Genomic DNA, 71,293 nt, shown 5'->3' with positions numbered 1-71,293 from the left:
CTCACAGGTTTGTGAAATGAGATTTTTGGAAGGAAATTCGTGTCTTGAATTTGAGTTTAAAGTGCCTGGGAACATCCAAGTGGAGGGAAAAGAATATATTAAGTGTATCGTGTATCAAAAGCCTGGGCTGGAGATCTAGGTTGGGCTGTCATCAGCATTTAAATAGTAGTTATAGCCACAGGTGTGGATGAGGCCACCAAGGGATCCTGTAAAGCAAGGAAAGCAGGACAAGAGCCCTGAGGAACATGAACATTTAAGGAGCAGATAGAGACACATAATGGAGACTGAGAAGTAGAACCTTAGGAGAGAAGAAAGCACAGAAGCAGGGGAGGTTTACAGGAGAGCAGTCAACAATGCAGGCCTCTGACTACAGCCACGCAGACTGTGCACTGTGCAGCACCACAGAGTATTCATGTGGGCTAAGTTAATGCCCACCCCCAAAAATAACGCTGTGCACAACCTGCACAACGAGGTGAGGGAGAGCTGCCTCGGGATCAAATGCCACAGTTAGCTCAAGTAAGAGCAGAAATAAATGTGTTATATGTGGAGTCATTGGTGACCTCAGCAAGGCGGTTTCAGTGGGGTGGTGAGTGCAGGAAACAGTACAGTCGGGGCAGATGTGAATGGAAGGGCCTTGAGTGGAGGCAGCGAGCACGGCCCACTGCTTGAAGAAGCTTGGCTGAGAGGGAGAGGGGGCTGGGGATGGGGAGGGTTCAGGCCTGCCACCACTCCCACCCGCCTCGTTCACTACGCTCCAGCCTCATTCTTCACGTTGAAATGCACAGAGCTCTTCTGGCCCCAGATCAGGGCCCTCACATTTGCCCCCAGGACCTGGAGTGCTCCCCCACCAGGACTCCCCATAGCAGCTCCTCCCAGTGATGCAGACCACCGCATGAAAAAGGCCTTTCCTGACCATCCTAATGTTGCTCTCACAAGCTCTCCTCTTTACTCTCTAGGGTATCATGCCATTTTGATTTCTTCATGGCACCTATAACTGAAATTTTTTTTACTTATTTGTGTATTATGTCCCTTCCCCAACTAATATGTACACCATGACAGTAGGGACCTTGTCTGCCTTGTGAATTGTACCCCTGGTTCCTGGAACAGTACTTGGAATATGGTGGAGCTCAATAAATATTGGCTGAATTTGATTTGGGTTCAAAAGATGCACCTAGCACTAACCACGCAAGAAAAGCATCGTCTCGGACACTGTCATGCTACCAAAAGCAGGTGAAACAGATAAACCTGGGGACTTGGCCTAAACCAGGTGTTAGCTCAAGTCTTAAGGCATTTACTCAGCCAGACTTTTTTCTTCTTATGTCTACACAGTGTGGAAGCACTGCCTCAGCCTGCCCAGCCCACCCCCAGGCCTGTGGCTTTGCTCCACACCCTTTCAGAGTCCAGGACACCAGCTGCCCCGTTATCACCCAGGTGACCACAGATGCCACCGCTGCCTCCCGCCCTCCTCCCCCATGCTGTTTACTTTAATTTTCTTTTCTATAGAAGTATCACACATACACTAAGAAAACTTGGAAATTACAGAGAAGTATGACAAAGCAAGGGAAAAATCACTCAATCTTCACTTTCAGCATGTTGAGTTATTTCCTTATTCTCTTTTCAATACATTTCTTTCTTGATAATCTATAAATAATGTGCTAACTTTTTATTCTCATTAGCATTTATTGTCATTGGAAATTGTTCCATAAATATAATTAAACAGCTATATATTTCACTGTCTGGATAATTTACTGAATCAGTTCTCTTTTAGAAATTTTTTTCCCTTTCTAATGTGGCCATGAACATTTATCTTCAAATATAAATATTTGTTTATATTTTTTAATTTTTCCTCAAGATAGATACACATCTTGATAAGGCTCTTGATACAGTTCCTGACAAAACCAGGCAGAGCAAGACGAAAACCTTTAGAAGCCCTAAGCATTGAAAAATTATCAGAATCCTCCCATGTTATTCATAATACAAAACCACCTGACAATTATATGGCACTGCATATTTTCCTTCGTAGTAGTAACACAAGTGTAAAACTTCATGGTTATTAAACATCTGTCTCTCCTGCAAAACCAGAAGCTCCATGAACACAGGGACATTATCCATCTCATCCAGAGTATGTAGCAATAGTAGGTGCTCAGTAATTACTAGACACATGGACGGGAAACCAATACATCAATGAGAAGTTGAGAGATAGAGAAGAAAAAAAATGCTGAACACCTATCCTCCAAACACCAACCCACCTCCCACCACCCCAACTTCACAACAGGCAGCAGAATTCATACCCACATCAGTTCAATTTATTCTTCACACAAATATTTTACAGTTTCATTTTTAAATCATTTACACATATTCATACAAAGAAAAATAAATTTCAGGATGGAATCTTGGGACCATGTAGTTTAAAAAAAAAAAAAACACTCTGATCATTAGCTACTAAAGACAAGGCAAGAGGCTTAGCTGTCATCTCTGGGGGTTAGTGTATCTCCCCACACAGGGGACAGTGAAGAATCCAAGCTGCTCCCTCACCTTCCTGCAATCTTCACCTTGTGGAGGTAATACAGGGAAAGGGGTTTCTCAACACTGTCCCCTAGAAACATTTTGAGAAGTACAGCAAAGGCTTATGGTAACACTGAACCCCCTCTTTGCTAGGAATTTGGCAAGATTGCAACTTCTGAATCAATTTTCTAGAATAGTTAGCTCAATTCCTAGCCTCAGGCCTTTCTAAGAGGGGGGGGACTACTGAACTTGCCACACCCCTCATCCCACTTGCTTTGTGCTCCCACCAAAGGCCCGAATTCAGAGCCCTTGATCTGATCCATCTAGTCCCGCCAGGCTCACTTCACAAATGAGCCTTCCTCCTACCCGACCCCCAACACTCTCTCAAGCAACTGACCCTGGCAGCCCCTGAGGACCCCTATGATAATGATACCAGCACTAGTGAATCAGCATCGTATGCACAGGGAATCTGAGCCCACAGCCAGGAGGGGTCCAAGAATGACAGCATTGTGAGCACCTTACTAAAATTCAGTTCTGCTGAGCCAAACCAACGTTTCAAACAGGCCAACTCCTAACACATACCACCCCAGGGACAGTCGTCATGAGAGCTGCACAGTAGAAAAACCTCCTTTTAAACATAGCTACCCGAGGAAGCTGGACTATTACCAATTCCTAGTAAAAGTGGGGGAAAGGACAGACATTACATATGTGGTAGACCCTATCAGAAACGGCAGCTGATAACAACAGTTACCCTACGTTGTTAGGTCCTACCCAAGAAGCAGCACCAAGAAAGGGCATGATGAGCAGAGATCTGTAACTGGATGTACAAGCCCTTGAATTACCAGGGACTCAGACAGCACAGCTCATTTTCCTACAATTATGTAGGATCTAGAACACAGACCACCCACCCCTACAATGAGGGAGCTCCCGAAAGGCTGTACCGCTTATGGTCATCAGCCCACCCCCTTGGTAGGTCCACCTGGGGAGAGGGAGTCACATCCTGAGTGGGGACCCCTCGGGCAGACACTCACAAGTGCATCGCATCCCACTGTCACTGGGGCAGGCCAAACATAGCTAGGAGGGTGGACAGATCCCGGGCGTCAGCTGCCCCATAGGCATCACTCTGGCCTAACATAGACAACGCCAAGCGCAGGGTGCTCCAGATGTTCTCCGACATGGCACCCCCTTCGCCCTGAGGGCCCCGGCTTTTCCTCTGCATGTTCAGGGCCTCCAGAAAGTGCTCCACAGCCTCCCTGTAGGGAAGAGGAGGGATGAGGGCTGGTGAGAACGCAGTGGAAGGAGGCAGGCTGGCCAGCATGGGCGGAGGGAAGCTGGGGCTTCTTAGTCAGGGGACGGGTCAGGGAATGAGCAGCTGGGGCTAGGGGCACACAGGAAAAGTTGATTCAGTCATTACTCAACAGACACTCTCACCGGTGAGCCCCAAGGTTGATGCAGCTGATGCCCAAGTTATAGCGGGACCGGATGTAGCCAGGCTGTAGCTCCAGGGCCCTGCGGTACGCAGCTACGGCTTCCTCACTCTGGTTTCCATTGGCCAGGGTGGCCCCTAGCTTGTTCCACAGCAGATAGTCCTGGAATAGGGATAGAGAAGGGTTGAGAACATGAGCGAGGCTCATACCAAATTCTGCCCACTCCTCCCCCTGCTTCACTGTTCAGCTAGGATGTGTCAGTACCCCGCTCCGTTCTCAACAGTTCACTGCGCGGCTACAATGTAACCCCTCTCACCCTATGCAGACTCCCCTTTGTCCAGATGACCCTGTACTCCCCCGCTTCTTTTCCCAATCCTCCTAAGGCAGTCGGTGCATGGGACGCTAGAATAAAACAGCCCATGATTCTAAAAGTCCAAACAAACGATTCTTCAGTAAGGTACAGAGTCATGTCCCACTTCCACTCCTCGCCTGAGGCTCACATTGGGATGAACACTGAGGGCAGCTGTGAAACAGTCCACGGCCTTATCATACTCCCCACTCAGGTTGAAAAGGACTCCCAAGCCACACTGCACATCAGGGTCAATGGATGTAGGGTCCAGGCGCACAGCGGCCAGGAAGAGCTCTTTCACTTCAAGAAACAGGGAACTGGAAAAGAATAACATTTAAAAAGTAGGTATACGGATATGTCTATATCCCTACCCACCAAATAATTCCTTAACTAGTCAATCATATCCCCAAGATTTATCAATCTATCAGCCATCCCTCCTAAATTCCAATTTAGAAATCTGGTTTTATGTTTCATTCCCAGCAGGGCACTGTAGAATGCAGACCTCCTTCAAGTTGATCCTGAGTTTCCCATCCACTTTTAGACCTGTGTGTCTCAATCTACCCATACTTCCAAAATCAAGGTCACCCTCTTACTGGGACTCAGGTTACTAATCCGCATCCCAGGAACCCCTCACACTCACTCAGACAACAGAGATCCCAGGATACGCTTGCTGGGACCTAGTCCTGCCCCACCAGCCCCTTCTTCACCAGGTGCCACCAGATGGGCATAGGCTGGTGTGTAGCGCAGCCAGTCTCGCAGGGTTTCACAGGCCTGTCGTTGCAGGGACTCATTCGTGAAGCTTACAGCCAGAGCCATCAGTGCTGTCCGATTATCTGGCTTTAGCTCCAGACACCTGTTTGGACAGGGATGGGCAAACTTGGTATTTGCAATGACACTGGCACTCATCAGTACCCTGGAATCCAAGCCAAGCTCTGAAATGCAGAGTCATGACGGCCTCACCTGCCTAACCTCCTCAGATTGAGATACAGAGGAATCCTCTGACACATGAGTTAATAATAAAGTTACAGATCTGAGAAGGGGAAAGTTTTAGCAGCCAAGGAACCAACCAGGGTCCAACAAATATAATCCAAAGCTTACGAAGGATTAGAACCAGTTATCTCCAACTCATTCCAAACCTCAGAGTTTCATCATTAGAAAACACTCTTGTTTGGTGACCAGAAAAAAAGACAAGGATCTGGATCTGGGCTCCTATCATTCTAAAGGTTATTTGTGGAGCCCTGGAACCATCTCACCCCCACCTTTCAGCGTACTCACCTCCGCAGTGCACTGATGGCTAACAGTTCTTGTTCATTCTCTGCCTGGGTGGTACCCAGATACTGCCAAGCCTGGAGGGAAGTTGACAGATTCCATCACCCCAGTATTCACCTTTCCACCCTCTCTCCTCTGGCTCCCAGTCATCACCTCTCTCTCAACCCCCGATCCTAGGCCATCACCCAGGCCCAAAGCCATCTGCACTATTCTCTTTGGGGCCTCCCTCAAAACTGGAAGAAGCAGTCTCTAATCTGAAATCAGAATAATGAGTCACTCACTTCCATGTGCTTAGGATCCTGCTGCACAGCCGCCTCAAAAAGCAGCACAGCATTGGGCAGGTCCCCTTCCTGAAGTCGCCGTAGCCCTTCTTCGAAAGGCTGAGGGTGATCACGCAAGGGGTTCTCTTCCTCAAACTGGTACCCCTACAAGGAAGGGAAGCACGTGAGAAATCATCTAAGAGGGATTTCAGTCAGAGCAGCAGGCAAGGTAGGATGACATTCTAGAGAGAGATAGAGAAGCTGAAGGCCTCCAAACAGGTATCAGAATTAAATGCTGGCAAAAATCTCCACATTATAAAGCCTATCTATGACTACAGTGAAATCATTCGGTATCAGGCTCATGCTGCCATCTCCTGCTCACAATAACCGGAAAGCTAGGCAAGTCGACAAACTCACCCATGCAGGGAATAAGCTTATTTTAGGAAGTCTTCATAGGCCTGCATTTCCACATCCTTGACTTCTCACCACTGGACAGAACACATTTCATAACAGGACCTCCTTACAGTAATGAGGTAAACATTCCATAGCTAATCAAAGTGCATTTCTTGTTATACTTCAATAAGTTGATGATGTATAAAGGAAATGCAATTTGGAGTCGGAGGCCCTGCGATTCAAATGCAACTCTCACCTAGCTCATAGGGTCGTTGCGTGCATTGACTGGTAACATATGTTCAAGCACTTTGAAAATTTTAATTTATTCTTCTATTTCATTCTTAATAATTATGAATATTAATCTTTATCTGATAGTAAGTGAAAGCTGGATCCCAAAATCCAGGTGGCCAGAGAATACTTCTGAAAGACACTGTTCTAGCTGAGGATTTCTCATTTGAGAAGAGTTATGATGCAATCTGCAAAACCTCGTCAACTGGCATTGTATATTAAGCAGAGAAATAATAAGGTAAGACAGAATTCACTAGTAAGCCGTATGACTTACCAGTGACTAGAAAATAAAATGACTAGGAAATAAAATGTTGCTTTTGAGGAGTAAATACTTATCACAAAACAATATACCAGAATGAAAACAAGACGCAAAATACCAGGCAGGTCCTTTCTAAATATGTAGTTAAGGACAAATTAGAATGAAACTGTGTATCATAAAGACATGAGGCACTTTATCATTATTTTGTGAAACTAATGAAGAATCAGGAATATTTAAATCCTATCAGCAAAGTTCTAAACCATGATAAATCATCAGAAGCAAATTATGTGTCACAAATGAAAATTAAATAATTACAATGGGGGTTTAAAAAGTGATACACTGTAGGAGATAGATTTGAGATAAATGTATAAAAAGTATATTCATGTTGAAATAGGTATGTTCTTAAAAAAAGAAAAGAAAATAGGTATGTTCTTGTTACATCTCTATACAGTATAAAAACCCAAAAGGCAATTTTCTCAAAACATTCCCAACCTGACTTCCAAAGCAGAGCTACTTCATCTGTGCTCTTAATGTAGCATGTGCAAAACTCCTTCATAGGTGACATGTCACTGTATTTGTTGTGGTTTGACAAGGGCAGTCTTATAAACCATTACATCCCAAGAATAAAGCACACACTCAACTAGAGGAAAGCAGGGGCAAGGGAAATAATTCAGACTTCTTTTCATGGAAAGGGGCTCAAGAAAATAACTACTTGAAAGTGAGTACCCTTAAATTGGGGATTAAGGGAAAGATAATAAAGAAGGAAATTCTGAAACCTGAAAAACTAGGCATTCTTACCTTATCATAGGAAGCAGACGTGAGGTCATCGTAGTCAGAAAGCCAGGGGTGAGCCTCAGCATCCCGCTTTGCCATCTCTTCCAACTCTGCCTGCAACTTGTCCCAGAAATCGACATCAGACTGTAAGGAAGGGAAGGCAGATAGAAAAAGGAGATCCATCACGACCACCCCACCCCACCCCCAGCTCCACTGGGACGGATTACCTAAGGCAGTAGTTTTTGAATTTCAATGTGTTTGAGAATCATCTGAAGAGCTTTTTTAAAATGTGGATTCCCAGAGCCTACCCCCATATTCTGGTTCAGTAGTCTGGGGCAAAGCTCAGCAATCTGCATTTTTTAAAGGTACCCACCCAACCCCAAGGAATTCTGACAGATGGTCCAGGACCGCACACACACTCTCTGTAAGGGAATGTTTTCTCTTGGGGTGTCCGCTCCTGCACTATCTGCTCTCACCTCTATAGCTGACTTGGCTCGTTCAAATTCCATATCAAGGGCAGATGTGTTTACTGGTCTTGTGAACTGGTCAACCCAGGCATCTGATGTACCCTGTGACAAAGAAGAATGGTCAGTACTATCACCACCAACTTTCTACCCACTAAACACGACCAACCTGGACACTTCTGAGAAGAACATTCTCAGAATTTCTTTCCCACCCACTGAGGACCTGGATGCTATCAAGACAAGCTGGCAATAAAATCTCTTCCCCATCTGGGACTACCAAACACTGAACCCAAGGTCTAGGGCACCAACTGGCTCTGAAGTGGGACTGAGAAGTGACAATGTCCTACCTGCTGCTGTATAAACTCTGCTGCCCACTGTTCTGCCTGAGCTCGGCCCGACCCTGCACCGGACTCCAAGGACACCTGCCCCTCGCCAATCTGCCGCACGAATTTCAGGAACTGGGGCACAGAGACACACATAGGCCACTTGGGAGAGGACTTCCAGGTGTGCACTCTCAACCATGCCCAAGAGGACCCTGTACTTGCCCCTCCCCCGACCATCTCTACCTACAGAGAGGATATGATAAAGACCCTGAAAGAAGGGAGAGAGCAGAAAGAAAGGGATTTCTGGCTCTAGAGATTTAAGAAGACACCAGAAAAGAGAAAGGTTAGTAGGTGAGGAAATTAGGAAATTTTGGAAGAAAGAGATAGGATCCTAAGTTTCTCTTCTCCAACAGAAGGAACAGACCTAGGATCTCTTCTCCTTCTTTAAACTAAAGTGGGGTAAGAGAAGCAAGACTCTTGCCTTCCAAGACCAGCTCTGCTGGGCAAAGCAGCAGGAGATGTGGCTCACCTCAGAGCTGGCCAATTTGGGGTCATCCACCTTGGCCACAAAGTCACTCGCCGTATGCTGCAGATCCTCCTCAGGATGATATTCATCATTCCTGGAACAGGTAAGAACAAACTAATTTTACACATTACTCTGCCACCACCTTCGCCATGCTGTTCCCCACTCTCAGCCCATGGCAATTACAGTTCCTACGGGAGAAAAGAGAGGGTGATATACTCCACTCTCTTGTTGAGGACCTACAAGTTCTAATTTACATTAATAAGGACATTTGGACAGGAGTGGGGAAGTATTAACTATCCTTTTACCTCTCTCCTTCCCAAACACATCTCTGCAGAGAGAAGGAATAGACAGCAGCAGGCTCAAAATTAAAAAGGGAACAGGGTATATAAAGGAAATTTCTAAATTCTGGTAGAATAGATACAAACCTTGACTATATTTGAAACATTAATTCATACGGGATAAAACAAGTGGAAACCTTAAAAAATAAAGTAGAAAAAGAGGGGACTGCAAGTTGGTTTAAGAATGTGGATGGAGGAGGTTGGGGGAGGCTGGGAAAACTTCCAATACTCCTTTCACAGGGATCTAGAAAGAAGTAGCCAGACGCACCAGCGATCAGTGGTGGCTGTTCCCTCAGGCTCTCCGAGCCACAGCTTCTCCTCCGACTGTTCCAGATATTCCTCAGCCCAGCGGGCAGGGGACACAGACAAGGGGTCTGCAAGGAGCAGAGAGTTAGAGAAATCATACAGGGTTTGGTGTGGGATCAGGGGAAGGGAAAGTAATACACATATACTCAACTGATCCTCTTAACCAATCCAAAGCAGACAAAACTCTGTTGACTCCTTCAGAGACCCCTAGTCAAAAGAAAACACTACTAAATTTCCAACATTTCTTCCATATGCAACCCACTCTCAAGAAGCCTGAGGTGGAACTTTACCAAGAGTTGAGAACAGGTGACAAATAAGGAAGCTCAGGAAAGGATTAAGAACCAAACTCCTGCTTGAAGTATGAAAGACTCCGACAACAAACAGCGAGCACTAGGGCATCCACCTTTCTCAAAAGTACTGCAGGGAACTAGTAAGGCTAAGGGAGAACAGAAGAGCTCCTGCTCCTTAACCAAATCTCTGGTCTGTTCACCTGCTACCCAGAGTTCACACTGTCCCAACAAAAGGAGCCCACTTCACCTTAATATGTCTACCAGGAGAGCCTAAGAGGCAGAATGCTGGGCTAGAATTAAAGATACATGGGTCCACTCTTCCCACTGGATGTTTGTTTTTTTAATTGTGCTCTAACACACAAACATGAAAGTACATAACATATACCAAACTTAAGTGTATTTAAGCTCAATTAATTCCTAGATATGAAGACACTCATATAACCACCACCCAGATCAAGATACAGAACGTTTAAAGTTCCCTCACAGGCTGCCTCATGCCTCCACCCACCAGAGGTAAATACTGACTTTTGTCATTTTTGATTATTTAAGAGCAGGTATGTTTTTAAGTTGAATTCTAGAAACTGTCTTAGAAGCTCTAGTGGCAAAGGGCACTGCTGCAACAACAGAACAAACATATCAAGGCAAAAAATTGAATGAGGGTGTTGAACTGTTTCTCAACCTGCAGGACTTTACCCTCCACTATCCTGGGGCCAGGAAAAAAAAAAAAGCAATGAGGCAGATTAGAGTCCCTAGAGAATGAGCAAACGCAGAGAAGGCACGAGCCGGCAGTGCTCTTTCCTTCTGCTCTGCACGCATGTCTTCACAAACCAAATACCAAAATGGTCACCCAGTTTTTGTCCCTACTTTGAAGATCTGACTGTTGTTGCTTTTAACAGTGAAAATGCAGATTTATTCCCTCAGTACAATGTATAACAAAACTTTCTACTTCATATTAACTAAGACTTTGCCTGAATAATTTCAACAAAGTGATCTCAAAATCTGAGAATGTAATGTCAAAATCTGACAAAACAAAGGATCAAGATTCTCTGAATATACCTAATTATAAATAATAAGCAATGTATAACTAATATAATAAAAAATATTGTTGACACTATATTTTGGTCATGGACTCTATCTCTTAATTTCAGGAGCACTCAACAATGACATCCAGATTCTGCTCCCTAGTTCTCACAGGCAACATTTCTCTTTGCTTTGCCTCAACGACACTGTTGGCTCAAGTATGGAAACAGAAAAGGAGATGCTTAATACTTAAATAGACTTCAGAATACTTCCCAGTTCCTGAGTCTCATTCTGTTGAAAAATAACTAGTACCTCCTCTTTACTCTCCAGTCACTCCTTATTCTTGACTAGAGTGTTTTGCAAAAGCCTATTCTGGCCACAAATACTCCTCAACTTACAGAGAACAAGGGCTCCTCAAATTCACAGGAACATTTCCACGAAATACTCCTCTCAAGGACAAGAGGTAACAGAAAAAATACAAAGCACCTGGACTTTACAACAGACATGAGGCAGATTAGGAAAAAAAAAAAAAAATGCTAAGAAAAGTCATCCTCCATAGCCATAATTTGGCATTTCGCTATATTAGCCACAAGACTCAGATTTTTCTGGCATTAGGAACCTGCTCCAACAAAGGAGTCCAATAACTAAAAGAACCAAAAGAATAACACTTGACCTTCACAATCTTTTTTGAGAAATTCCTACAGGAAATCACATCCATTTGGTTACATTTGCAATTGAAGCAACTAAGGCCAAAGGAGGAGAAGGGACTGTCCTAGGTCACATAGATTAGAGAATTAGAACCAATGGTCTAGATACCAAATATCCAATTCAGAGTGTTCACCTCATAAAATTTCTCATTGTGTATTCATTCCATCTGGACACATCTACCCCAAGCTCAAAAATCAAAACTCAGAACTTCCCACCCTTACCCGTGAAAGTTTCTGTTTGCTGAGTAGCACTGTGGAAAAGAATGTAGGTTCTAGAGTCAGCCTATCTGTATTCAAATCCCAGCTCCATCACTTTGTCACTCTGCATCTTCAGACAAGTTACTTAACCCTCTGAGTTTCCATTTCCTTATCTATAAAGCACAGTTAATAACAGCTACCTCAAAGGGCTGCGGTGGAGACAACAAATGTTAGCTATTATCACTACTGTTTGCTCATGGCAAACCCATACCAAAAGCAGAAAACATCCTGATGAGACCGTTATTCCTCTGATTCACAGCCTTTTCCTCCGCCATCCAGGGTGGATCTGTTGCCAATCACCTTCTGCTACTGCTGTCCACTGCTTTTCCTATGCAGGTTTATCTCTCATGATTATTATGTGAACTTTATATACCATGTCAACTGAGGCTGTCCAAATTCAAGAACGCTGAAAGATGTGTTTTATCTCCAGATCTGAGCAAGCACAAAAAGGAGAATTACTTGGCCCACAAGATTTAGGATGGGGCCAAATAATTTAGGATGCCATCAAGAAATACAGTAGACTAAAAAATGAGATCCATGTGGTGATGGAATAGTTCTGTATCTTGACTGTGGTGGTGCTTATACAAATCTACACATTTGATAAACTGGGTAAAACTACACACACACACACGGGCATGTAAAACTGGTGAACTCTAATAAGTTCTGTGGATTATACCAATCTATTCCCTGATTTTGATATTGTACATAACTAACAGTTATGCAAAATGGTGCCACAGGAAAAACTGGTTGAAGGGTACATAGAACCTTCTTGTACATCTTTTTTTGTACCTTCCAGTGAAACTATAATTATTTCCAAATAGAAAATAAAAATTAAAAAAAATTTGAGCTTCAAGGTTCCTTTTAAACTCGATTCTAGAATCTTAACAATGGGGATTTTAAAATAATAAGAATTTAAAGAGTATAACCTTCTCTCATCTCAAATTCTACTTATCTATAAAGAGTTAACCTATATAATTGATATAACATCACCCACAAATACTATAATAAAAAATGAAAGATAAAAAATGACTTACTAAAAAATCAACTCCCTTTAGCTTTTTCTCCAAAATCTTCATTCATTCATTCAATACCAAAGGGCTACTACATGCAAAGCCATACACTACTGCAACAGGACATTTTTATGAAGACAGACTTCAAACAGCTCAACTTCCCTTCCCAGGTTCCCATGTCCCTGCCTCTGCAAAACGGGTATAGTTCCAAAAGAATGTATAAAATAAAAGAAGAGCTCTCCAAAGAGAATTTAACAGGAGAGACAGATCCAACATGTTTCTCTGAAGTTGTTTTTCATTTACAGGTTAAGGAAAGTTTCACTGGCTGCAAGCAATTCAGGTCATCACGACAAATATCTCATCCATCTCAATGCTCATAGTAGCACTAATATTTTTCCTGAGTTACCAAAAATGACTGATGTCCATACATTGTAAGAGATGTCTCTCTGTGAGAAGTGTCAGCAAGTCTAAGGTGTGTGTGAAAAACCGAATTTCTGTCTGGTGGAGGGTCTTTGCTACAGCTCATATGTAACCAGAGGCAATTAACTTGAGGCAATTCCTCAGAGGAGAGTCTCAATTTTAGTGCAATGGTTTTAAGTATGAACCCTAGAGCCAGACAGACATGAGTTTGAACATCACCTCTCTTTGAATGATTTTGGAAAAGGATTTAACATTTCCAAATCTCAGGTTTCCTCGTATATAAAATGGGGGGAAATACCCACTTTAGAAGTGCTACTGTGAAGATCTAACGAGTTTAAGAATATAAAGTGCTTAGCACTATTAATGAACCCAAAAGCACCTACTGTTCCACCTTAACTCCAACTTCTGATTGGGAAAGAGAGTGAAGATAAAAGAGGCCAATAGGGCCGTCCAGTCAGCTCACCTGGTTAGTGCATGGTGCTGATAACACCAAGGTCAAAGGTTGGGATCCCCTTACTGGTCAGCCACCACATAAAAATTTAAAAAGAGACCAATAGCTTTTATTAAAGGTGAGCAGATTCTGGGGTTTTTCTCTTGTGTGTGGAGGAAGCCCTATCTTTAGGACAATAAAACTGGTGAGGGGAGAAACCAATTAGGTCCCATTAATCATCTCAGAAAAACTCAGCAACTTATAAGCCCTTCCTGAGAGTCTAGAATTGCTGTAATTTTCTCCAACTGTACCTCTTGTTATTCCCGCTTTCTTAAAGAGGAAAAAGGCTAACTTTTGAGGCCAATCAGGAAGAAGAAAGCTGAAGAGACTGCACTTCTGCCATGTCCCTAATCAGACGGGCTTAAAACAGGAAGAATCAATCCACAGGGACGCAGCAAGCAACAGGTGCTCTCAAAGTGGGAAAATTAGACTGAGACCTTGAAGTCTGTAGCCAAGCAAGAAGTACAGCACAACAGTTAAGCCCACAAGGTCTGGAATCATTCAAACCTAGAGTCCAACACCACCACTCACAAAACTGTGTCAATCTTGGGCAAGTTAACTTCTAAGCCTCAATTTTCTTATCTATAAACTAGGACTAAAAAGAGTAACTACCTCTAGAGTTCTTGTGAAGATTAAATACATAATACATTCAAAACACTTAACACAAAACCTAGAACATGACTATTATTGTTTATTTTTATTAATATCATCATAGGATAGTCTTTGCTCACCAAGACCATATACTTCAGGCCCTTGAATTCCACAATCACACTCTCCAAGGCCCCAATTCTGTTCAAAATAACTTAATGCCAGAATCACCAGGTGCTGTGGCAAATATTTCTCTCTTCCTGGGCAACTCTGCCATACATCTCATCTGTACATCCTCTCCACCAAACTACAGTAATGAAGTTCCAGATAACAAAGACGTAGACCTAACTCCTCCTTTTCTCTCTCTCTATCCAAATCTCATCCAGTTGACCTACAAGGAAACCGGTCCAGTGTCCTGATGAGTCAAAGGCCAGAAAAGTCATAAGCAGCTGAAATCACCCTATTTGCTAAGATGAATTAGGGGAACAATATAGAACTCTGTGCCAGAGGAACCATCATAGATTTTCCCATGACAAGCCTCACCTGTAACTTCAGAGATGAATTCTTGGGACCAGTCGGTCTCATTATAATCCTGAGTTACATCCACAGCATCTCCAGCTGCAAGAAACTCCTGGGCCCAATTCTCAGACAAGGCCAAGTCTGCCACACCAGGGGCTTAAAAGAGAGAGAGAGAGAGAACTAAGAAGAAAACACTCTGTTCCTTTTGTCTCCTGTATCTCAGTTCCCCAATGCCACACCATCCAAATATGGCCCTCCCTCTTGGCCCTGCCTGCACAGAAAATAATGACCTCCCCTCCCACCAGACTCTAGACTCACCTCTCTGGGGAGCCTGGCGGAAGTTTGACTGTTCAATCTCCTGCATCTCCGCCAGGAGGTCATCCATCTTGAAGGTCTGAGGGGCACGGGATACAAGTGGTGCATTCTGGTCCTGCAGGAATTCGGCCACCAACTGTCAGAAGAGAGATGGTGAAATGAACCCATGCAGTCAAGAGGCCCCAGTAAGAGACAGGGCCCGCTGGATGGGGATACTGATGTCAGATCCCAGGAAAGGAAACCACAGAAACTGGAGACACATAAAGAAAGAGAAATTTTCTTCCCACAGATTTGAAAACACAAAGTATACATTAAAAAACAAGCAGGCAAATCTCATTTGATCAGGAAAGTCCAAAGATTGAAATATGGCTGAACCTAGTGTAAAGGTAAAAACACAATAGGCAAGAGAAAACAGGATGGAAAAGACACTGGTATATTTACCTCATCTTCAGATGCTACTCCCAAAGGCTTGGAGACCTAAGATAGAAAAGACAGAGAGGCAATATGGTACAGCAGTGAAGACCACAGACACACAAGTCAAACACGGTAGAGTCAAATCCCAGCTCTACCATTTTTAAGACCTGGGGCAAGTCACGAACCTTCTGAGCCTCAGTTTCTTCATCTATAAACTGGTTGCCTTCATCTACATAAAGATGCACAGTGCTTAGTACAGTGTTTAGTAAACATTTATTAAGCAGTAATACTATTAGTTGCAACACAATAGAGAAAGCAGTTATCCCAAGATGTACAAATGGACCCTCCATCTCAGCCCACTACTTGGGCTTTCCACCTCAAGAACACTCTCCAAAGCTGGCCGGTTATCCCACTTGGTTAGGGCCTGGTGCTGACAACACCAAGGTCAAGGGGTTTGGATCCCCACACCGGCCAGTCCCCCAAAAGAACACTCACCGCCTCAGAGGCTGTGGTTCCCGGGGGCCAGGGGCCAGGCCTCAATCCCTCTTGCCGAAGGGCCTTGTCCTGGGTGAAGTGCCCGGCCAACTTCATGAGCGGGTTGGCACCCCCGCATTCGGCCTCCACCAGCTCCCGCATTGCCATGGTGACCGCCAGCTCTCTGATGAACAGAGAATTGAAACTGAGGCCCCGAAGCCAGACCCCTCCACAACTCACAACTCAGCCCGTACCTGGGGGAGGGCGGCAGACGTCTGTCCCGCTCGGGCCAGGTTGCAGACCACTGGCCACCCTCCACCTCGTGCCTTTTGCTGCGACCGCACCTCTGCCAAGAGTCCGAAGGGAGCCGGTACTCTCCTGCCTCAAAGACCACCGCTTTTAGCCGGGGCCTCTCCAGCGGCCTCCACAACTACGGTCTCAAGGGCGGGAGCAGCCAGCAGCCTCCCCCGACAAAAGGATCTGGACCCCAGGGGAATATGCGGGACGCTTCAACAACCGGGCTGGAGGGGGACACTAGCCGGGCAAGAAAGAGTGGAATCGCCGCCTGACCGTAAAGCCAGTCCCCCGCACCCGCGTCTCCAGGTGAGCACCGCGAGGGGCCATTCCCTCCCCCGACAGCACCTGAGCCCCTCCCTCCGCTCGGCCGGTCTCGGCCCATCCCTCCCGCGCTCCCGACCACCCCATCTCCCTCGCCCCAGTTGCCGCTCCAGCCCCGCCCCCGGGACCCGGGAGGCCACCCCAAGGGCGGAAGCAGACCTGGAACGTGTCCTCGCGCCCCCTCGGAGCCCTGCGCTTACTGCAGCGCGCCCCGCCGAACCACCGGCCCGGGCACCAGGTGCGGACTGGCGGGGGAGGGGAGAGGAGGGGGCGGGGCTCAGTCTTAAAGGGGCCGTGACAGCCGCTCTGCTGCCGAGGCTCTGCGGAAGTTGTTTGAAGGGGTAGGGCCTTAAGACTGCGACGCAGCGTGATGGGAGGAGCCGTGGGTCTTAAAGGGGAAAAGCTCCTTAAAGGAGAAGGCTTGGCTCTGGGAGCGTTGAAAAGGGTCACAGACGTTAGGATTTGTTTGATGGAAAGCTCAAAGAAGGATGGAGCTAGGAGGGGCTAACTGCGCTTTGGGGGAAAGCCAAGCGCAGGGGATTCTATGCTCAGCTCATCCTGGCTCTTCTCTGGGGGTACATTGTGACGGGGGGGGGATTCCTTGCCTCTCTGGGCCTCAGTTTCCCCCTCTAAAATGTGGCTGGCTGATCTTCCCAAGCCCAGGTAGGAGAAAGGCCCTAACACGGGAGTTCTGGGGGCCAAATCCGTGGCCCTTTCTAGGCTCCTAGGCCTACCTCCCTTCCATATTGCCCCTAACGGGACAGCGTCACAGTTTCCATAGACATAATCCTGCCCCCCCAGTCCCTCTGCCACCTCTGCGTGATGAGGAAAGTAGTTCTGGATGACGACAAATTCCGGAGACTAAAATAGGGTCCACCGCATCCCGAGACCTGAAGCTGGTAACATATACGGAAGGTGCATACTGATTCAGTCACTCCTCTCCTCTCCTTCCTGCCCCACCACTAGTCAAGGTCATCATGGTGGCCTTATTCCCACAGCTCCAAGCTGGGAACACACAGACATGATGCAAGAAATGCTTTTTAATCACGGAATATGAACCTAAGTCTCAGGCCCTACCATCTGCCAGAGAATTGGATCTGGTATCAATCTTCAAGGTCACTGGAAAACAAACCCTGATATCTCACCTGGCTCCAATACCCAGTGAATCCTGGTGTCAAGAAGAAGGGCAGGAAGGGTTCAGGGTTGCTGGTAGGTGAGCAAGTATGGAGTAGTTCCAGAAAGGCAGAAGTACCATCCCAGCCCAGGGCACAGGAGAGGAGGCAGGTGGACAGCAGGTGGTGCCCTGGGCCAGGCGTGTTTCCTGGCTGTCTTGTAGATTTCAAAGGTGCTAGGCCCAAGGTACCACAGGGGCATGGCTATGTAAATTAATCCCTGGGAAGATAAAGAAGCTGCTGTAACACTTCAGGTGAATAGAATGGCAGGGCAGACCAGAAGATTGACTAACATTTCTCCTTTTCTTTACTTTTTACCATCTTTCAGAGACCCTGATCCCACTACCCGCTTTCTTCTGGAGAACATAAATCCTAGCCCTTGGGTGTCCACTCTTCTCAGGCTGCCATCATGAGGAAAATAACTAGTACCTAATAAACTAAACCACACCAAGGAGGAATGTGCATACTTTAAAAAAGAGGATCCCCAGAAAGAGCAATGTTTAACTGAAAGCATAAGATATGGTGGAATTTCAGAACATCAAGGCAAGCAGAGAGGATTTCCCACTATCACTCAAACCACACCATACACATAAACTTCTGCTCTCCTAGGAGTTTAGCACCTGATTAGCAATATCTCAGTACGTGCCCAGCTCTTTGGAGAACGGTAGTGACAACTGATGTTTATTGAATGCCTACTAAAGTCCAGGCATTGCACTAAACATTTTATGTGCATTAGGGCTTTTAATCTTCATAATGCTCGTATGAAATAGGTGTCACTAGCCCAACTTTACTGATAAGACTTAACCAAAATCAGGCAGTTAGGAAGTCAAAATTTAATCCAAATGTAACTCTAGGTACTTCTCTTTATACAACCCTGCCTCCCAGTCTTGGAGAAGCCTTGCTTTTAAATCCTGGAGAGCCTTGATCTCTTAGACCATAAATTCTTCACAGTCCCAGATGCTGGGAAAGAACTAATAGAGTTACTTGGTGTTTAATATTTAGTTTATTGAAGTTCCAGATTTGAAATCCTATATTTTGTTAATCCGGGTTCAACTTTAAATTCTTATTCTATACATGAAAGTAGTATAATAATTTGTACTTATTCCTTAATTAATGTTTGGTTAATTCAAGCTTAACAGGTTAAATTCCTCCAATTTTTAGACACATATTGCATTGACTTTGTGCTAGGCATTGTTTTAAGCACTTGTCAAATGTAGACTTATTTGATCCTCGTAATAACTATTAATAATAACTATTATAATCCCCATTTTACAGATGAGGAAAGTGAAGCACAGAGAGGTTAAGTGACTTGCCCCAGGTTATACTAATAAATAACAAAGCTGGAATTTGAACCTAAACCAGGGCCATCAAGCTTTGTAAAGGACTAAACAGTACACTTCTTTTGCCTTTTCAGTTCATATGGTCTCTGCCGCCACTATTCAACTCTGCTGTTGTAGCATGAAAGCAGCCATAGCAAATGAGCATGGCTGTGTTCCAATAAAACTTTGTACAGGCACTGAAACTTGAATTTTATGTAATTTTCACTTGTCATGAAATATTAGTCCTCTTTTGATTTTCTTTCAACCATTTAAAAATGTCAAAGCTATTCTTAGCTAGCACACTGTGTAAAAACAGGCAGCAGGCCATCATTTGCTAACCTGAGTCCATGCTCTTAATATTTTAAACTATCTGGCATTTAACATACATATTTTAAAGCATTTTAAATACCTGACAGGGCAATCAACCCTACCAGGCAAAATCTTACTTAACTTTTATTCAACCCTGAAAATGTAATAAATCAGTCTTATAAACATTTATCAAATTCTTGGATAGGTTAAGTTTGCTGGGTTAAATTTGGAACCACAGTACAGGTACTTAAAGGTCAGAGAGGTGAGACCAAGACACAAGGCATAGGGGCTACATATCCCTGTGACAGTGCTGTCTGAGCCACAGATGAACACACTTTTTAAGAGATGAGCTCTATGTATTGTAACTGGATTCCTAATGACATTTCCTTCAACTGATAATGCTATCCAACTCTTTTGAGTTACAATTTTACCTAGTGTTTATCATGTCACTTAGATGCAACTAATCTCTTTCACAACCTTACATGAGTACATGACTCTATTTTGTAAGTTTTCTACATTCCTTTTTGTTGGGGGAGGGATGGAAAATGGGGTACCCCCCACCTGGTTTGATTCTTTAGTTTTTTAATGACATAAGATACAGAGTAATAGAAATTTTCATGCTCTAGAAATGCGAATTAAGGTACAATCTTCACACCAGTACATTTGGAGGGGTTTGCTGGTCATGGTTACCAATTCTCCCTTCCAGCCTCAGTACGTGTCATGGCCTGAGACAATATGGCAAAGGAAGAAAGCTGTATGAGGAATCTTCAGAAAGTTTGTGGACAGATTTGTAATATCTTTTAATTCTAATTTTTCATGAACTTTTTTGTCTTTTCTTCATTTTTATAGCAGTTTCAGTTTTACAGAGAAATTGAGCAGGAAGCACAGACAGTTCCCATACCCTCCTCACACATGCATACACAATTTCCCCTATTTGACATGGTACATTAGTGAGGTACATTAGTTGCAATTATGAATCAATCTTGATATATTGTTATTAACTTAATTTTACAGTAGGGTTCCCTCTTTGTATTGTACAGTTAATGGGTTTTGCCAAGTACATAATGTATGTGTTTGTGGAATATACTATAGAGCATATGTACTTCACAGGGCCTGGTTTTCCAAAGCCTTGCAGTTTCAAATATTGACCTTGTGGAAGACTAGAAATTTTCCTCAGGCTATAAAGTCTCCGGTGTAAGATAAAGATTTGTGGCACAGCAAAGTTGCTGGCCCAAGGACAGACTAGTTATGATTGAAATGTAAAGATACTGGAAAATTGCTGGAGGGAGAAGGAGTGTTTGCTAAGATCAAGCCTGTGTTGATAGGACCACTTAAGTGTCTACTGGAATGTCATCTGGCTTGTTTCACTGAAAGTCACCAGCCTATATTGTTAAACTATAACCCCACCTTTGTTCTCTTCCTGTAACTTCCTTGTCTGGAAAATAAATGCAGGAAGAGAACCCCAATTCATGGTTAATTTTCTGAGGAAGGGATGCCTCTCACTTGACCATTCCTAAGGGAAGTTAACCACTTTGGGGCCCCTCACTGCTCAGAAGAGATGGGCTTTGAGTAATCCTTTGCATCTCCATCACCGAGGGGAAGTCGGGTGACAAATCCATGGGGGTTGAAGCAACAAAGCAACAGGTGTACACCATTACGGTAGAGTTTTGCTGCCCTAAAAACCCTCTGTGCTTCACCTATTCATGCCTCCCCCCCCCCATTCCCTGAAACCCTAGCAATCACCGATTTTGTTTCCCATTACCTCAAACATTTCTGAAGTATGCGTATGTGTGGTGACATGCAGAAAATCTCAAAGTCGGGACCATCTAAATACACCTGAACAAATCTCAATTTGCTTGAAAAGTGCCAGCACTACCCACCTAGGTTTGTGTACAAAGTACCAAACTTCATCCCCTGGCCACCCAGCAGGGAACTCCCCCAGAGAGCAACACGGATTGTGGTGCACACTTTATCTCTGTGTCTTAGTCTGTTCAGGCTGGTATAACAAAATACCTTAGGCTGGGTGGTTTATAAACAACACTTGTTTCTCACAGTTCTGGAGGCGTAGAAGTCCAACATGAAGACACCAGCAAATTTGTGTCTGGTAAGGTCCTTGCTTCCTCATAGACAGCATCTTCTCACTGCAACTTCACATGATGGGATAGGCTAGCTACCTCTTTGGGAACCCTTTCATGAGGACAGAGCCCTCATAACCTGAACACCTCCCAAAGGCACTACCTCCTAACACCATCACATTGGGCATCAGGTTTCAACATCTGAATTATGGGGTGATACAAACATTCAGACCATAGTGCCCTGCAGTTAGCAGAATCTTACCACCTTTAGAAATCCAGGGAAGTTTAAGAATACATCACTCTTGCCAAAATCCAGTCAGAAACCCTTTGATTCTCTCCCCTCTCAAAGAATAGAAAGAAGGAAGAAAAAAAGAAATCAAGGTTTTTGACTTGGGAATTTTTCCCCAAATGAATGGTTTTGCTGCCTTTTCAAGATTTTTCACCAAATACCTGCAGTGTATACAGATAAGCAATGTATGTATGTTTGTTTGGGGGAAGACTTCTGCTTTGGGGAAGATGAAGTTGACATACTTTTCTGTATTCCTCCTATAAATACAACTAAAAACCCTGGACATTATATGTAAAATAAACATAAGAAGACTCTGAAAGGTGGAGAAAAGAAGGCAGACTGGTTAGGGACCACAGGACTTGAGAAAGAGCATGTGACAGTATGTTCCATGGGCTTTCTTTTCACCTCATATATTCCAGACTGGGTGCTAGAGAAGCCAGCCACCCACAAACACCAACATGCACAGACTAAATAAGTTCCAGTGAAAGCCTGCTCTCTCTAGCCAAAGGACCAGGAAAGAGGCAGCCTACCAAGACAGAAATGTCCAGACAATAACAACTCTGCTCCAGCCAAAAACCAAATCAAAATCTGTGGCCCCACCCCCACCCCCAGCCCATCCTGGGGCGGTGTTGGAGAAGGCCAAGCATGGAGCCAGGGCCTTCCTCCCTACATGCCAATTCTAAGACTCCTCAACCCCCTGTAGTGTCAGTAGAGACCATGTGGGGAGCTGGAACTAACACCCCTGCCAAGCCTAGCAATAATGAGAAGCGCCCTCTCCCTTGGGTGTCATTGGAGGCCCAAAGGGGAACCCATACTTCTATCTCCACCTGACAGTAATGAGACAGCATCATCTCTTTCCCCGCCAAACCAGTGTCAAAAAAAAAAAGCCTGTTAAAACAGGAGGCTTAAATAAGATCCAGAGTCCAGAGTCTCACAACATAATGCAAAAATGTTCAGGTTTCAATTTAAAAATGATTCATCATACCAGGAACCAAGAACATCTCAAACTGAATGAAAAAATGTCAACCACTAGATGTCAACACCAAAATGCCAGAGATATTAGAATTATTTTAAGGCAGCCATCATAAAAAGGCTTCAATGAGGAATTATAAGCACACTTGAAACAAAGGAATATACACAGAGCCTCAGCAAAGAAACAGAAGATGTGCAGAAGAACCAAATGGAAATTTTAGAACTGAAAACTACAGTAACCGAAATTAAAAGCTCAGTGAGTGGGCTTAACTGTAGAATGGAGTGAACTGAAAGAACAGTAGAAATTGCCCAATCTGAGCAATATAGAAAAAAGAGACTGGAGGAAAAATGAACAGAGCCTTGGGACCTGTGGGACTACAACAAAAGATCTAAAGTTTGTATCATCTGTTGTAGGAAAACCACCCTGATGGGAGGTGGAATAAGCACATGGACTCCTCCACCTATAGTATCTGAGTCAGAGGATATTACTTAAAGCTGACAAATCAAGTCACAGGCAAAAGTACATCCAGCAGCACAAAGATACATCTTAAGAAAGATAATAGTATTGACTTAAGTTACAGTGGGGAAAAGGAGGCAGGGGAAAGAGGAAGAGATACAAGCTGTCAAGGTTATCACTGCTTGAAGGCCCTGGTGTTTCAATTTGTAGCCTGCAACATTGCCCCCAAGCAAGACTGTTATTCTGTTCCTTAAAAGCCCTGAAACCTGGCATTGACTTGGCCTTCTTATGGATGAAAGACCTTTCAGGCACAGTTTATGGAATAAGGATATAAAGAAACAAAGTATTTTTGTACAGATGTACAATATGTTTGTGTTTTAAGCTACATGTTATTACAAGTCAAAAAGTTAAAAAAAAATTAAAAGTTTATCAAGTTCAAAATAAATAAATAAATAAATACATACATAAATAAAATTTGTATCATCAGAGTGCCAGAAGGAAAGAAAAAGAGGGCAGGACTGAAAAAGTATTCAAAGAAATAATATCTGAAAATTTCCAAATTTGACAAGACATAAACCGACAGATTTAAAAAGTTGAGCAAACCACAAACACGATTAACCCAAAGAAATCCACACTAAGACATATCATAATTAAACTTCTGAAAATTAAAGACAAAGAAAAAAATCTTGAAAGCAGCCAGAGAAAAATGGCACCTAACATAAAGGGGGAAATATTCAGACAACAACAGATTTCTCATTGGAAACTACTGAGGCCAGGAAAAAATGGCAGAATGTTTTTCAAGTGTTCAAAGACAATAAACTATCAATCCAGAATCCTGTATCATTGGGAGTATTAGTTTTCTACTGCTGCTATAAAAAATTACCACAAATGTAGTGGCTTAAAACAGTACAAATTTATTATCTTACAGTTCTGGGTCAGAGTCCAAAATGGTTCTCACTAGGCTAAAATCAGAGATACAGTCAACAGGGGTGTATGTTCCTTCTGCAAGCTCTAGGAGAGATCTACTTCCTAGTCTTTTTCAGCTTCTAGAGGCTACCCGCATTCTTTGGCTCATGGCCCCTTTCTTCATATTCAGCCAGCAACCCCTCTGGTTCTCTCCCTTCTGCCTCCCTTATAAGGACCTTTGTGATTACATTGGTCTCACTTAGATAATGCAGGCTAATCTCCCCATTAAGGTCAGCTGATCAGCAACTTTAATTCCATCTGTAGCCATAATTTCTCTTTGTCATACAACCTAACATTTTCACAGGTTCCAGAGATTAGGACATGAACATCTTTGGGAGGGGCATTATTCTGCACCACACTCTACAAAAATATCCTCAGCAGTGAAGGAAACATCAAGACATTGTCAATGAAGGAAAACTAAGAGGCTCTGTCCCCAGCACACCTACCCTAAATGAAAGGCTAAAGGATGTTTTCTAAGCAGAAAGGAAACAATAAAAGAAGGGACCTTGAAACATTATGAAAGAAGAAAAAACACAGTAAGCAAAAATATGGGTAAATACATACAATGGACTCAAGTTTTCTAAAATAAGTTTGACAGTCGAAGCAAAATTATACCATTGTTTGTATTTTGGAATAAGCATTAGCTAAAGGCATGAACTTGAATCTGAATCACAATTAACCAGCTACTTAGTTATGTTCACTATTCTATGAGTTGCAGTAACTTGGTCCTGACACTCGTCTCATTTTCTTGTCTATAACAAGAGGATAGGGTTCTACAAATTTCTAAAAGTCCTCATCTCTAAAATCCATGATGTTAGGCTGTGACTGTCATGGAGTGAGTAGTGTCCAATGTCCAAAAGCCAGTCTCATTGTCCATTTTAATTCAATAATTCAGCAAGTGTGTGTTAAGCACCTTTGAGCACAAGATCCTATGCTAATTCCCTAATCCCTTATAATTTATACTTGCATTAGGCATTTACCCTGATATTTACATTACCTTAAAGCCTTCCCAGGGCTTAAAATTCTACCACCACCACATCACATACGTATGCTTCCTGCATATAGGAGCCTTCTAAAACAGGCTGCTCCCACCCAACTTCCCAGACCAACTTCTTGTGAGACCTCTACTGTGTTCATTGATTCTAAAAGCATTTCTTTAAGAGAGTGAAAAGACAAGTCACAGACTTGGAGAAGATATTTGCAAAACTCATATGTGATTAAGGACTGTTATCCAAACTATAAAAAGATGTTGACCGGTTAGCTCAGTTGGTTAGAGGTCATGGCTTCCCAGGGCTTAAAAGTCTACCACCACCACATCACATACGTATGCTTCCTGCATATAGGAGCCTTCTAAAACAGGCTGCTCCCACCCAACTTCCCAGACCAACTTCTTGTGAGACCTCTACTGTGTTCATTGATTCTAAAAGCATTTCTTTAAGTGAGTGAAAAGACAAGTCACAGACTTGGAGAAGATATTTGCAAAACTCATATGTGATTAAGGACTGTTATCCAAACTATAAAAAGATGTTGACCAGTTAGCTCAGTTGGTTAGAGGTCATGGGTTTGGATCCCCATACTGGCCAGCCACAAAAAACCAAAAAACAAACATACAAATACATAAAAAGAATTCTTAAAACTCAACAGTAAGACCACAAACAACCCAATTTAAAAATGGGCTGAATAGGCCAAAGAAGATATACAGATGGCAAACCTCAACAAAAAAGATATATAGGTGGCAAATAAGCATACAAAAAATGCTCAACATCATATGTCATTAGGGAATTCAAAGTTAAACCAACAATGAGATACACTACACACCTATTAGAATGTCCAAAATCCAAAACTCTAACAACACCAAACACTGGTTAGGATGTGGATTGACAGAAACGCTCTTTCATTGCTGGTGGAATACAAAATGGTACAGCCACTTTGGAAGACAGTTTGGCAGTTCCTTAACAAAACTAAACATATTCTTGCCATACAATCCAATCATACTCCTTAGTATTTAACCAAATGACTTGAAAACACACATACACAAACCCTGCAAAGCTTTCTTCAGAATTGTCAAAACTTGAAAACCACCAAGATGTCTTTCAGTAGATGAACAGATAAATGCACTGTCATTTATCCCAATGACTCATGGGAGACAAGGGGCAAAAAAAAACTGTGGTCTATCCATCCAATGAAATATTATTCATCACTAAAAAGAGATGAGCTATCAAGCCATGAAAAGACATGGAAGAAACGTAAAAGCATATTACTGAATGAAAGAAGCCAGTTTGTAAAAGCCACATACTGTATGATTCCAACTACATGACATTCTAGAAAAAGAGAACTTATGGGCACAGTAAAAAGATCCGTAGCTGCCAACTGGTGGAGGCTGGGGAGGAAGGAAGAACAGGTGGAGCATAGAGCATTTGTAGGGCAGGGAAACTATTCCGTATGATACTATAATGGTGGATGCATATCATTATATATTTATCAAAACCTGTAGAACATGTAACACCAGGATAAACAGATTTAGGATTGGCTAGTTTGAATAATTTCAGTGGGCTCTAGGGCATGGGAGTGGTTCCTAGTTGTTGGGCCCATTTTTAGGAGCAAACATTATCTGTGAGCCACATGGTGCCTATGGGTGGAGGATGAAGATGGCACCCGCGGGAAGTAGGGGAGGCGTAACCCAAGATAGCTCCAAAAGGTTTTTATTGGTCCTCCAGTATTTCCGCACTTGTGAACCCTGCGTGATCGCTATGCTCAACATGTTAGTACAAAATGCAGGCCTGCGTGATCCTTTAATTGATTGGTTAGTTCATGGAAAGCCCCTACTTGCTAAATTGCAGTGTAATGGCAATAAAGTGGAACTGCCCTGACAGAACCCCTGCCGTGTCTGAGTGTCTCTTTCACGGGGCTGGGTTGGTGGGCAGCAGGCTCACTTTTCCCCGAGATCCTTCGGTCCCAACACCGGGGGTAATCCTGTCAGCTCCTTCTCCTTCTGGGTCTGCGGGAGGACCACAGGTGTGCCCCCACACCTGGTTGTCTGTACCTGGCCCTGGGGAGATTAATTCAGGTAGATAGTGGCTTTAGGTGTGAGAGCTCAACAAAGGAGGTAGTTGAGGGTGTGAGTTCTGAATGTTGGTTTGCTTTGAAAAGCTCTGCTTGCAAGTGAGTTGTCTACTGTCTATAGAAATTGGCTAACACTGATAGGGGCAGTCCCACCAGGGTCAGCAAGGCCCCAGATGTCACAACATCAGAACACAGAAAATAAAAGATATGATTAATACAGGCATTCAATAAATATTTGTGGAAGGAAAAATTCTATTACTCTATTGGACTTTGAATGGTGATAATCATGCTCTGTGTTCAGAGAAATGGAAGACAGAGATCAGATCAAATTTCATTAAATTTTTCCTTGCTTACCTGAAGTGTGCTTACCCACAAAGGGGAAGAGAATTTCAAATAGGATCTAACTAATGTGGACCTGAACCCCTTCCCCCACCCTTAAATATTAACTAACTAGCTTTTTTGCTTCTGTAATTAGCTTGCACAAGGTTTTACAAGCCCCTGTGGGTGGGACTTTCTGGCAAGGGCAGATAAAGGACTCCCCAAACCGCCCAAAGTTCAACCAGTTCCAGGAAGGGCCTAACCACACAAGGGGTGGGCTGTTGGGCAATTCCCCATTTCCTCGTCTGTATACCACCCCACTGAAAGCCACCAATGAATTTAAAAGTCACCTCAGGTGACCAATAAGCTGTATACAACTCATCCTGTTGCCAAAGTCTGCCTACCAAACTGTATAAAAAGTGCTCATGTTAAGAGCTCGGAGCCACTTCTGTCCTGAAGACAGAGTGACCCCAGCATGCTGGAATTAAAAAACCTCTTGCTTGATTGCAGCGATCTCTGTCTCCTGGTCTTTGCAAGATGAGCCTTCCCAACAAGTAAGATTCGTGCTTTTGGGCCAGTCTTACAATTTGGTGCGTTGGCCGGGAAGCGGCTCTCTCTGGGACCAGAGACTAAAGAACGGAGGATCGCTCAAGCAGGTACCACAGTTGTCTGTCTGTCTGCTGTGTCTGTCTTTGTGTCTTTGTTTTCTACTGTAATCTGATTTCGGCTTTTTGGTGGCTCAGGGACGGAGTCGCCGGTCTGTAGTGGTCATAGCGGCGGGTAGACGTACCGGCATGTCGCGGCCACAGGAATCCTGGAGAACGCTCCAGATTCCTCTGTTGGAGATGAACAGGTTTGGCTCCACAGGAGATCTCTAGGAAGGAGACCCGTCCCGAGTTCTCTGATAATCAGGTTGTGGTGCCCGTGGCAGGGGCACGTCAGTGTTTTGGCTTTTGTTTGTCTGGTTGCATGTGTGTTGGGACTGATGACTTTCTGGGGTGACATGGGGCAGACTGTTTCAACCCCTTTAAATCTGACTCTGAAATACTGGAGTGACGTGAAGGCTAGAGCTCATAATCTGTCTGTACAGGTTAAAAAGGATAAATGGGTAACACTCTGTTCTTCGGAGTGGCCGACTTTCCAACTCGGGTGGCCCACCGAAGCCTCTTTCTCTCCACTGCTGATCATGGCAGTAAAGAGAAAAATTTTTGGTCTCAATTCTAAAAGTCACCCAGACCAGGTTCCTTATATCATTGTCTGGGAAGATCTGGTCACAGACCCTCCTCTGTGGGTCCGTCCCTTTGTTTCCCTTGCAGGTCCATCAGCTGTGTTTGCTCTTCAAGGGATGGAAAAGAAGCCAGAAGTCCTACCCTCCACTGATTCAGACTTGCTTCTTCTAGACCCTCCCCCTCCCTATCCCCTTTCTCTCCGACCACAGGCAGTCCACCCGTCAGCTCTGCCAGAGGACCCACAAGGACCCGAGAGAGGGCCTGCTCAAGGGACACGCAGTAAACGAGTGGCCTCTTCAGAGGCAATTCCTATCTTCCCCCTGTGGGCTTATGGCCCTCCTGATTAAGAGGGCAACCAGCCCTTACAGTACTGGCCTTTCTCCTCTTCCGATCTTTACAACTGGAAATCTCAGAATCCCCCTTTCTCTGAAAACCCCCAGGGTCTCACTAACCTTGTAGAATCCCTCCACTTTACTCATCAGCCCACCTGGCATGACTTCCAGCAGCTCCTCCAGGTCCTGTTCACCACTGAGGAAAAACAACGAATCCTCCTGGAGGCTCAAAAGAACGTTCCAGGAGACGATGGGTGACCTACCCTCCTCCCTGATGTCATAGATGCAGGATTCCCGTTGACCAGACCTAACTGGGATTTTAACTCAGCAGAAGGTAGGGAGCACCTGAAGGTCTATCGCCAGGCTCTAATGGCAGGTCTCTGAGGGACAGCAAAACACCCCACCAATTTGACTAAGGTAAGAGAGGTGACCCAGGGGCTCAATGAGTCTCCGTCAGCATTTCTGGAGAGACTCATGGAGGCATTCCATCAGTTTACCCCATATGATCCTAGTAGTGAAGAACACAAAGCTACTGTGACAGTTGCTTTTATTGACCAGTCTAGTAGAGACATCAAAAAGAAACTGCAGAAGCTTGAAGGGTTACAAGATAAGTCATTAAGGGAATTAGTGCAGGTGGCTGTAAAGGTTTATCATAATAGAGAGTCAGAAGAAGAAGGAAGAGAGAAAGCAGAAAGAACAAGAGGCTAAAGAAATAAAGAGAGAAAAGCGCCAAGAAAGAAATCTTCACAAAATTCTGGCCACTGCAGTCAGGGAAACTAGGGAACCTAGTAAGACCATACCAGGCAACAGGAAGGAACCCCCAGCAAAGGATCAGTGTGCGTACTGCAAGGAGAAAGGACACTGGGCTCAAGAATGCGCCAAGAAAAAGAAAAAGCCTCAGGCCCCCAAGGTCTTGGCCCTGCAGGAAGACAGTGATTAGAGGGGATGGGGTTCAGACCCCCTCCCCAAACCCAGGGTAACCCTAACAGTGGAGGGGAAGCCTACTCAGTTCGTGGTAGATACTGGAGCCGAACATTCAGTGTTGCAACAGGCAGGTGGACCCCTTCTCCAAAAGAAGTCGTGGGTACAAGGGGCTACAGGGAACAGACAGTACCCCTGGACTACCCGAAGAACAGTGGACCTAGGCATGGGCTGGGTATCCCACTCGTTCATTGTCATTCCTGAGTGCCCCTACCCACTACTGGGAAGACACCTCCTCACCAAAATGGGTGCTCAAATTCATTTTGACCCCAAGGGACCTCGGGTGTTAAATTGGCAAGGAAAGCCTCTCCAGGTACTAACTATCAGGCTGAAAGATAAATACCAATTGTTTGAAAAACAAGGGCGGGAGACCAGACAGATGGACTGGTGGTTAGAAAACTACCCCCAGGCATGGGCAGAAACTGCAGGGATAGGGAAGGCTAAGAACTGGCCCCCCATCCACATAGAGCTGAAGGCTCAGGCCAGTCCTATAGCTGTCCGACAATACCCAATGTCCCGAGAGGCAAACAAAGGCATCCAACCCCACATTGCCTGTTTGCTTCAGCTGGGGATCCTACGGAAGTGTCAATCAGCCTGGAACACGCCCTTGCTGCCCGTCCGAAAACCTGGGACTAATGACTACTGGCCGGTCCAAGATCTCTGAGAGGTAAATAAGTGGGTAGCTGACCTCCACTCCACAGCTCCTAACCCCTATAATCTTTTAAGCTCTTTACCCGCAGACAAGACCTGGTACTCGGTACTGGACCTCAAAGATGCCTTCTTCTGTTTACCACTGGCTGTAAAAGGCAAGATTATTTTGCCTTCGAATGGAAAGATCCAGAGACTGGCCTAGCAGGGCAACTCACACGGACCCGCCTGCCTCGAGGATTCAAGAACTCGCCCACCATCTTTGATGAGGCCCTCCACCAGGACTTGGCTATGTTCCGGGCCTCTAACCCCCAGGTAACTCTGTTGCAGTATGTAGATGACCTCTTCCTGGCAGCAGCTGACGAGGAACTGTGCCTGGAAGGAACAAAGCGTCTCCTCACAGAGTTGGGAGAACTGGGCTATCGAGCTTCCGCCAAAAAGGCTCAGATCTGCAAGCGACAGGTCAGTTACCTGGGGTACCTTCTTAAAGACGGGAAAAGATGGTTGTCTGAGGCCAGAAAAGAGACAGTGTTTCACATTCCGCGACCCACTAATCCAAGACAAGTCAGGGAATTTTTAGGTACTGCTGGGTTCTGCCGCCTATGGATACCTGGTTTTGCTGAGATGGCAGCCCCGTTATATCCCCTCATCAAGAATAGTCAGCCCTTCAAGTGAGGAAAGGAAGAACAACAGGCTTTTAACAACATCAAGATGGCCTTAATGTCTGCACTGGCTCTGGGGCTCCCCAAGTAACAAAGCCCTTCCACCTGTATGTGGCAGAAAATAAGGGGGTTGCAAAGGGGGTCCTAACTCAAAAACTGGGGCCCTGGAAAAGGCCTGTAGCATATCTGTCAAAAAAAAAAACTAGACCCAGTAGCCTCGGGGTGGCCAGCTTGTCTAAGGATCACAATGACAATAGCTGTTCTGGTAAAAGATGCTGGCAAGTTGACTATGGGACAGAGTTTGGTAATCTCGGCACCTCATGCTTTAGAGAGTATTGTCCACCAGCACCCCCCTGACTGCTGGCTCACAAATGCTCTCATGACTCACTATCAGACTCTGTTACTGAACTCAGACCGGGTTTCTTTCGCTCCCCCGGCAAGCTTAAATCCAGCCACGCTGCTCCCAGACCCTGACCTTGACCCTCCTATCCGTGACTGCCAACAAGTGCTTGCTGAGGCACATGGATGGCGGAAAGACTTGTCAGATCAGCCTCTGACGGACGCCGAAGCCACCTGGTTTACTGATGGCAGCAGTTTCCTAGAGGAAGGAGTACAAAAGGCAGGAGCCACTATAGTAGATGGCCAGAACCTGATATGGGCACAGGCCTTACCTGCAGGAATGTCCACTCAGAAGGCAGAGCTCATCACCCTCACAAAAGCCCTTGAACTAGGAGAGGGCAAAAGAATCAACATCTACACAGACAGCAGGTATGCCTTTGCCACTGCCCATGTGCATGGTGCTATCTATTAGCAACGGGGTCTGCTGACCTCTGGAGGAAAAGAAATCAAAAACAAGGCAGAGATCGTAGCCCTGTTGGAGGCCCTGCACAGACCGCTAAAAGTGAGTATTATACACTGCCCAGGCCACCAGAAAGGGGATTCCCCCATCGCCAGGGGAAACAACTTGGCCGATTCTGAAGCAAGGGCGGCAGCCCACGGGTCCACGTCTATTCTGTTAGTTAACATCCCTGAGCTAGAAAAGCCCAAGTTTAAATACTCTACTGAGGACATAGCAGTGATCTCAAGGGACTCTAATAACCACTTTGATCAGGAAAAGGAACGTTGGCAGGCAGTGTCAGGCAAGCCCATCTTGCCACACGAACAGGCATGAGCCATGATTCAACAAATGCACCAATGGACTCACCTGGGAGTTAATAAATTAGTCCAGACTGCCCTAAAAATGAAATATCACATCATAGGGCTAAGACAATTGGCAGAACAAATAGTTAAAAATTGTGTACCGTGTCAAAATGTAAATGCTTGTAAAAATACCGTAGGACTTGGCAAGAGACTCAGGGGTGACAGACCAGGAGTATATTGGGAAGTAGACTTTACAGAGATCAAGCCAGGTAAATATGGTTACAAGTATCTCCTAGTTTTTGTAGACACCTTCTCTGGATGGGTGGAAGCATTCCCAACAAAGCAGGAAACTGCCACCGTCGTGGTCAAGAAAATCCTGGAAGAAATCTTCCCATGCTTCAGGGTACCCAAGGTAATCGGGTCTGACAATGGGCCCACCTTCATTGCCAAGGTAAGCCAGGGAGTGGCCAGATACTTAGGGGTCAATTGGAAATTACATTGTATCTACAGACCCCAGAGTTCAGGACAGGTAGAAAGGATGAACAGAACTCTAAAAGAGACCCTGACTAAATTAACCATGGAGACTGGCGTGGACTGGGTGGTGCTCCTTCCCCTGGCCCTGTTTAGAACTAGGAACACCCCCTCCCAGTTCAACCTGACCCCCTTTGAAATTCTCTATGGTACCCCTGCTCCCTTGACTTTACTTGGGGACGCCTTTGAACCCACTTGCCACAGTAACAGTGACTTATATGCCAGGTTAAAAGGACTGCAAGCGGTGCAGAAGGAAGTCTGGACGCAGCTGGCGGCCGCCTATGAGCCTGGGACCCCCGAAGTTTCTCACCAGTTCCAGGTCGGGGACACGGTCCACGTAAGACGACATCGCTCCCAGACCCTGGAGCCCTGCTGGAAGGGACCTTACCTGGTGCTCCTGACAACACCAACGGCCGTAAAAGTAGACGGGTTCTCCACCTGGATCCACGCCTCGCACATAAAGCCTGCACCACCAGAGGACCAAGGATCAAAAGACGCCACCTGGAGAGCCCAAAGTTCCAAGGAACACCCCTTGAAGCTCAAAATTGTTCGGACTGGGGGTTCAGACACCTTAAATATTGTAAGATGAAAATTTTATTTTTTCCCCTTCTGTACCTGACAGTCTTTCCCGGAAGCCTGAGAGCTTCCAGCCCACATACTCCTCGAAAGTTAACTTGGTATGTTATAAATGGAGTAGGGGATAAGATCTGGAACTCATCCAAAGTCACCTCGGGATCATGGTGGCCTGACCTGTTTCCCAATGTGTGCAAATTATCTATGGGATCCCCAGCCGACTGGGATTTAGAAGGATACTTTGATGCTCACAACCCCCCTTCTACCCCCTCCCCACCGGGGCACCTCAGGCTCAATCCATGGGGGGGTTGCTCTACTAGAGATCAGAGAAGTATGCTGAGCGCTCTCACCTTCTAAGTGTGCCCTGGGTTCCACCGTAACAGGGCACTTAACCACAGATGTGGAGGGAAAAGAGATTATTTCTGTAAGAACTGGGGCTGGCTACGAGACCTCGGGGGACACGCATTGGGGTCCCTCATCATCCTGGGACTATATAAAGATAACTGCTAATTATACCCACCAAAAGACAGGGAGCCAAGGAAACCCAAATTGGAAAAATGTCCCTGCCTGCAAGGGATGGTGCCACCCCCTCTGAGTGTCCTTCACGGATTCAGGAAGGAAAATCACTGGATGGGAAACAGGGTTTACGTGGGGGTTAAGGTTCTATAAAGAGCGGTATGATGATGGGCTGTTGTTCACCATCAAACTCAAAGTAGAAACCCAGTATACCGCCATAGGCCCAAATAAATACCTAGTTCCAACGGTCAAACCAAAGACTACCCTAGCACCCCCAGGTGCCCGACCAGAGTCCTCAGTCCCTACTGTAGGGTCGGAGGCTGCAGCACCAAAGAAAATAACTCAGCCCCCTGAGCCTAGGCCTCAAAAACAAGCTGGGTTAGTCCACTTAGTCTCTGAAGCTTTCAAGGTCTTAAATAGTACCAACCCCAATGCTACCTGCTCCTGCTGGCTTTGTTATAATGTTGCACCCCCATATTATGAAGGAATAGCCTTCCGAAGTGAAATTAATACTACAACTGATGTCTCCAACTGTCATTGGCAGCAACGACAGGTCAAACTCATTCTGTCAGGTGTTGCGGGGCAAGGAACATGTGTGGGAAAGATCCCCTCCTCACACAGCCAGCTGTGCAACCAGACTCTTAACTTGACCGAGTGGTCTGGTGACACATATTTATTGACCCCTCTAGAAGGATGGTGAGTCTGTGCTACTGGGGTCACACCCTGTGTTAGATTACAGGCCCTAGAAGAGACCCAGGATTTCTGTGTCTTGGTTCAGTTGTTGCCTCAGCTTGTTTACCATCCCTATGAAGAACTATTATCATACTGGGATGAAAATAACGGAAACTACCGAACCAGAAGGGAGCCCCTAAGTATCACGCTCTCTGTCCTCTTAGGCTTAGGATTGGGAGCAGCTGGGGCAGCGACAGGAGCTTCGGCTCTGGCTATTCAACATCAGAATTACCAAAGTTTACAGGCAGCCATAGATGCTGATATTAAAGAAATAGAAAATTCAACTACTAAATTACAAGAGTCCCTCATCACTCTGTCTGAGGTGGTCCTACAAAATAGAAGGGGACTAGACCTCTTGTTCCTTCAGCAGGGGGAACTCTGCGCTGCACTAAGAGAAGAATGTTGTTTTTACATTGATCACTCAGGGGTAATTAAAGACTCCATGGCCAAAATTAGGGAAGGCCTAGCCAAAAGGAAAAGAGAGAGAGAACAAAATCAGGGATGGTTTGAGTCATGGTTCAACTCCTCTCCATGGCTCACGACCCTCGTGTCTACCCTACTAGGACCACTAGTCATTTTGGTGTTGCTTCTGACTTTCGGTCCCTGCATTTTAAATCGCTTGCTAGCTTTTGTTAGAGAACGTGTTAGTACTGTTCCAATTATGATGTTAAGGCAACAATATCAGGAATTAAACCAACAGGAATCAGTATTTCATGATTGAAATACCCACAAGAGAAAGGGGGGAATGTGGACCTAAACCCCTTCCCCCACCCTTAAATATTAACTGACTAGTTTTTCTGCTTCTGTAATTAGCTTGTACAAGGTTTTACAAGCCCCTGTGGGTGGGACTTTCTGGCAAGGGCAGATAAAGGACTTCCTAAACCGCCCAAAGTTCATCCAGTTCCAGGAAGGGCCTAACCACAACAAGGGGTGGGCTGTTGGGCAATTCCCCAGTTCCTCATCTGTATACCACCCCACTGAAAGCCACCAATGAATTTAAAAGTCACCTCAGGTGACCAATAAGCTGTATACAACTCATCCTGTTGCCAAAGTCTGCCTACCAAACTGTATAAAAAGTGCTCGTGGTAAGAGCTCGGAGCTGCTTCTGTCCTGAAGATGGAACGACCCCAGCATGCTGGAATAAAAAACCTCTTGCTTGATTGCAGCAATATCTGTCTCCTGGTCTTTGCGAGATGAGTCTTCCCAACAAGATTCGCACTTTTGGGCCAGTCTTACACTAACTAGAATGAATTGGAACTCTTTTTTACTGGCTTATACACACTTATTATATTAATAAGCTTCAGTTTGCACCTGAAGCATGTAACTTGATTATTTCACATTGAGCTTTCCGTAAGTAAAAATATTATTTTTATATGAACTACTCAATTCAAAGAAAAAAATCAAATTTTAGATTTATTATTGTTAAACCTAATTGGAGAACATGGTTTTAGTTTGTGGAGCAATGAGCTTGCTGATACAATTCCATTTCCTTAGAACCACTCCCCTAAGGGAGTGTTGGAGTCTGCAGAGCAAACAGAATTGCTGCCACTGTACCCTGAAGCTGAGAAGGGAAGAAAGTTCTCACACTTTTAATAGGTTAGTTCCACCCAATCTAAAAATGTGGGTCAACGGATGTCAGACCCTCACCACAAACCAGATAATTCCTTCTTCCTGTGGGATGCAGAGAGGCCAGGAGTGTCAAGTCTCCTCATGGGAAAATGTGGACAAACATTTTCTATTTTTTTCTTAATCCATTGGCCTTGAGTACCCATTAAGCCTGTTGTCAACTGAGGATGTGACTCTTTCTCTATGGACAGACCTGCTCCCCATCATGTGACTGCTCCCCAATAATATCCACTACTCCTTTATGAATCAGCCTGGAACATGGGTGTACAACTTAGGTTTTTCATTCAGGAAGCCCAGAAATGAAAAAAAAATTGTAGATTCATTAAATTAACTCCAGGGCTTTGCTGTACTCAAGGCTGTCATTCTACTCCATAATTTATTCTCCATCCCACATATGCCCAGCCTCATTACCCAGTATTGCTCATAAGAAGTTATGCAGTCAGATCAAATGAAAGGATAACAACACTCCAATAATATGATGGCAGCCATAAAAAAATAAATTTAAAGAAAAAAGAGCTTCAAATTTCATTCCCTTCGGCAAAAGGACTGGCGGCAAGCACTGAATATAGTTAACTGCAAAACTAACAGTAAAACAAAAGTGGGAATAGGGGTGACAAAAGAATAATATTGAAGTCACACAGCAGGGAAGAGTAGGGGGTTAGGGAGAAATTGGGTTAGGGAGAAATGGACACAAAGAATGAGTACATTTTGCAATAATGAATACGTCAACTATCCTGACTTGATCATCACATATTGTATACATATTCACATGCTTAATATATTTGATTTTTTTCCTCATGCACTTCAATTGCCTGGCAAGGCAGACTTTAAATCCTTATATGCAAAATCTTTCTTACAACTTAAAAAACTCTTGTAAATCTAATTACTTGATTTGCCGTGTTCAGATGTTTGATTTTTCTAAAATGTTCTAATGCTCAAGTTTATAAGCTTGAGCAGTGTCTTATACCCTTCAACTAAAAATCATCAGTCTAAAATCAATGCATATTTCAAGTTGAAAAAAACAAGGCTTAACTCAAATTCTGTCAGACTTTTAAACATATTTTAAACTTAACACTAAGATATTATTATTTACTTCACTGTCTCTACACTAAATTTTACACCTTCTCAGGGTTATAAATCCATTTACCCCACTAAGCAGAGCAGTTTGACCTCCTCAGGAAAAATGAGGATATTAAGTCAAAAGATTAGTGCCTGTTATAGACTGAATGTTTGTGTGCCCCCCAAAAATCCATGTTTAATTCTAATCCCTGATGTGATGGTATTAGGAGGTGGGGCCTTTGGGAGGTAATTAGGTCATGAGGGTGAAGCCCTCATGAATGGGATTAGTGCCCTTATAGGAAGAGACATGAGAGCTTGCCCTCACTCTCTCTGCTCCCCACCATGTGAGGACACAGCAAGAATGCGGCCATCTGTAAACCAGGGAGAGAGCCCCACCAGATACCGGATCTGCTAGTGCCTGGATCTTGGGCTTCCCAGCCTCCAGAATTGAGAGAAATAAATGTTTTTTGTTTAAGCCATCCAATCTATGGCATTTTGTTATAGCAACTTGAGCTGACTAAGACAGTGCCATGAAACAGTTACTTGTCAGATTGAAGAGCAGGCCAGGAGAGTGCAGGGCCACATACTGCCAAGGTAATGCACACAGGTGAACTCCTGGAGCATTCTTCTTGTGGATTCAACTTTGCTAACCACAGGGCCAGGTTTTCAGCTGGACTGTTTCACAGTTCACATCAGCAGGGCATCTTTTGCATCATACCTTATCCCTCCTTAGGTAGACAGACTGCTACTGCACCCCCACCGAGACCTCAGCAAGTTTCCCTCATTTAATAGGTTCTGCATTCCTTTTGTATTTTTCATTTCTTACCAGATTCAATAGCCCTGACAATGGCCTCTCTTTTCTAATCTTCTAATAACAGGTCATCAGACCCACACTCATCTTCTTTTCCCTTCATACCTACCTGGCCTGACCTCTGAGACCTCATACTCTTTTCATATTTGTCTAGTCTGAAATCAAAGACCATAAACCTTTCTTCCAGTGAAATCTCCCTCTTCCTCCATCTTAATAATCCTTTTATTTTTCTTTAAATTTTCACTACTCCTCTTCCAGAAATAAGACCAAATCCTGTGAGGGTACTTCAAAAGTTCATGGAAAAATAGACTGAGAAGATAATACAAATCTTTCTATGAACTTTTTCAAGTACCCCCATATGTTGTTTTGTGGTTGTTTTTAATTAGTTCTTCTCTGATTCCTTCAGCAAACCTGATTCTCAGAGTTACAATGTTCTAGACACGGGCATTTTTAATTGCTTTCTTGAGTCTTTGGGTTTGTTTAATTATCTCTCTATCTTAACAAGAAAATGGTATATAATAAAGGTTTATAATGGTTCATAATAATTCCCACTGCTTTTGATCTCTTCATTGGAAAGAATATATCACCCGTTGTAGCTAAAGCCACAATATGAGTCTCCAAAATTCAACTTCATGGTCAAGATTGTATAATTAGCCAAAGGAGTACAAAGGTTACAGTTCCAGAGCCTCCTTGAGACGGTTTGAGGTAATTCTCTAGAACTTATGGATAAGCCTCATGACCTGAGATATAGGTCCCTCCACATTCTTATCTCTTGATCTCATGATATAGTTCACAATGACAGTAAGAGACTGGCCAGACATGGCCTATTTTAGGCTTACGCAAAGTTCACAAACACGTGTGCTCAAGAATGGAATTTAGCTTCTTTTGAGGTTTGAGGCTCAGACTGAAAACGTGTCTGAAAAACACAGCTGAACAAAAAGTTATTTCATCCACCAGTGCCTTACCCAAAAAGCATTTATATCTGAGATTCTGTCCATTTTGAGGTGAGACCAAAAAAACATGGATTTGGTGAGCTAATCTCTATCTTTGCCTTAAGTGCAGCACTAGGTAACCTTTGCCTGTGTAGATTCAAGGTCAGCACAGAAGTTAGCACCCAAAAGCCTGTGAGATCTTGCTTACTGAGACCGTAGAAGCTCCAGTTTGCTAAAGCCTCCATCTATTAAAAAAAGTAACCCTGTGCCTGTTTAAAACAGCTGGCAACTATAAAAATAGTCACTCTACTCTGGGGACTTTAATAAGGTAATACAGTATATGTATTACATACCTATTTATGTTATTTATGTATCTTCCTCAGACAGGTTGGAGGCAGCACCCTAGAATCAAGCTTCTGTAAGCTGCCAAAGTGAAAAAACCCAGGTGTGTCTGACTCTAAAGCATGTGTTCAAAACCATAACCTCTCACTGCCTGAACTGTGGATGGAAGGAACTTTAGGGACTCTGCCATCCCCAAGACTTCACACTTTTAAAGGCCCCATGGTCACTGGGGCTAAGGATGCTTTTGTCCATCTCCAGATAATTAATGACATTGATAGCTAACACATACGGTGCAGTTTACAGTGTGCCGATTCTGAGTTACTTCAGAAAAGGGTACCTCATGTAAGCCTCACTCAACCCCTTGATGATGAACCAAAGTGGAGAGAAGTTGAGACCACACTGAGCCGTGGGCTGCTGGGATTTGAACACAGGCCGCGCTGCCGGCAAGACCCTGCCTCCATCCCTCCTCCCCACCGCTTGCCCGGCTGCAGGAGCCCTGTGTGCTTTGGGATTTTATCAAAGCAACAAGAAGACACATCCAGAGTAGGTCCCTGAGGGGCAGGGGCATGGGCCCAGGGGTCCGCGAGGGCCCGCTCGGCTTTCAGGGGCAGGTGGCTCGAGCTGCCTCAGTCCACCTTGGGCCCAGTACCCGGGGCTTTGCCCAGTTGTCGTCTGGAAGTTGTGTTGCTTCTCTCTTCACTGCCTTTTGGACTTAGTTTCCCTCTCTGTAGTGCCATGGAGGGATGGGACACTACTCTCCTTTCGGTGACCTAGCAAAAACCCCGAGGTCTTATCCAATGCGCTTTGCCCCGTTAGCCGCCTCCTTCCGGAGAGCCAGCCGCGCGCACGAGGAAGGGCGCCACCGCGACCCGCAGGCCTTCACGGGGAAGGGCGCCACCGCGACCCGCAGGCCTTCACGGGGAAGGGCGCCACCGCGACCCGCAGGCCTTCACGGGGAAGGGAGCGCATCTGACGGGGGGCGGCGAGGGGGCGTTAGAGCGACGGTGAGAACGTCAGAAGTTGGGGTCGGCCTCTGAGACTGGACATGGGGACGGATGCCTCCCTACCCTTGGGGATGAGAGTCCCCTCCAGGAAATACGTAAGGGCTCCTACTCCTTTCCTGACAAAGCCAGCCCTGCCACGTCCCAGAGGTCCTCTTCCCGAAGAGCCCGACGGCGCGGCGCGCAAGGCGGGCGGTGACAGCGACACCGTGCAGGTGGACACGCCGCTGCCCGCCCCTCTCTCCACACCCGCCCCTCCTCCTGCCCCTCCGCTCCCCTCCCGAGACAGGGCGCGCCGGGCACCTCCGCAGGACGCGGCGGGGTGAGGACAGCTTCCCAGGAAGGCGGAGTTCAGGAAGGCTGCCGCCACCGTGCACGGAGGAGCCCGACACACACTCGCCCTCAGTCCGTGCTTATGGACACTCCCGGGAGACACCCCAGGGTCTCGACACACAGTGCAGAGAAGCTCCAAGCTGTGATAGGTCCGGGGGACCTAGGGGATGCACTTTGAGGAGCCCCCCAGGTGGAGTTAAAATGTGAAGGGAGCATGAGCTCTCACGCAGCTCCTAGAAGACTGGGAGCAGACTTGTGGATCTTGACCTACCCCAACAAATCCTCGCTGGTGGGGCTGCTGGGTGGAGGTCGCAGAATAGTTGCTGACTGGTGCCTCAGCCTGAAAGCTGCAAGGGGCAATCCGGACTCCCAAAGTAGGCAGAGCCACGTGCTGCAAACCACGAATGTGTTTGCATCCACCTGCCCTGATGGCGAAAGGTGAGTTTTCAGGTCTCTAGTCTGGTAACAGAAAGGACACACTTTGCTCTTGAACTGGTGGTTAATGTACTGGCCTCTACTGCATCTCCTTTTCCCAGGGGCATAGCTTGTCATTATGCGCCTTACCAGAAGCTAATTAATTTTCACTGCAGAGAGTGGACTTGAGAGGAAAACAGCCTTTCATTGCAGAAGGCAAGATTTGAGTGAGGCCAAGGGAAAAGTGTATGCTGTTTCAAATTAAATTGGGAATAGGTGAACTGGAAACCCTGCCCAGGGCCTGACATCCTGAGGCTTTGCCAGCTTCTGTGAGGGAAGTCAGGGAACATCTTTCCAGGACATCTTGAGCAACTAAGTAAAGACCTATTTGGACTCCTGCCTGCTGCCCTTTCCCTGCATCATCGGAGTTGGCAGGAGTTGGCATCCTGCCTCACGTCCGATTCCTATTGCCAGTGTGTGTGAGCATGTGTGTGTGTGTGTGTGTGTGTGTGTCAGAGAGAGAGAAAAAGAGACAGAGACAAAGAGATTGAGAGGGAGAGCAAGTCACCAAGTGAGAGCAGAAGTTTGGGGCACAAGGGTAGTCAAGGTCTTCTCCAGGCCTCCTGTCCCACTTACACACTTGCTCCACCAGGACATCTCTACCTGCCCAACTGTCATGTAGGGAGATGGTGTAAGCAGGGACAGGGAGCTGGGGTGTCAGATGCTGAGGGTGAGGAGGAGGGACAGAAAAGGTTACACCTATAAGAAATTATCAGTGGTCAGTGGTTCTGACTCTGGAGAGAGTTTCCGGGAAATTAATGCAGAATGGTTGCATTTCAGAAGAAACCCACACTCAGCCCCAGAGACTGATGATCCAGGAAGGCCAGAGCCGAGCCAAGGTTGGGCATTCTGCAAGTGTGTGTACATCAAGAGTGGGGCAGAGTTCATGGCTACCTCGTCCCCTCGCCCACCCACTCCCTATCCCTGAAGCTTGAGCAGCAGGTGAATAAAGACCCTAAGTCCCAAGTCTCAGAGACAATGTAGGGGACTCCTAGGGCATAAAGCCGAAACCACTTGGCTTCCACTCCTCTGCATGAGAAGCTGTGCTCTCTGAGACCAGGGGTGAATGAGGACTAGAAGGATGACGAGGAGGAGGAGAAGGGGTTGAACTCACTGCGATTCAGAACCACAACCAGTCTCTCTTGCATCCCTTTGAGAGCTCAAGTTCTGTTGTCTGAAGGTTCTGACATTTTGGGCCTTCACCCTGAGCTTCTGGGGGACTCTAGGATGAACAAACAGGGCTGCCTCCCACACAGGAAAACTGAATCATCAGCTTGGCATCTGGGCAGACCACCATGGGAGAGGCTGCTGCAAGGGCATCTGCTTGGCCACCCTCTGTCCTCTGACTCCCAGGCCAGTGGGCCACCAATCAGCTCTCCTTTCTCCTCCTACCAGTAAGTCTTCTCTGAGTCTGAGAAGCACACACATTGCTTCGTTTATCCTTTACTGAGCCCCTATTGCATGCCAGGCCCCATGAGAGTTGCTGAGAATACAGAGAATCTGGGGTAGCAACAAACACATACCACAACCTTGCAGTAAGTGCTGCAACAGAGGCATGAACAAGGGGTGGTGGAGCACAGAAGACTTCCTGGAAGAGGTGACATTTGGACTGGGTCTTCGGTGATTAAGTAGAAGATTGCTAGGCACCTGAAGGGGGAAAAGACATGCTAGGCAGTGGTAACTGTACATGCAGACACAGAGACAAGAAAGAGCAGGATGAGTCCAGGAAGTACAAGTGGCTTGTGTGACCAGAGCACGGGTGTGCATGGGTGGTGGCAGCATAAAGGCCAGGGAGGGAGGGAGGTGGGACCCGACCCCTCTGGGTTAAAGGGCCTGCCAAGGCATTGGGACTTGACCCAGGCAGTGACAGAGGGTTGGGGAAGGCTCTAAATAAGACAGTAGTATAACCAGAGTTGCACTTTAGAAACGTCACTGAGACCCAGAGTCAAGGACGGGCTGGAGGGGAGCGAGACTCCAGAGACAAGTGCAGGTAGGAGGCATGTAGGAGGCCCTTGCAACAGACCAGGCAAAAAATGAAAAGGGTATGAATCAAGGCAGCAGCAGCAGCAGTAGGGAAAAAAGAAAAAGACATATTAGGGAGGTTTTAAGGGGTTGGAAGGTTAGGGTTTAATCACCATTTGGACATGGGGTTGAGGGAGAGGGAGGAAGCTAGACTGACTCCCAGATTTCTGGCTTAGGTAACCGGGTGAGAGGTGCTAGGGAGAGGCAACAGATAATAGAGCAGAATTGGGGGAAGGTCTGAGTTTGAGGCACAGCATGTCCAGGTGGAGATACCAATAGGTGGTTGTAAACACGAGTTAGGAAAGAGGTCTGGGTGGGGGACATAAATATGGAGGCATCAGCGCAGCTGATAGGCAAGGCCACGGGCAAGAACGGAGGCACTGGCGGGAGTGCGAGTGGCGTTGGGTGCAGCTTCCACCTCTACTCCACTGTGCTGCAGAGCCCCCGAGAACTAGCGAAGGCTCACTGCACTCTAAACCCTCGTGCTACACACAGGAAGTGAGACTTGGGTCCCTGGTGCTCCCTGGGGCAGGGACAGCGCAGGAAGGATGCTCCCACCAGCATTTACTCTTCTGAAATAACTGCATCTGGTTACTGTCCTTTACTACCTGGGGCTTAAGACCTGGGCCACAGAACCAATGGCCCAAAAGGCTGAGGAGAAACCAGAAGCTGCCTGCTCTCAGGCCAGGCTGCTGGGTCAGTGTGGAGAGGACTAAGGCCACTCAGCAGCTGTGCTGGAAGAGCCATGTGGACCCGGGCAAAGCAGAATGTCCCCTGGGCCTGAGGGCCAAGGACTGGTTAGCAAGGAAAGCTCAGCCTTGGAACAGTCTCCAGGTCCCTTTGTTACAAATAGCAGGGTTTCGTGCCTTCTCCCTCAGGACTCCCAGGCGGTGAGCCCATGTACTCCAAGCAGAATGTTCCAAGTGATGGGAAGGGGCTGATAGTGTCCTCACAAAGCACGTAAATGGCATCCCAAGTTGTCTTTTCTTTTCCAGAGGTGCTGAGGGAAGAAGGCAGTGGGAACTATCTGCCCCCACCTAACTTTCCCAGTGGCCTGGCACCCTGGGGATTTACCCAGTCAGGGCGCCGAAATGCCCAGCCCTGCCTCCTTCCCCTCAGCCCTGCTCAGGGACCCGAATGGCCCTGAGACCTGAGAGCCTGCCACCCACGGCCACACAGGATCTGGCAGGCAGAAGGAAGCCCGTGGAGCTTTTTCTGCTTGTTTTATTTGAAAACCTAGGATGTGTCCCCTCCCTCACCACACCCATCCCCCTCCCCACTCCCCAGGACATGACAATGCCACACGCACACACAAGGCTGCGAGCTGCACACAGGAACAGGCGGCTGCGCTCGCGACAACACTGAAAAAATATACATTATATATGATACACCCAGGACCCCACACCCCCTCCCATCCTAATCACAACCTAGCCACAACCAGGTCATGGAGGAAAGGGTGGAGCTGCAGGACTTCAGGACTGCAAGGTCAGGAGGGGGAAGAAGTTCAAATGGAAGGAAACTGGGAAAGGTGGGAGCAGGGATCCCCAGAGTGAAATGGAAACAGAGGTGTGGGGGATCGAAAGAGAAGCAGGGAAGGACCAGCTGAGGGAGCCCGGGGAGAAAGGCCTCCTGAAGACAGGAGGAGAGAAGGGGAGAGCAGAGGGCTTCCTTCAGTCCCACGCCCAGCCCAGCCATCGCTACTGACGCCACCGCGTCCCAAATACATTACACAGCTGGGGGGCTACAGGGACACAGGCATGGGTGAGCTAAGGGGCAGCTGCCATGGGGAGCAGAAAAGGCAGCCACAGTCATCCAGCCACCTTTCCAACCCAGCCATCCAGGCCACAAGGAGCACACCAGGGGAATGACATCCCCGAGGCAAGGGAGGGAGGTGGCGGGGGTGGAGGAGGACGTGAGGGGCAGACTGGGTTTCAAGATTAAAGTAGGACTCCTTCTGAAGATCTCTCCCTCTTGGCCTCTCTTCTTGCAGAGTGTCCTTCTCCCTTTTCTGGGTGTGTCTCTGTCTCACCAGGGCAGAATTCTCTCTGTCTGGGGAGGGGTGTAGGCCTTAGTAGCGGTGTGGGGGGGTCTCGATGATGCGTCTTTCATCGCTGCTGGGGGAGTCAGCAGCCTCGGAGTCACTGCTGTCCTCATCCTCCTGCTGGCCAGTGGCAGCCCCCGCCACACAGGCCTGCCGGTTCTGGTAGGACTGGAGAGGAGAAGGGATCAGTGGCCTGCACCCACCCCAGGGACTCTCCTTCGGGGGTTACTGTCCCTGGCTCCTTCCCCGCCTCCCACTTCCTACCCAGTCTGAACCCTTCTCCTTCCAGCTCATCATGGCTCTGCTAAGAGCCTTCGCCCAGGGCCTGCCCCTCATTAGGAGTCTTTGTGGTGTACCTTAGAGCTGAACCTTGACTCGTTCCCCAGGGCCACTCACCTCCATGGGGTTCACAATAATGGTGAGAGCTGAGTCATCCCAGAAGAGGTCCGGGTCCTTGGGGTCACTGGAGGCCCCTGGGGGCCCGCTGGTTCCAGAGACTCGGTGGTGAAGGGAGTGGATGCGCACTAGGCCCAGAATGACCATGAGCACCAGGAAGCCCACACACACCACGATGATGAGAGTCGCGGCACTCGGGACCACTGCAGGGAGAGCGTGGAGGTGAGCAGAGCGTGGCCCGGCACTCCTGGGGACTCTCGGACACAGGGAGGAGTGGCAGAGGGGCCCTGGGGTAAAGGCGGCCCAAGCAGAGGGAATCCTGGAGTAAGAGAGGACAGCATCCATGGTGGCCCAGAGAGGGGAATAACCTGAGAAGTTAGAAGAGAAACAGAGCCTGCCGGGAAGGGCAGGAGATAGGAGGGGGAGGGGAGCAGAGCAGATGGATGCTGCAAGGAGCAAAGGGGGAGGGAGATGTGCAAAGGGAGTCAAGGGCAGAGGTAGGAGAGTAGCCCCTGGCCTAGCGCAAGGACTGGAATCTGCCCATGTCATTCTGCCTGTGCCTTCCCCAGAGACCACTCAGCCTAGGAAAGAGGCACCCAGTGCCCAGCAGGGGAAGTAGAGAGACAGCCACATGGGCTTGACTGGCACAGGAGGAGAAGCAGCCTCCAAGCCTGGCCTGGCTGTCATGAAGGAGGTGCTGGCACCCAAGGCTGGGGACAGGTCCAAAGGGCAAGGAGCAGCCCCTTCACTTACCACCCGGACTGAGCTCACTCCTGCTCCGTGACACCTCCCTTCTCCTGGTGGGCTTACGGCTCCTGGTGGGCTGAGGCTTCTGCTCCTCCCCAATCTCCCCACGTGGTGCACATGCCTCTCCCCTGGCCCTCCCATGCCTCCAGCCCTGCAGCCTCACTTTGATGCCCTGGCTCAGGGGTTCCTGGACCCTGAAGGGCACATGCACTCTCACCCGGACCTTAGAGCTGATGGTGGCAAAGCACATGTGCATGCACAGGCACAGGCCCAGGAAGGCCATGTGGGCACACAGCTGGACAAAGGCTGCCACACCCCGCACCCGAGCCAGGCCTCTGCCAGCCCACACACTGGCCCGCACCAGCCACCTGGTGGCCTGCTCACACAGCAGGATTAAAGGAATACATCTGAGCATCTGCAGCAAGGCACAGTAGAGCTGCACGTGCAGCGCCACCCAGCTCCCTGCCAGCTGCGCAGAAAAGGCAACTGCCTGAAGCAAGACGTAAACACCACAGAGGTGGGCCATAAGGGCCACAGAGCAAGCAGAGGTGAGCACAATACGGCTCCCCTTCCACACACATGCACACAGTGCTCGGAGCATTACGAGGAGAGCCCACAGCCCCAGGAACAGCAGGTGGAGGCAGAGACCCCACACACGCACCCCCAGGCCCAGTGCCTTTTCGGGCAGCTGGTTCACTACACCCCACATGGCACTTACCTGGCCACTGTGTGTGTGCACAGCAGCTCAACCCTGGGTAGTCTCCTCACCAAGGGACTATTCTATGTATGTGTAGCCCTAACACGCACACACACACACACACACACACACACACACACACACACACATGCATGTTACATTCCAAACCAGCCCAAAATTTACCTCCAGCCTGAGGCTTACATGACAAGAGACAGGAACAGAGCGTAGAGAAGCACACAGCACAGGAGCCCCCCACACCTCCTGCTGCAGACCCCTCCTCCCAGCAGCTGGCACACTGAGGCTGCCACACACTCCGAGCCAACCACGAATGTGGAGAGTGCCCTGCCTGGGCAGGCCCGCCAGCCACACCTTCCTGAGGCTGCCAGATGGCTCTCTGCCAAGTTGGTCCCCATCCTGACCTGACCCATAGCCCACTTGGGCCACTCGCCAATCACAGCTGACTCTGCTGGGGCGGGGCAGGCAGGTCCCTTGGGCACTGGCTCCAAGGCAAAGATGGGACCGGCTGGATCAGCATTTCTCAACTGGCTGGGCATGGGGGAGGAGGGTAGAAGGGACAGAGCTGCCCTTTCTGCCCATCTGTAGGAAATAGTCCTTTCCAGGTCTCCAGGTCAGTGAACTAGACCCAGGGGCAGTGACCCCACCAGCAGATGGCCCCTGTGGCTAAGCTCAGGCTCTAGAAGGAGTGGCAATCCCAACCCTCAGAGTAGAGGCCAAAGCAGGTGAACTTGCTCTATCTATGGGCACAACAATGGCAAGCCAAATCTCAGGTTTGTGCCTTAAATCGATGTGTTGTGCCACTGAGCCCCTGGCCTGGTGAGGGAAACAACAAATTGATTGCCAGGAATAAGAAATGGTCACAAGAAAGACAAAATGCAGACACTCTACCTGTAGGTAAACAAGTCTGGTTAATTAGTTTACAATGAGCCGGGAGGCCAGGGAGATGGAAAGATTTTTAAATTAGTTACAGACAAAAATCAAGAATTTAGAAAGTACTGTCAATCTCTCTTGCTACATTAAATGTGAGCAGTTACTCTGGCCTTGACTGACCTCCAGAGACAACATTAAGGGGTGTTTTAGCTAATGACCCATGTGATTGTAAAGACACTGTGGAAAGCCCTGTCCACAGCACGGCACGGTGCCTTCTTTGTGAAGGGCCTCAATCGTGCAGGACATGATCAGAAGAAAAAAAAAGAGCCATGGCAGAGACCTCTTTCTGCTCTCAGTCCCAGGGCTTCTCTTGAAATACCGGTTGACTCCTATCATATGACTTTCATAACTGCTCAGGTTTCCTTTTGCTTTAGCTACCAGAAGCTCAGAGTCAAAATTCAGACCCACCATAGCAACTGCATGGTATCTCATAGTTTGTATTTTATGAACTGACTTTATTCCTCGGCTTCATCTTATTCTTCTTTCATTATCCCTTCCTCCTTACTTCCTAATTCATTCTCTTTTTAATTCTATTGTTTTATAGGTCTTTCTGTGAAGCTTCACATACTTGTAGGAAACAAAGTGGAGAAACGGTTCCCAAACTTTGCTGCACACTGGAATCACATGGGGACCTTTAAAAAGCAGATACCTGGGCCAACCCTGTGGCACACTCGGGAGAGTGCGGCGCTGGGAGCACTGCAGAGCTCCCGCCGTGGGTTCGGATCCTATGTAGGGATAGCCGGTGCACTCGGTGCGGCCGGTCACAAAAAAAAATAATAAAAAAATAAATAAAATGGCACCGTCCTAAAAATTGTTTAAAAAAATAAAAAATAAAAATAAAAAGCAGATACCTGGCCCCCAGCGCCAGACATTCTGATTTCATTGGTATGGGGTGTAACTTAGGCACCCAGAGTTGTTTAAGCTCCCCAGGCCATTCTGTTGTGCACCAGTGTTTGGGATGACTAGATAAATAACGGCTTCATCATTTTGTCTCGACCTTCTTGCCTATTCTCCCTAACTATAAACAACCCTAACCACCCATCCACTTCCAATTCTCAAATTCTCATTCTCTCTCATGACCAGCCAAAATCCCTCTGCCCTTCAAGGTCCAAGCTCAAACTCTACATGTGCACAAAACCTTCCCTGACTGTCCCAATTCACTCTGATCTCTCTTTTCTGTTGCACTAACGTGCTTCAGAGAAATCAGCGCCTGTTCCATTGGAGGGGATTGTATCTCTCACTGCTTCTGTATATTTAGAGTAGTTTGACGCTGTGAAACCATAATTCTGCAACATCACTCCTGGGGTTGGGAGGTAAAAGGGAGGGAACACCTTGAGGAGCCAGAAAAGGCATATAGAAGAGGTTTTAGCAAGTCAGTCACCTGGTTAGCTCAGTCAATGTCAGTCACCACTGCCCTCAGGTGAACTATGAATTCAGTACCCTATTCAGGCCAAAATAAAGGAAGATGCAAGGGCAGACTGCTGCTGTCAATTGAAACCTCAGAGGGAAGTGTGGTTGGCCTGGAAGTTAGCTCAGAACAGAGGATGGGGAGGCTGAAGGTGAAGCAATGGTGCCCTTACAAGCACCAGAGCACCCCGTGCAGCTCAGGGGAAGGGGGGTGAGACACACTGCCTTTTGGGCCAGTCGGTGCAGGGTAGCTGGACACTAGGGAGAGGCTGCTCTGAGGTAGTTAGAATAAGGACTCCCTCGCTGGGGCCTCAAACCAAAGAAAATAAGAATTGAGACTCTCATCAGGCCCAGCAGCACTTGGATCTACCTTGAACCTCATCAGAGTAGCAGGACCCAGTATCCAACCCAGAAAAGGTTGAATGGGATGACTTCTAAGGAAAGAACTGGAGAAAGAGCTAGGGAATCATTTGAAGAAAAAAATATAGCTGGCAGCAAGATTAAAAAAAACAGGTTTAGTTTGCTAACATATCTCTATCAATTAAACATTGTGTGAAGTTTCTTGGAAGCTTTGCAACTTGGTTATGCCATATACTCCCTCCTCATCCCTACTTTTATCCACTTTGCTGTAGTGAATCTACACTGAAAAAGGCCTCTGTAGTCATTTTCAGAGAGAGCAAGGAAGAAGGGAGCCAGTCCCAGGGAAAAGAAAACAAAAGAGACAGTGCTGGTGGTGGTCACTGAACGAGGAGAGAAAACCAGACTGATTCCCTGGGGCACCAGGGGAGCTGGCTTCAGTCACAGAAGACCTGGAAAGCCCCTCAGGAGCTCTTCCAAATTAGGCACAACTCTAAAGTAACAAGCCTAATTTAAAAAAAGAAGAAAAAGCATTAAACAAGTAGGGAGGGCATAGACGGCCAGTTAGTGCACAGGCTCTGGAATTACGCTGCCTGGGTTTGAATTCTGGCTTCTCCCACTTTCTAGCTGTGTGGTCTTGGAAAAGGTACTTGACCTCTCTATGCCTCCACCTCCTTGCATTTAAAGGCGATAATTCTAGTATCTACTTCATTTGTTGTTTGTGATGGCTAAATGAGTTAATATGTGTAAATCCCATTAGCACCGTGCCTGGCACATAATGAGCACACCCTGTGTTTATTGTTCTTATTATTACCATTTCATGTATTGAAATGAGTGCTCACTTTCATGGTAGTTTCAATGACCATGAACTTCTTCTAAGAAAGCATTTGTGGAACCCTTAGGGAACTGCCTTCAAAACATGTGACACACCTTTTGACTTTTTTCAAAAGTGACAAATCTGTGGCTTTTAAGACTGGGTTCTATGTTTAAAAACTTAAAATGATATCCAGAGCCAACTCTGACAAAGGTGGATGATGAAGTTGGGTAATACTGAACCAGGCCAAATGCAAGTTGTGTCCAAAAAGTAACAAAAATGAATGCACCTCATAAATTGGCTTTGAAAGCAATTGTAAAAAGGGATTTCAAAAATCACCTTCAGCAACATCAGCATCATTTTGCAGTTTTTAATAATGTGGAAGAATACTTGTTTTATAATATTAGGTATAAATATCAGGTTACAAAATAGTCTGATCCCAACTTTGTTAAAAAAAATAGGCACTGAAAAGACTGGAACATAATATACGATATTAACAGTGGTCTCTTCTCTGTGGTGGAATTACAGCTGATATTTCTTACTTCTGCTTGTATTTTCCAGTTTTTCTACAACTAAGCAACACTTAAATTGGAAAATGAAACTGCATTACTGGTAAACAACCCTGGCCAGGAGACAAGATTGCTTTGAAGGGCACCATTCCATCTGTATGTAATACTTTGCATATGTGCATATTTTGTTTTAGAAATACTCTTATGACTTTATAGACAGCACAAAATTACACATGTAATAGTACCAACATGCTCTTTGAGGATAGGGACTGTATCTATTCTATAATTCTTATACATCTCAAATAGCATCTTAGAACAGTACTAGTATGCAGTAGGTGTTTAATAAATACTTAATAGCTTCACTACAGAGAATCCCTATGTCCAGAGCTAATTTGATATTGTTTGGAGGAGGAGGGCAGAACGAATAACAAAGATGCCTAAACCCCATACTGACTTTATGATCCCAGGCATAAGTGCCCCCACGATGACACAAGGCTTGCATTCTCTGCAAGGAAAAGTTTATCCAGAGGGGTAAAGGGATTGGCCCACAGCTGTTAACTAAGGCAGATACTGCAGGAGAGAGAACCCACTGCTCCCAGGGGAGGGGAGGATGCCTGTGCCCAGCCCACTCACCTGCTGCCCGCCCCTCTCTACCCAGCCTCACTCAGCCTTACATACTGGAGTTTCGGTGGGAGCTGGCCAGGCTGTGTCCAGCCATCTCAGGAGGAGGCTGGTGCCCACGGTGCAGGAACTGCTGGGAGCTGAGCACGTGGCTGGGGTGGGCAACCCTGTTCATGCTGTGCAGGACGTTGACCTGGGCAGAGGGAGGGCTCCGTGGGCACACATGCTTCTCCCCCCAGCTCCTATCCCACCTCTCTAAAGCCCAGCTCCATCTCAACTACAGCCCCTCATCTCCTCCTCCACCACCCGCCATGAGGTCTAGGAGTCCTCCCCGCTGCAATGCCCATGCCCACCAACTATCAGTTGAGTTCACTCTACGCTGGCTCATGGCCGGGGGCTGTGGAAGGAAGGAGACTCCCTGGGTACCTCCACGATGAATTCATTGCTGGAGTAACGGCCATTCATTTCGGAGCAAGAAAGCCGGAATTTCCTGGCATAGAGGGCAGCTCCGTGTCGCAGCCGATAACGAGCCTGCCTCAGGATTTCTTCGTACACGGTGATGCTCTCCACCCCTGGAGTCGAGGAAGCAGCTCAGCGCAGGGGCCAGGGCAGGGCCTCTTCCAGACCCCCACTGACACCACACAAGGCTGCACGCTCTACGGGGATGTGACCTGATCCCTCAGAGAAAGGGATGCTGCCCTCTCTCTAGCCGCACCCGCCCTGCCTGACTGGAGCCCCGATGCTCCGCTTCCTACTCTGCCCTCCTCTCACAGCTCTGTGGCTTCTGGTAGGAAGAGGAAGAAGCAAATAAGGACATCGGGAGAGAGAGAGGGGAGATGGCAAGCAGGAGGGAAACTGAGAGAGGGGGAAATACAGAAGTCCTCAGTGAGGCCCTGGAAGGAAATGGAAACAGGAGGGAACTGCATCTTCCCCCATCCTCGCTCCTGGGGCATTCAGAGATTAGCACCTTCCTCTGGGAATGACCAAGTCATCACTCCCCACTACTCATCAAGACATGAGCACTGCATTTACAGCTCTGGTGTGTATGGGAGATTAGCGATCTAGAAGATAGAGAGGATGACCAGGACCAAACAGCTAGAGGGCTAGAAAGGGTTGGAGAAGATGAGCCAAAGGGAAGCTGGAGGAGAGGCATAAAGGCCACCAGGAGTGGAGGCAAGCTTGGCTATCATGAGAGCGGGAGGAGAGGAACGTTTGCAGCCTAAAGCCCAGCGCGCCTCCGTAGGGGAGATCCGGAAGCCAGAGGATCCTCCAAGGTGCAAAACAGCACTAAGCCACATCCCTGGGCCAGGGAGGAGAGCCCTCTGGGCTTCCTAGGTGCTTAATCATGGGAAGGGACATATACGGAAAAAGAGGGTCCCACTAACCAGCAATGGTGAGGTAGGCAGACATGTTGGTGAGCTCCAGCCCTCGCTGCTGCAAAGATGCCGTGTCCAGGAGCAGGCTTTCCCGCTCTGGGTCCAGGTCATCCCCCACCAGAGAAATTTCACAGCCATCCAGGTTGTGCACGATCTCATCTGACATGCGTGTGTCTGTCACTGGGTGGGGGACAGTAAGGGTCTGGGTCAGAGCTGAAGAGCCCACTGACGTTCTGAGACCCAGCCATCACCTCCTGGCCACTCTTCCTCCCCTTCTAGGGTCATTCCTTAAGGGAAGTCAGCATCAGTTTCAAGAACATCATTGTGTGACATTCATGGGCCTCCCTCTTGCTCTACTTCTTAAGGATATGTCGTGCTAATCAAGCAAACTCAGGATGAAGTCACTCTCCACTTCTAGCCCCAGGCTCTCTTCCTCATTCTGGTTCCAGACATGGGCCCCTTCTCTGCATGGTGTCACTCCCCGAGTCATCCCTACCTGTGCCCTGCCAACTCTCATCCTTTTTGGCCTCCACCTGGTGAGAAATGGAGCAAGTGATTTGAAGATCGGGGAACAAAGGGACCCCCTCGGGTCCCTCAAAGTCCACAGCTGGACGGGCAAAATGAGCAGTGCCACTCAGTAGGATCTGGGGGGCATCAGGCTGGAGAACCACCACGTAGCCCTCTACTTCAGGGATCGAGACACAGGATTCTTCACTGAAGCACCTGCATGAGAAAGGAGAGGGAGGCAGCTTGTGACCCCAGTACCTCCCCCCTTTAGATCTATATTCTGTTCCATCCCTCTGTGCTTCCACCTATCCAATAGAGCACCTCATGTCAGGGAGGGTGAGAGGAGGAGAGGGGTAGTGTCTCTGCATCCCAACCCCTATGGCAAAGCTGGACAGGGAGATATCTCTTCCTGGTGGGACATCACTGTGGGAAAAGGTCTGGGATAGAAGGTCAGGCAACCCCAACCTGTTGGCGTAATCACATCATCAGTGTCTTACCCCAGGATTATGGAACATCTATAAATTATATTTTAATAAAATATAAAACAAACTGAAGTGACAAAAATGTACATACACACACAGTTCTTTACTCAGGAGATAAAAAATACATGGGTTCAGTACAATATCTGGTAGATATGTACCCAAAATATCCAACAATAAAAGTGGGGTAGGGGTGGGGTCTATCCAAGGATGTCCCCCTCCTTTTTAGTGCCTCTTCCATTCCTTTCAATGTCAGAAAAACACACTTTGGCAGGTGAGGTCATCTGATCACCTCGGACCTAAATCCACTGTCCCATGAAGCCTGATTGATTTGGGTGCCAGGACAAACTATCCGTAGGGGACTGAGCTGGGCCGGACAAACCAACAGCACAGCCACTCAGGAACTACGCTCCCAGGATCATTTCTAGTCCCACCCTCTGCCAACAATAACGACACCTCACAATCACATGGCATTTGCTGGTTTATGAAGCATTTTGCCTATAATATCTCATTACAACCTTATTTTAATACTGTAGGATAGGGATAAGAAACTAAAGCTCCTAGATCAAGTGTCTGGGCCACACAAGGAATATGTGACTGAGTCGAGGCTTAAACCCATTCTTTTTTTTTTTTTTTTTTTTTTTTTTGTCTTTTTCGTGACCGGCACTCAGCCAGTGAGTGCACCGGCCATTCCCATACAGGATCCGAACCCACGGCGGGAGCGTCACTGCGCTCCCAGCGCCGCACTCTCCCGAGTGCGCCACGGGCTCGGCCCTTAAACCCATTCTTCTCATTCCAAGTTCACTGACCTTTCCAATAAACCACAGCTACCATCTGGGGCCTGGGTTTGCACTAGAGAAATTTATTTGTAAAGAAGTCTCCCTTTGAACAAGAAGTCTTCACAATGGAGTTAGTAATTCAGGAGCAGCGACACTATTCCATATGCTTGTGCTAATTAAAATGATTTTGCTGAGAGGATTGTAATTATTAGCACTCTGAGCATGCCTAGCTTGACTGTTGGAGCCAAAAGGGAGAAGGCATAACCTCAGCAGGTAAGATGAGCTCAGAGTCCCTGAGTTACCAACGCCCATGATGTGTGGAGTTCCTGTGCCACACGGAGTGGGGCCTATGACAACCTGCACTGTCATCCGGAGAGGCCCAGATCAAAGCCTCTTGGAAAACAACCCCAGCTGACCCTGGGAGCATAGGCTCCAACAGACATTCCAGCGCAGCAAGCAATGCAGTGCTGCTGTTCTGGGTGACCCAAAAGGGAGTAGGAGACTGTCCCCGACCCAAAGGCATAAGGATCTCGGGGAGAGATTAGATAGAGCATACAAACCTTAAAACAAGGGGAAATATTGTCACCACAATTTGAGTGAAACAAACAAAAATCCATGCAGGTTCAGAGGAGGGAGAGGTCATTTCTGGCTTGGGAGTGAGGTGATTGGAAAAGGAAAGTAGGAATAATCAGGAAAAGCAGCAGGTGAGCTAGCTTTGAAGGAGGCCAGGACTCCAGGCAGAAGGTGACTGTGGAGGGATGGTGAGGAGGACACTAGGGGAGTAGAGGACGTCAGGCAGGAAGGGCAGGCAGGTGCCAGATGGCGGGGGCTTTGAATACCCTGAGAATTCACAGCTGTATGTGACGGGCAAGAGGAAGCCACTAACATCTCTTCTATCAAGGAAGTGTGATGAAAAAACTCTGGCTTAAGATCCCTCAACAAGCCTCAAGGTGGAGGGTAAACTAAAGTTAGGAGGCTAGAGATAGGTTAACTAGTTAGCAGGCCAGGGCAATAGGCCAGGTGAGACCTTGGACTAGAGGAAAAAGGAAAGACAGATTCCAGACACCAGCACAGAGACAGGATCTAGGCGACCTGGCAACTGATGGATGTGGAGGGTAAAGACAGAGAGGAATCAAAGATGACTCAGAGGTTTCAAGCCTGGGTGACTGCAGGAGATATGCCATTACAGAATTAGAGGATTCAGCAGGGGGCCAGTTTGGGCACTGAAGTTGATTATTTCAGCATTAGTTCATTTGGCTGAGGTGCTGACAGAACTTCTAGACAGAGGTTACAGCAAGCAGGTAGAAATTCAAGAGCCGTGGAAAGAGGACAAAGCTAGAGAAAAAGAAGTGTTATCTGCCTGTTCAGGGATGAATGCCATGAGTAGATAGGCTTGCCAAGAAAGAAACCTAAAAAAGAAAACAAAACCTTAAGGAGAACATACATTTAGGTATTACCAAATAGTTGCATAAATCTGGCTTTAAATGGACAGGGGTCCAAGAACTGAAACTTGGAAGCTAGGGAACACATGGGCACGTGCAAGGACATGCATCAAAGAAACGGAGGTGCTGCTAGGTCTCTCTGTGGCACACGCAAGCACACGCACACACACTCCTCTATGTTTTCTCCCATGACTTCAGGGAAGGGTTAAGGTAGAGGCAAGCATGTGGTAGCCCTAGAAACGGAGAAACAAGGGCTCTCTTTCCTAACCTCATAAAGAAAGCATCGAGGTCCCTTTTCTCCACTAAAGGACCCAGAGCAGGTTCCAAGCCCTTGGATAAGCCTCTATCCTCAGCATGAAAGAGGTAGAAGGAATTCAAACAAGCCAGTCGATAAAGAGGATGTCACCTCCTCCCCTTGAGGGGACTCACCTTGCAGAGCTCCACCCTAGGCCAAAAAACAGAACCCTCCCTTCTCACATGGCTCTTGAGCACACCTATGAGGCAATTCCTTGGTCTCTGAGGGATTAAGCCTTTCATGGCTGGATGACAGCCCTTTACCTACCGGAGTTCTGACTAGAACATGGTGCGGGGTGGGGGGGGGCGGTGTGCATACTCAGCTCTCAGCTACACCCACATGACCTCATCTGCCCGTGACCTTCTGCTCTACACCACGACCACACATGGACCAGCAGCCCAGTTCCCAAAAGCCACTGCCCCTGCCTTCCACAGCTCTAATTGTGAGGCCTGATAATCCTGGCCAGTCATTGTCTAGGGCTCAGAGACCTCTCCCCTCTAAACCTTTTCCTCCCAGGAGAGGAACAAGTCAAAGATGTTTATCTTCATATAGCTTATGGAAAAACTGAGGTAGAGTAGGGAAGAGGGGTAACAAGAGTGGAACACAGCCATCCTGACTCGTAAACTGCGTAATACACCCACTAGATGGCAGGATCTCCCAAAAACTGACCCATAAACCATGCTAAGGAGTGAAAATGCCTTTATATATACAATAATGACCAACATCTACAGAAGAGGCATTTGACCTGCATTATATTATTTAGTTTTCATAACAATTCCATGAGTCATATTCTATTGTTATCCCTGCTTTATAGCATTTTCCCAATGCTAAAAAGCTAGTAAGGAATAGACACAGTCCTTAACTATTATACTTCCATTGCCTCTCAATTAATCTATATTTTTAAACACCTAATATATACTTAAACCTTGCAATATCTACAACTTTTCCCTTAAAGAATACAAAATCATTCACTTAGAACTCACAGGTGAGCAAACTTTTTCTATGAAGGACCCGACAATAAATATTTTCTGCTTTTTGGTCCACACAGTCTGGGTCCTGACTACCCAGCCCTGCCTCTGTAGTAAGAAAGCAGCCATAGACAACATGCAAATGCTGTGAATTGGCATGGCTGTGTTCCAATAAAACTTTATTTACAAAAACAGGCAGCAAGCCAGATTTGGCCTGGTATGTGGGTTGCAGACCCCTAGACTTAGACCATCATATTTTACCTTGCAAGAAGTTGGCAAAGCAAAATTAAAGTGGGTGAAGCAAGGGGCTGGCCCATGGCTCACTTGGGAGAGCGTGGTGCTGACAACACCAAGTCAAGGGTTAAGATCCCCTTACTGGTCAGATTTTTAAAAAATAAAAATAAAAAAAATAAAAGTGGGCAAAGCAAGCAGAACTCGCTGTTTGCACAAGGCAATCCAGGCAATTAGTATTAAGTCAGAATTAATGTCAGGCCTCCTGGCTTCCAAACCTCTCTGTGCCACTTTACATATCAACACAGAGGCATAGAGAAGATTAAAACCCAAAGCCCTAGAAGTGTGGCTTAATGGGAAGAGTAATGAATCGATTGTTGGGAAATCAAGTCCTGGCTCTTCTACCAACATTACTATGTGACCTTCAGCAGGTCGTCTCTGGGGGCCCAATCTCCCATCCATAAAATGAGAGAGGCATGCCCAGCCCTAGCTGACATCAAAGGCCAAGGAGCTGTGACACAGTCTGGCTCGGCTCTGAGGTCCGCCCTGCCCACCCAGCACTCACTTGACAGCAGTGGTGAGGCGCAGGGGCCTGACACCAGGCGTGGCAAAGCGCAGAGTGTTCATGTAAGCCACGTGCTGCAGGGCATGGTTGAAGGTCTCCACATCATCCCCCTCCAGGGTGAGCAGGGACTGCGAGGGGTTCACGTGGACCTGGGCCCCAGACAGACACAGCTGAGAGCAGGGCCAGGAGGCGGGAGAGGAGGGGGAAGGTGTGGAGGGAGGAGAGGCGGGGGTCATGCCTGGAGGGCCGGCCGAGGAAGGGGCTATACCTTCATGCCTTTGCCCAGGCTTTCGAAATCCCTATAGTCCAGCCCCTCCCGACATGCGTAGAGGCACTCGATGACCTCGCGGCTCTCCAGGCGACCTGAGCGCACGCTGAAACCAGCCAGGTAGCCATGGAAGTAGTGGTGGATCGGCAAGGGGTCTCCTAGGGCAGGAACACAGGGGCGGGGCAGGCGGTGAGAGGAGGCGGGAGGAGGCGAGTTTGCAGCAAGGACGCGGGGCTGAGAGAAAGGGAAAAGAGAGCGAGCAGAAGACGCGGGGAAGGGAAGGGGAGGGGAGGGGAGGGGGAGGGGGAGGGGAGGGGGGAGGGGAGGGGAGGGGAGGGGAGGGAGGGGAGGGGGAGGGGAGGGGGGAGGGGAGGGGGAGGGGAGGGGGAGGGGAGGGGAGGGGAGGGGAGGGGGAGGGGAGGGGGAGGGGAGGGGGAGGGGAGGGGGAGGGGAGGGGAGGGGGAGGGGAGGCCTGGACGTGAAGGGAGAGGGGACGAGAGGACAGAGCAAAGCCAGGGGGAGAAGAAGGGTGAAAACTGGCCGCAACAGAAGTGAGAAAAGCTTCCGGGAGAGGGAGAAAGGGAAGAAGGAAAGCAGGACCAGAAGGAGCAAGGGGGCAGCAGGAGGGGCGGCTGGCGGTGCCGCGAGGAGACCAGAGACTGCCCGGCCACCTCCTCGTGCTCCATGGAAGGCCGGGAGAGGACCCCGGGCTCCAGCCCGCGCCGGCCACGCGCACTGACTACCTTGCGTGGCGTCAGTGCCGTCATCTCCTCCCTTTTCCTTGTCTTTGTTCTTCTCTTCTGGGAACCAAAAAAAAGGTGGTAGTGAGCTCAGGGCTGCGGAGAAGGCCTCCCTGCCGCGGAGGGCTGGCAAGCCCTCCCTGGGTCCTCACCCTTCCTTTGTCATGTCCTCCTGTCTCAGGCCTCTGTTAGAGACAAACCCCACACACTCTGCTCTCATAAGACACACACACACATCTGCACACACTCCCTTTCTCTTCCCCTGGAATGAAAAAAAAAAGTAATGGCTTGAGAGTTGGGGGATTGATGACGCTCTGGAGAGGTACTGTCCTCCAGCCAGAAAAGGGGCTGTGGAAGCCATCATCACGTTGATGGAACAAAGTGGGCACTGGCTGAAGTTACAGAAAGAGAGATTCTGGGGACACCTGGCAAGGAAATTCCTCCAAGTCAGAAGTGATGACCAGCTGAGTGGGGGGAGATATGAGAGTCTGTGGCTCCTCCAGTGGGGATCTTTCAGAGTCTCCCTGACCAACTGCAGGGAGAAGCGTGGGGTGGCCTCAGCTGCCAGGGTCAGGCTGCCCCTGCTCTGCACCTGCCCACCTCCCTTCACCAACCCAAAATGACTGGAGTCTTCGCTGAAAAGCTCAGAGGGGCTTACCAGTCCAGCAGGCCCCAATCATGAGAGCAGGTTCCGTTCGCGGCGGGTGGATGAGGCCATTGTCATGGATGAGGGCAGGGTCAAAGGAGATGCCATCAGCGTAGAGAGTGACAGTGGGGAATTCGAGGTTCAGAGCGTAGTGGTGCCACTGGTCATCACAGACCTGGAGAAGCGGGGTCAGGGCAAGAGCCTCTCAGCTACTTCCCCTTCAGGGACCCAGCCCCAGGCACTGATCCATCTCCTGGGAGACATGGGACAGTCCCTCCTATTCCCAGCTCTACCAACAGGGCTTACTAGTGAACTGCTGCCTATGCAGCTCTAGGAAGAATGCCTGATCCAAAATCTATCAGGCAAGCAACCTGGTACCCAAAATTCCAGTATTCAGATAAATCTTTTAAAACCATAAACATTCTTCTAAGAAAATGTTTACTCTGTAAACATATCTCTTAGGTATGGCACTGGAACTATGAGGGTAGTTTGTAACCCAACAGGAACCACTGAAACAAACATTGCTTCCCTTTGCAGTTTCTCTTAGGATCAGCCAAGACAGGGCAGGGGGTGGTCAGAGGTAGGAGGGTAGAGATAGAGAGTTCTCTGCTTTATCAACTTTCAGATGTTGGGTCCCTCAAGGCTCAGACCTAGACCCTCTTCCTTTTCTTCTCTACACTCACTCCCTAGGGGCTACAACATCTGTTGCCATGGGTTCAGACACCATGTTTATGCTAATAACTCCAAAATCTCCACTTGGATGTCTCATGGGCATCTCAGATTTAACAGACATAAGGTAGAAGTCATGCCCCTTCCCAACTCCCTGTTTTCACTGGGCAGTAACAATGCTCCATCATCCACCCGTTTGCGCATGTGGATGACGTAGGAGACACCTTCGGTCCTTCTGTTTCCTTCATCCTTCACAACCAATCCATCAGCAGGTGATGCTAATCCCCTGTCCAAGCAGAACTCAAAGCTGTGGGTTTCTGTGCAGGTCTCTCCATCTCCATTGCCACATATCAGAGTCCTCAACCCCTTTCATGTGGACTGTTCTCATAGTCCTGTCTGTCTACTTCCACTTATATCTCCTTTAATACATTCCTCCCACAGCTGCCGAAAGGATCTTGTTAACATGTACATTTGGTAAGGCCATGCCCCCGCTTCAAACCCTTCAAAAAAGACTTCCCATCTGTCATAGCACAAAAGCTACCCTAACCCCAGCTGACAAAGTCCACTGTACAATCCAATCACTGCCCATCTCTCCAACCTCCAGGCTTTCCTCCTTGATCACCATATCCCAGCCTCACTGCCCTTCTTTCCATGCTTGGCTTGAGCTCTTTCCTGCCTCAGGGCCTTTGCATCTGCTCTGCCCTCTGCCTGGAACACTTTCTCTTCTCACTGCCAGCTATTTCTCATCCCTTAGGATTAAGCTTAAGTTTCACCTCCGTCAAGCCTTCCCTTTCACCTCAGCCAACCTAAGGTGAGTTCCTTCTCCTCACCTTCCCCCATTCTCTACCTCAGCCCCTCACTTGTTTCTTTCAGAGCATTTAATCACTATTTATTATTTTCATACATCTAATACTTTTAAAAAAAATCTATCTCCCAAATAAAATGTTAGCTGAATGAAGGCAAAGATTTTGTTTCATCCATTGTATCCCTAGAACCTAGAAGAACGACAGGAACTTTATTGGCATTTAACAGATACTTTTTGAATAATAAGAATGAATTAAAGAATAGAATGCATAATGTTATCAATATCAGCAATGTGGGGGATAGTCAATAAATAGCAAATGGCAGACTATGTCTTTGAAAGAGCACCGCAAACAGCGAAAGTTCAGGTAGACAGCCCTCGGTTACAGAGTTTGTGGATTTTCCAGGCCCTTCACTTCCCTTTCTCTTCGACTTCCTGCCTTTTTTTGAGCCATTCGCTTACTCAGCCACTCCACTCGGGCTTGCACAAAAAACAGAAAGCGAATGGAAACTCAGATTAGTCCTCAGTGGTCCTTGTAGTCAGCTTGGTGAATGAATAAAGAAGAGGCTACAACAGTTGGCTCAAGAGAGGATTTTAAATTTTTGTCCATTTTTATTTATCCCTCATAATCATGGACAAAAATAGTAAGAATTAACATGCATACAGTGCTTTTCAGTCTATAAAGGTCTATTACATCATTTAATCCTACAACAACCCTGGGATATAGGATTTATTTTATCCCTATTAAATAGGTTTTAAAAAGCTTAAGTTTGGACATATTAACTAAGATTTCATGGCAAGCAAGTTCCCCTGGCAGGACTCAATCTGTGTACCTCAGAATTACTTATTTTCTTGATTACAACATGCTAATTGCCTGCGAGTCAGGGATGTGTACTGTTAAGGTTCTAGATAATAAAGAAATGAAATAAAATGAGGGGAAGGAAGATGGTTGGTCGGGTTTGGTGATTGTAGTAGTTTGTTCTCTATTGTCTTTTAATCCAGGAGTATGTTCTGTAAGATACAAGCCTTGCAAAAAAGAGAATGAGAGACTCTGGGGGTAGGATGGTCAGGGACCGAAAGTGGAGAATGCAAGAGGGGATGCAGGGCAACCCAGAAAATGCCAACCCTTGCCCGGGAGCCCTGCAAGGAGCCTGGCACCAGCCCTACCTGTTCCAGCTTCCAGAGGAACTTGACCGGGCGGGCACTCTCTAGCAAAGGCCAGTAGAGGAAGGCAATTCTGCAGCCATGGACAGTCAGTGAGTAGTGAGAGAAGCCATCCTCTAAGGGGAGAGGATGGGGACAGGGGTCAAGTTCAAAGCCCAAGGCAAGAACAAGTTCAAAGCAGCAGGAGGGACAGGACGTTTCTTAATCCTCTCTCATGTGCTCTTTCATTCCTTCATTCTCTAGTGTTCTCTCTCTCTCTCACACACACACTCCAGTCTGAGTGATAACTAGGGCTTCTCAGGCACTCAGGTTGGCTGAGGGGGGAACGCTGGCCACTCTGCTCCCACCCAGCTCTTTATTGGTCCTTTGGTTAATACATACATCATGGGTGACAACCCTTTTCAGGTCAAGAGAAATAAGGTCAGAGAAGTGGCTGGAAATGAAAGAGCAGGTCGAGGCTGAGCCCTCCTTAGAGGGACATGCCACTGCAGTTGAGAGGAGAGGGGGGCTTGGAGATGGAGCCAACGGGCCCTTAGAGGAGGAGGATGGGATGGTAGTGTAGGAGGAAGAATGGGGCACCCATTACCCAGGCTTTCCATTGCAATGGAAGGTCTCTGATGGCAGGAGAGATGGGGGGCAGTCTGCTACACAGGGAGATTGACTGGGAGCGGCAAATGAGGATGGCACTGAGGTGTCCCATCACACTCTGAGAGCACAGGATCTCAGCATGTCACGGTGGGAATAAATCACAGAATTTCAGGGAGTATCAAACCTAGCACTGATGTCTCACAAGTGGAGGAGAAGTGACCTGTCCATAGTAACACACTGGACATGACAGAGGAAGGACAGGAAGCCAGTTTCCCACTCTCAGGTTAGTGCCCTGAGCGGGGCTCACCATTCTGGACGGTGCTGCACACGATGCTTTCCTCTTCCTTCCTTCCCTTGTTAGGAGTTATGCCATGCTTCATCCAGAAGGACAGGGTGAAGTGGTCACTCAGGCTGTCCTGGGGCCCAGAGCCCAGTCCAGCTGTGCCACCCAGGGGAACCTGCACAGCTTGGGTGCCATTGAACCAGTAGATAAGGCTGCTGTCCTGGCTGTAGTGCACGGAGAGCCCCGCTGTCCAGTTGGCATTGGGGCCGGGCATGGGCAACAGATCCACCTCCCCAGTAGCAGCACCTGCAGGAGCCCCAGGAGACACGAATGTCAGAGCTGAGAGGTAGCAGACAAGGAAATGGGCAGGAGGCAGGGAAAGAGTGACTGATGAGAAAAGATTTTCTACAGCTAGCCTTACCACTTCTTGTGGCCTTTCAAAGACAAGAGAGGGACGGACCTCTTCTAGGACTATCTCTGCAGTTAACTCATTCTCCAACTCTTCATCTCTCCCTGCCACTGTTCCATAATGTGTCTGGCGACTATCTTGTGCTACGATTATGCATTTTTACTAATGATATATTTACCTGCCCTTTGGGCCACAAGAGCTAACCACATGCCACAACCCCTGTGGATATGTACACCTGAGGACAGCTGCAGGAGTATGTGAGCCAGATTCTTAGGAAAGGAGCAGAGGAGTTTCGGGCAGAGGCTGATGGGCAGGGACAGGCCTGCAGGAGTGTTGGGGGCACACCCACCACAGAGTTTCCGCAGTGCACGCTCTGAATAGTTGTCACGGTCACAGCCCTTGGCCACATGGCTGGTCTGCAGCTCTATGGTGGCCTGAATGTTCCAGAGTGGCTCATCACAGGTCTCCAGGCGGATGCCAGGGAACAAAGCCAAGCTCCCAGCACCTGGTGCATATTCGATCCTTTTGTTCCAGCCTGCATGGGTGAAACAGAGAGGGCAGTGGCAAGAGAAAAGGTAAAGCAGCCTCTCCTATCCATTCTCTTCCCATGGCCAAGAACAACCTCAGGCTCCCAGGAAAATGGCTGGGCCAGGGTAGAAAGCTGCAAGCCTGCCCCTAAATGTCTCCCCCCAACTCCTAGCCTAGCCCCCACGATTGTCAGAAGGCACAAAATGAGAGACTAAGGTGACAGATGATTCATAAGATGGGTTACAGAGTTGAGCTCCTCACCTTGCCAGCTGGGTTTACAGGTGGGCTTCACCTGGATCTCCACCTCAGCATCATCTGCCGCCCGCTTCTTCCCGCAATCATAAGCTGTCACTGTAAACTTGTACAGCCTCTCTCCACTGTACTGCAGCTTCTCTGTGTTCTCAATGTTCCCTGGGTGGGGGTGGGGGAGGACAGACAGGGTTAGGAGCTCCAAAGAAAGCCCAGGGAAGCCGGGGACTGGTTCGTGAGCTGGTGGGCAGTAGGTGGATTAGGCAGCAGGATGCTGGAAAGAAGGTGTCTGGGAGGAAAAGTCCCCACATCCAGGAAGGAGGGAGAAATGAGAGTATGAGAGTGCAACCCTGGGCTGTCCTGAGGGTGCGGCTGCACAAGGGCTGGGCAGCCAGGGAGGCAGGTGTGGACTCACCGTCGTTGTCTATGAGGAAGGGGGTGTTGGGCGTGAGGATCTCGTAGTAGCAGATCTGGCTGTACTGGGGAGAGCAGTCGCCGTCGATGGCTTCCACCCGCAAGATGCGGTCATACAGCTTCCCCTCGGTCACTGCAGCTCGGTATAGCTGCTCTACAAACACTGGGGCAAACTCATTCACATCGTTGACCCGCACATGCACGGTGGCCCTGCCATGCCAGAACAGGAAGAAGGACAAGGAAGCATCAGCCAGGAGGGAGCCATGAGACTGGGGCAGGCAGTGTGCTCATCCCCACCCTGCAGGGCACCAGGACAACACAGGCAGAGCCCAAACAAAGGATGACTGCTGTAGGGGATAAGGAACAAGCCCCAGTGCTATGGGTTAGGGTGCCACGACATGGAGCAAGGCACGAATCCAGCAGGTCCTTCCTTCACAACAAACAAGTCCAATGGGATAATCAAGGAAGATGCAGGATAAAAGCCAAATTTAACCAGCCATAAGAGGGGAAGGGGCATCTGTACATGAGTCAGATTGAGTAGTACCTGTCAGCCAAGTGCTGCCTTCCAAGCATGCGCACGAAATGTGCATGTCAGGTGCGGCCCCTCCCTCCCCACGCACCCACCAGGGCAAGCAGAGCTGGGAGTAGCCCTGCCCCTAGTCAAGATGCTGCCAGGCTCTCAGGACCCAGGGGCAAATGTTCTATCTCCAAATGGGAAACAGAGTCACAAGGAGCATTTTTTCTCTAGTGCCTCTAAGTGATGCAGGAATCCTGACTGCCGATCTTTCTTCTATTCTCAAATGAGAAGATGGCTGGGAGCTGACGTAGGTGCCCCAGACCGGAGCCTCTTTCATGCTATCACCATCCCCTGCCCGCCGTCACCTGGAGCTGCACGTGTGTGTGTTATGAACTGTGCATGTGATGCACACTGCAAAGAGAGTGGAGGGGCAGCGGAAAGGAATCTGGATGTGTGCCGAATGTGTCCCTCCTCCTACTCCTGGCTCTCCTTCTCATCAGCCTAACTTCCACGTGTTGAGCCCCTCACCCTAGCACAGGCACTGTGACGCATGCTTTTCACAAACAACCACCTCTTTCATCTTCACAGCACCTTACGATTCCATTTTACAGATAGGACAAGCAGGTCCAGAAAGGCCAAGTAAGTTGCCTGAGGTCATATGAGGCAAAGCCAGAATTAGATCCCTCTGAACTCTATTATATGTTTCTGTCATCTTGTCTGAAGGTCCCTTGGTCCTATGAACAATAGGGGTGGGGCTGGGGTAGGAGGTGGCTATTCAATGAACGCATGGATAGAGGGTGGGGAGGCAGGAGGTCCCTGCAGCAGAGGGGGCAGGGGACAAGGACTTCCTCACTTGTGGGACTTCTTGGTGTTGGCCCCATCGGGGCCCTCGCCACAGTCGTAGGCCTGGATGGTGAAGGTGTGCTCCTTCTGGGCCTCGCAGTCCACTGGCTCCTTGGCTCGGATCAGCCCTTCTCCGGTGGCCTTGTCCAGGATCACGGCCTCAAAGGGCACCCCAGACCCGTGGAGCCGGAAGCCACAGATCTCACCTGGCCGAGGAGGAGCGGAGGACTGAGGCTCCTGCTCTACCTGCTGCTCTCCTCCCCCACCCTCAGCCTCCCTCTTCGGGGTCCACCCTTCCTCCCAACCCCCTGTCCCTTCTCCTGCAGGTGTGAAAGGATCCACGATCAGTCAACTCCGACCCCAGCTTCCCTGAGCAGCAGCCTCTCAGAGCCACCAGGCCTGAGATCTGGCAATACTGTGATATGTTTAAGCCCTGCCTGCCCATGTCCTCCTCTCTGGCACCTTTCCTCAATCTCCACTCTTCAGTGCAGCCCACGCCACCCCCTGAGCCCACTTCTACTTTCCCAAGGCCTCTTCCCCAATTTCTCATTGTCCCCACTCCCAGGATCTTGCCATCCACCAACCCCAATCACCTGCATAGCGCAGGGGGGCATCCTTATCCAAGGCAAAAAGTGGTGGGTTCAGCAGGACGGTGTTGTCGTTCTCCATGACGATGCCCTGGTACTCTGCCTCGATCCATGGCTTGTGCTTGTTGGCTGGCCCCACCCCAGGGAGAAGAGAGGAAGCCCTGTGAGCGGGACCTCCGCTCCCACAACAGCCCTGTCGACCCAGACAACTCACCCCCTAGTATCATCTCCCTCCCCACCCCCTGCAGGAGTGCCTCACAGGACAGAAGGCTGAGGACAAAAATTAAGCCAAGCAAGGACTCAGAGGTCTGTGCGAGGTCACCGCCTTCTCCTACAGCAGGTCAGACAGTTTTCATGGCAACAGCCTGCCCTGGGGAGTGGGGAAGGGGACCACTATCTACCCTGAGAATCATGGTCATGCGGGTGGAGAATCTTCTTCAGGGACTTTATGTGCTGGAGAATGGAGACTGGGACTCAGGGAACAGGCCTGGGAAAGGGAAGGGATAGATTGAGGGCAGAGTTGAAACTAGAAAAAGAAGATCTAGAAGTATCCTGAGATCCTAATTGTTTATCCTCCTCTCCATCCCAGTCCAATCCTGATCCCCTCACTCTGCACTTCTCCCACCCAAGCCCCAGTCTAAGGCTATTCTCCCAGAGCAGAGGAAGAGGAGAAAGGACAGAAGAAAAAAAATATAGGGCAGAGGGAGGGGACAGAGGAATCAATGCCAAATGACTGGACCCAGCAGAGCCAGCATCCCAAGGGATTATTGAGCTGGCCTAGAAACATGGCAAATCCCCTCCCTGCTTCCCACCCCACACCCAAGAGAACACGTGTATAACCGGCACATGTCTATGTCCTCCGCAAGGCCACCAAACCTCACACTCCCTGAACCCCACTTGTATAGAGACCCATGCCTTCATCCCAATTCTTGTCTGCCCCACCCCTCTTCCATTCAACCACGAGCCAATTCAGTATGGATGTGGGACTCGCTCAGACTCCAGATCTCCCCCTCTCCTGCCAGACCCAACTACATTGTGTCTCCTCCCTAGGACCAATCTCCCCTAGCCTGGTGAGGGGCTATGGGGAAAGTGCAGCATATTCCCTTCCCTTCTACATCACACCCCAACCCCAACCCACTGCTTGCTCTAGCTAATCCCGACATGCCAACACCCAGGCTCCCGAAGCCCATTCACATCAGCTGGACATTGGCGGGGGAGGGAAACTGAGTCACCAAAGGGAACCTTATCCCCAGTACCTCATGGTGAGCAAGAAATCCTGATTTCCATTCTCTCCTCCAGCTACTCCCCAACAAGCCTTCTGGTAGCTGAACACCTGCCTTTTTCTTGCTGATGACCACCGTAAACCCCTTCCCTAACAGCTGAGCAGAAAGCCACAAGATGGTGACAGGAGCCGCGTGGGAAGTGGTGGGAGGCTGGGAAGTCAGGCTGAGGTCAGAGACTGAGGTGCGGAGCCCCAGCCAGCCAAAGGAGAGCATGGGCTAGCACAGATGGAAGGGACAGAAGGGCGGAGGCCCGGGAGGGCAGGACTGGACCCCTCTGCCCCTGCTCCTCTCCTTGGCCACCTACTGTCTCCCTGCACCCACTCCCTGTCACTCCCTCCTAGGCTCCCTAGCACTTCCTCGACCCTCCCCTTCCCCCTCTTCTCACCTTTCTCCCTGATTTTCCTTTCATTCCTCCCTTCTCTCTGCCTCTACCTTTACCCTTTCCATCCCCTTCTTACCCCCGCCCACGCCTCACTTCCCTCTCCTTCCCAGCTTTCCCCTCCCCACTTGCTTAGTGCCCCCCCACACCCCCTTCTGCCCTTTCCTGCCTTTCTCCATCTGCTCCCACCTACCTGCAGCCTCTGCCCCAACCCCTCCCCCCGCCTGCCTCGCCAGCCCCACCCAGCCCGGTGTATCTGCTGTCTGCCAGAGAGGGCAGCTCTGGTACCCCACGGCCCAGCGATGCAGGCACGGGGTTATGGGTGCAGAGGAACACGCAAAAACATACGTGCCCCGAATTGCTGAGCTGCAACAGCCGTGTCTCCCCAGGATGGGATGGAAACAGCCAGATGGATCTGCCACACACGCTCAGGGGGCCCACACCCCGGTGAAAACGGAGAGCACCCCTCGGGGGCAAGTCCTTCCGAGACCTGAGATACCTACCAGCGTGGAGAAACTGGGGGGACGGAGAGAGAACCCAGGACAGGAATGGGGACAGGAACGGGAGGAGGATGTGGCAAGGGGGGAGTGAGGGAGAGGAGAAGGGAGCGAACCGAGAAAATGGATGGGAAGGGGATGGGCAGAAGAGGAAGGGACACCTGGCCTGTGCCAGACAGCCTGGACGCCTCCTTCCCTCTGCCCCACATGGCCCTGCCTGATAGCCCTCTTTCAGAGCCCCCACCACAACCTCACTCACCTTTGTTACAGGAGCTGGACGGGAGCAGAGAGGCCAGCAGGAGGGGCAACAGCAGGAGGGTAGTGGTGCGGTGGGCGGCAGGGCAGGGCCAGGCCATGGCTCTCCCCCGGGAGCCTCAAACCAGCCTATTCCACCTTGGGGGAGGGATGCAGGGCTCTCCGAGGACGGGAGGGAAGACAGAGGGCAGCAGGGCAGTGAGAGTAAGGAGCCTGCTGTCCACGCTAGTCCATACGGCAGGCTGGGCAGACCCCAAGTTGGGTGGCTGAGGCGGGGGCTTGCAGGGGCTTCTTCCCTCCAGCCCAGCGTCCCCGCGCTCACTCCCACCCCATCCGCGCTACTGCAGGATGACGTCAGCACAGCCGGGCAAGATTGATGGGGCCGCTGGCCAATCGGGTGAGGGGGGGCGGGTGCTGCAGGGGAGGAAACCAATGGGACTGGGGAGCAGGGGCGGGAGCCTGTGTTACGGCTTTTCCCCCCTGACTGCAATCTGGGGGAGCAGAGGAACTGCGGGAGCCAGGGAGGAAGCTGGAAAGCCATAGAGGGGGTGGGAAGTAAGAGGGCTATTGGGAGAATGGAGAGGCTAGAAGCCAGGAGTGGGGAAGGGAGACCTGCCGGCGGCAAGGAGAGGCAGTATCCACGTCACCGCCCCCCAACCCTGCATTAACCTCTGTTCACAGCCGGTTCCCTCAGCAAGTCCCTGCTGCGTGCCTTCTGGGAGCTGCGAAGTAAAACCCTCATTCTGAACCCGAGACACCCGGGCAGTTCAGACCCCAGCCCGGGTCTCTGCGGAAGCCACCGGCTGATGGGCAGGGCAATGGCCAGGGCTCTGGCTGGAGGAAGAGCCAGACCTTCGTGCACGCCTCACGCACACACACCTGCGGCACGGCTCGCCCCCAGCTGCAAGGCCAGCCCTGTTCCCCACTGCCTACCCTCCTCGCCTCCTTCTCCCGAATTTCCCACCGTAGACCATGATGCGCCAGCCAGGAGATCCTGAAGCCAGGGAAGTCGACAGCTTTGAGTGAGACGTGGGCAGGTGGGGGCGGGGCACACAATAATTGAGGTGCCCCACCCCCACCCCTAGGGGAACACGTCTGGTAAGCATGGGCTCTCCAAGGGCTGGGGGCTGCGGATACGATCGGTGACTCGGAGGGAGACGGAAACCCCGGTATCCCAACCCAAAGAGTATAAAATTCTCCACATTAGCCACCAAACTCCTCCCTCCCCTTCTGCTCTGGACTTTGAACTCAACACCCCATCAGGCTGCTGACAGCCTCCTCTGTGCTTGAGAAGAGCAGTCTCTCTGTGTCCCTCCTAACGGCCCTGTGGGACGAAGAATCTGAATGTGAGTTTGGGGTCCCAGTTCAGCCAATGGTCTGAGGGAGCTGTGGGGCAAGGGCTGCAGGGTTTCTTCACTGTGGCTCCTGGCCAGCTGGCTGTCCCCTCTTCCTCCCCTCAACCTTTCAAGATCCCTGACTCAGTCCCAGGATCTCAGGATATTGTT

At 48.2% G+C, this 71,293-nt stretch overlaps 2 protein-coding genes across 5 annotated transcripts; both read right to left on the bottom strand.

Annotated features, from left to right (window-relative positions):
• Positions 1-2,295: 2,295 nt before the first annotated feature.
• Positions 2,296-16,841, bottom strand: PEX5 (peroxisomal biogenesis factor 5). 4 transcript variants are annotated; one of them, XM_063115550.1, is made up of 16 exons: positions 16,764-16,841; positions 16,008-16,170; positions 15,540-15,575; positions 15,102-15,234; positions 14,808-14,939; positions 9,444-9,549; positions 8,841-8,931; positions 8,336-8,446; positions 8,001-8,093; positions 7,549-7,668; positions 5,832-5,975; positions 5,557-5,627; positions 4,922-5,134; positions 4,433-4,598; positions 3,937-4,094; positions 2,296-3,758 (listed from the first exon to the last, which is right to left on the bottom strand). In XM_063115550.1, exons 2-16 carry the CDS (start codon positions 16,152-16,154, stop codon positions 3,557-3,559), a joined length of 1,923 nt encoding a protein of 640 aa, XP_062971620.1. In that variant the 5' UTR covers positions 16,155-16,170; positions 16,764-16,841; the 3' UTR covers positions 2,296-3,556. The 4 variants fall into 4 exon arrangements, with proteins under 4 accessions (XP_062971620.1, XP_062971622.1, XP_062971623.1 ...); XM_063115552.1 differs by having other exon boundaries at positions 7,549-7,644; XM_063115553.1 differs by lacking the exon at positions 8,336-8,446.
• Positions 16,842-45,556: 28,715 nt separating this feature from the next.
• Positions 45,557-67,601, bottom strand: CLSTN3 (calsyntenin 3). Its single transcript, XM_063075772.1, is given in 19 exon segments — positions 45,557-45,697; positions 45,926-46,128; positions 52,083-52,218; positions 52,452-52,597; positions 53,411-53,581; positions 53,898-54,124; positions 58,668-58,816; positions 58,936-59,093; positions 59,679-59,735; positions 60,334-60,496; positions 62,960-63,072; positions 63,852-64,133; positions 64,586-64,771; positions 65,026-65,175; positions 65,429-65,637; positions 66,798-66,993; positions 67,381-67,533; positions 67,536-67,571; positions 67,574-67,601. Coding segments are annotated over 19 exon segments (2,904 nt in total).
• Between the last annotated feature and the right edge of the window lie 3,692 nt (positions 67,602-71,293).

This window comes from Cynocephalus volans, chromosome 12 (assembly GCF_027409185.1).
Source record: "Cynocephalus volans isolate mCynVol1 chromosome 12, mCynVol1.pri, whole genome shotgun sequence".
NCBI classification, from domain to species: Eukaryota; Metazoa; Chordata; class Mammalia; order Dermoptera; family Cynocephalidae; genus Cynocephalus; species Cynocephalus volans.
This window is presented reverse-complemented; position numbering and strand designations above follow the sequence as displayed.

Excerpts from the sequence above, each read along its gene's own strand:
- PEX5 (XM_063115550.1), bottom strand. The coding sequence starts at position 16,154 with ATGGCAATGCGGGAGCTGGTGGAGGCCGAATGCGGGGGTGCCAACCCG. Across the intron at positions 15,235-15,539 it reads GAGTAGCATCTGAAGATGAG|TTGGTGGCCGAATTCCTGCA; the intron begins GTAAATATACCA and ends CTCTTCTGACAG. Across the intron at positions 5,628-5,831 it reads AGGATCCTAAGCACATGGAA|GCTTGGCAGTATCTGGGTAC; the intron begins GTGAGTGACTCA and ends ACTTCCCTCCAG.